Raw genomic sequence first — 72089 nt, 5'->3', positions numbered from 1 at the left:
AAGCAACTTTCTAATTTACTCCTATTATCAATTTTTCTTTGTTCACTTGCTATCTTTATTTGAAAAAGAAGGCATCCAAGCTTCTTTTTTGGTTCAAGGGACACTTAACCCAAAAAATGATTTCGTGATTCAGATAGAGCATGCAATTTTAAGCAACTTTCTAATTTACTCCTATTATCAATTTGTCTTTGTTCTCTTGCTATCTTTATTTGAAAAAGAAGGCATATAAGCTTTTTTTGGTTAAGAACTCTGTACAGCACTTTTTTATTGGTGGATGAATTTTTCCACCAATCAGCAAGAACAACCCAGGTTGTTTACCAAAAATGGCCCGGCATCTAAACTTACATTTTTGCATTTCAAATAAAGATACCAAGAGAATGAAGATAATTTAATAATAGGATTAAATTAGAAAGTTGCTTAAAATGTCATGCTCTATCTGAATCACGATAGAAAACATTTGGGTTCAGTGTCCCTTTAAGTTAAAAAAGTTGCACAAAACACATTAAAAAAAATACCTTATAAAGTAACACTCATATTAACACTGTCTGATAAAAATAATTTTATAAAAATATTGCACAGGTATGTTATAAGGGCTCACAGTGAGGAGATGTGAGGGCTGAAAGTAATTTTACATAGGGATCCTATGTGACATTTATTAACATAGAAATCTCTTTAAATATATATGTATATGAATATATATATAAATATTTATGTATTTTTATGTGTATGTATGTATATTCATACGTATAGTCAGAAAAGCGGGGAATGGAAGCTGAAATTATTCAGCACTAAAATACTTCACACAGCCCGATGGCCAAATAGTGAATACTTCCTGTTAGCCACTTAAACCCAAAATGTCATAATATTACTAGACGACTCCGGTGACCTGAAACCACTACAGACCTTGGGTACGCCAGACCTCCACTCCGATCGTCTTCAATATCTGTACGGCCTTAGCAGTGAGCTGGGACTCTCTCACCTCAGACAGGCGAAGCTTCCTTCTGTGCCTCTCACTCCCACGGCTCCAGTGTACTAATCGGCGTCTATACCACAGCGTCTCTTCGTAGTGACGTCACCATCAAAAATACAAAGACCATGGGTACAGGCTAACAGGGCAGAAAGAACAGCTACAAGTGGTCCGGTTGTGCTGGTAATCCAAGTTCAGAAGAAATGAATTGCAGCAGGAGGACGTAGCACCAGTGGCTTACGCAATTCAGCTTAGTGCCGTAATCATAGCCTAAGGTGCTACACCTGCTTCTAGCTTAAAACAGGTAACCTAAATTCCTATTGGTTAAGAACAATACAATACGTCCATCCTGAAATACGTCCTTCTCATCTCACCTCTTTAACAGCACCAATGTACCTGACTACAAGACTATTAACACTATTAACTATTAAGAGACATGAAACCCAAAATGTTTCTATCATGATTTAGGTAGAACATAACATTTTAAACAACTTTCCAGTTTACTTCTATTAGCAAATGAGTTTCATTCTCTTGGTATCATTTGTTAAAGGAGAAGCAATGCACTACTGGTTACTAACTAAACACATTGGTGAGCCAATGACAATCGGTATATATATATATATATATATATGCAGCCACCAAGCAGCAGCTAGAACCTAGGTTCTTTGCTGCTCCTGAGCATTCCTAGATAAACCTTTCAGCAAATGATAACAAGAGAAGGGATCAAATTAAAAAAAATAAGTAAATTCGAATGTTGTTTAAAATGTTATGCTCTGAGGGGGCGGAGCCTACTGCAGTTGAGAGCAGTCGTACTATATTGGAGCTCTGCAAAATTTGGCTAAAAACTAGCTAAAAACTTACTCTTCCAGGCATTTGAGGGGTCTTGAATTACAGTACCCAGGCTGGGTAACATTCCTAGAGTGGGGGACAACATCGATTACCCTGAATAACGTAATTTCAATTTTCTGCTTCTCGCACCTCCGGATCAGATTTAGGAAAGGCCGCGGCTGCGGCCTACTACGGGAGTCGCAGGTATCTCAGAACTATACTAATTTACCCCGGATGGACAGCTGAACTGATCCAGAGGTGTTTTATTCAAACAGAGAGGCGAACCTGACTGTTAGATGGTGGAGAAAGGAGGTTTGAGGCCCGATCGAGTCTGGCAGCTGAGCCGGGTGGGTGAGAGCTGGTCATTTGTAGCATCAGTTTCAGATTTTTTGACAGGAGATCTGGGTCTGCTCACTTATAGCTACCCACAGGAGTGTCCGCTTCTGCCACAACAGAGAATCAGAGCAGTGTGTGGGATTTGGCGCGAAACGCCATTTTTAAAGGTACAATATTTTTCTGTTAAGGAGGACAGACTTGCAGAGTTTATATCTATTGGGCCCGAGGGGCATAATTAAACTGGGACAGTAGCTATCTGAAGTATCATTACAAATAATCCCATGTAACTGTGGAGGGAGGCCCTGAAGCATAGTATTATAAGCAATAGCACTACAATTGATACCTCATAAAACCAGACTCTGAGGCCGTTTACAGTCTTAGTTCCCTGTTTTAGCCTGCAATTTGAGCTGGAAATCCTCAGTGGGGATAATCAGAATACTGACCTAGAAGAGTTGGAGAAGCCAAGCATAAATTAAAACGATCCCTACTAATTAACAGTTGTGGAGGAGATAGTCTAGAGCTAAGAGTCTGCACATAAGTTGGGGGAGAGCAAACAATTGAGGAAGAACATCATTTGTTAAGTGCTGCTGGGGAGAAACCTAGCCTTCCTTTGTTAAAGTACTTACACTGGTCCCTTGGGGGCATTGAGCTTGCATACCCCATATTATTGTTGGGAAATACCAGCTGCTGGGAATAGCATTCTTTCCTCACCCTTTTCCTGCCAGTCAATGTGCTGGTGGGTCATATCTTAAGTTCCCTTCCCGTGATCGTCCTGTGAGGACAACATTCCCTGAGGAGTTGAGTGCTATTCAGATATCAGACACAGCCAGTAGCAGTGCCGACGACAATCCTTATCCTAAATGATCTATAACTAACAGATGATCCATTGATAGGGTGGTACAGTATCTGTAGGGGCTATATTCACTCGCTGTCCTCTCATCCTATAGCCTGGAGGCCTTTAGGCGACAAGGAACACAGGAGAGGCATATTTAGCAAGCCCTATTTCACTCCACCCTATCATCTCATTTCTCAAATGTCAATCCAGGCGGATACAATATAAGCTCAAATTACTTAATCTATGGAAACTTCGGGCATGACTGACTAACAAATAAGGTAAAGGTGGATCTTGGCTGCTATATTAGTGCTACAGTGTTATTGTTCCAGTAAAAGAAACTACATAAGTAGCCAACAGGCTTCACATAGATTATTGCTTAGGATTCTCTTGTATATATCATTCTGAACCTCAACCCAAATATGAAAAGTCGTACACAATCAGTCAAGGGATGCTTATCAAAATCACAGCAGAAAAAGAAACAAGCCTTGATGGAATCCTCTCAATATATGGAACAAGAAGAAGCGATAGCGGCGCAGTCCCCATCCTCTCTTAAGGCAACTACCTCAAATGAGACTCTCTTAAAGCAGATAAAACAGATGTTTCACGAGGAAATGAGAGCAGCTCTCTCAGAATTGAAACAAGATATTTCAGACATTGGTGAAAGAACTTCAGCAATAGAAGATAAAGTTGATGAAATAGTCGAAGAGATCCCAGAATTACAAGCAACGGTGAACTCGCAACAAGCTCAGATACAGAAATTAGAGGAACATCTGGAAAACAGATCTCAAAGATCTAATATACGCATACACAATTTACCTGAATAGTATAACAACCTTTCAGACGTCATAACACAGATCTTTCAACAATTATTGCCTGAGGAAGATACATCACTCCTCCTGATGGATAGAGTACATCGTGCTCTGGCCAAACCTCCAAACCCTGGAGCCTCTAGAGATGTTATAACAAAACTCCATTACTACCATATTAAAGATAGAATTATGCAGGCTGTTCGAGGAGTTCCAGAAATTACTTTCGAAGGCCATAAGATTCAAATATTTGCTGATCTCTCGCCCATCACTTTAAAGAAGAGGAGATAATTCAAACCAATTGTAGCAGCACTTGCCAACGCCCAGATTAAATATAGGTGGGGGTTTCCTTTTCGACTGTCCTTCACGGTGGACAGAACCTCCTATTCATGTGTTACAGTGGAGGAAGGGCAGTCAATCCTAAATAGGCTCCATATTGACACAGAGACGAAGCCAAGGACCAGAGTTTCCGACCTGAACCTAATTGGTGAAGCTTTTGTTTTGTCTACAGTCTCATTTGTTTCCAGAAGGTGGGCCGGAACGGCTTGTTTGGCTTGCCCGGAGAGTGCAAGTCTTAGATATTTGCTGCGGTTTGTTGGACTTGAACTCTGTTATTAAATATGCCAAAGTTTATACATTTAGCTAGGGTCAAATGAGAGATCCACCTTTATTCCGAATTTTTAAAAAAAAATATATATATATGTATTTAATAATTCAGTGCTGTATGCCCGAAGTTCTTTATTTTTTCTGTTCTTCTTTTTCATTACATATTTGGATCTAGAATCCTGGTTTGGACCGAACATGGCCACTTGTTATTTGTTTTATTGTTAAGGTTAACTGTTGAATGTTTTTCCATCTCAACATTTTATGAACTTCATATAGGTATGCTCCATTTCTTACAAATCCTGAAATATATGGTCGATAGTTCTGTGCTAATAAGGGGTTGGGGGCCCAGCTGGACAGTAGTTGGTAAGTTCTAATGTTTGTTTTATTTGAGTATCTCACATATAGTTAAAAAATGTCTATAAATATAGTCTCCCATAACGTTAGAGGGTTACACTCAAATGTTGAGAGGCGCAAGGCTCTAGATGCTTATAAATCCCTGAAGGCTCACATACGCCTAGATTTAGAGTTCTGCATTAGCCGTCAAAAGCCGCGTTAAGGGGTCCTAACGCTGCTTTTGGCCGCCCGCTGGTATTTAGAGTCAGGCAGGAAAGCGTCTAACGCTCACTTTCAAGCCGCGACATTTCCTTACCGCAGATCCCCTTACGCCAATTGCGTACCCTATCTTTTCAATGGGATCTTCCTAACGCCGGTATTTAGAGTCTTGGCTGAAGTGAGCGGTAGACCCTCTACCGACAAGACTCCTACCGCCAAAAAAAGTCAGTAGTTAAGAGCTTTATGGGCTAACGCTGGTTTATAAAGCTCTTAACTACAGTGCTCTAAAGTACACTAACACTCATAAACTACCTATGTACCCCTAAACCGAGGTCCCCCACATCGCCGCCACTATAATAAATATTTTTAACCCCTAATCTGCCGACCGGACACCGCCGCCACCTACATTATCCCTATGAACCCCTAATCTGCTGCCCCTAACATCGTCGACACCTACATAATATTTATTAACCCCTAATCTGCCCCCCCCCCCAACATCGCCGCTACCTTACCTACACTTATTAACCCCTAATCTGCCGACCGGACCTCGCGGCTACTATAATAAATGTATTAACCCCTAAACCGCCGCACTCCCGCCTCGCAAACTCTATAATAAATAGTATTAACCCCTAATCTGCCCTCCCTAACATCGCCGCCACCTAACTTCAAGTATTAACCCCTAATCTGCCGACCGGACCTCGCCGCTACTATAATAAATGTATTAACCCCTAAAGCTAAGTCTAACCCTAACCCTAACACCCCCCTAAGTTAAATATAATTTTAATCTAACAAAATAAATTAAATCTTATTAACTAAAGTATTCCTATTTAAAACTAAATACTTACCTGTAAAATAAACCCTAATATAGCTACAATATAATGAATAATTATATTGTAGCTATTTTAGGGTTTATATTTATTTTACAGGCAACTTTGTATTTATTTTAACTAGGTACAATAGTTATTAAATAGTTATTAACTATTTAATAGCTACCTAGTTAAAATAATTACAAAATTACCTGTAAAATAAATCTTAACCTAAGTTACAATTAAACCTAACACTACACTATCAATAAATTAAGTAAATAAATTACCTACAATTACATACAATTAAATAAAATAAACTAAATTACAAAAAACAAACAAACACTAAATTACAAAAAATAAAAAAAGATTACAAGAATATTAGGCTAATTACACCTACTCTAAGCCCCCTAATAAAATAAAAAGCCCCCCAAAATAATAAAGGTCCCTACCCTATTCTAAATTAAAAAGTAACCAGCTCTTTTACCAGCCCTTAAAAGGGCTTTTTGCGGGGCATGCCCCCAAAGTAATCAGCTCTTTTGCCTGTAAAAAAAAATACAACCCCCCCAACATTAAAACCCACCAGCCACATACCCCTACTCTAACCCAAACCCCCCTTAAATAAACCTAACACTACCCCCCTGAAGATCTCCCTACCTTGAGTCGTCTTCACCCAGCCGGGCCGAAGTCTTCATCCGATGCGGCAGAAGAGGACATCCAGACCGGCAGAAGTCTTCATCCTATCCGGGCAGAAGAGGACATCTGGACCGACAGACATCTTCATCCAAGCGGCATCTTCTATCTTCATCCATCCGGAGCGGAGCCTTCTTCTTCCAGCCGACGCGGATCCATCCTCTTGAACCGACGCCTACTCGCCGATTGAAGGTTCCTTTAAATGACAGCCAATGACAGCCAATAGAATGCGAGCTCAATCTGATTGGCTGATTGGATCAGCCAATCGGATTGAACTTGAATCTGATTGGCTGATTTAATCAGCCAATCAGATTTTTCCTACCTTAATTCCGATTGGCTGATAGAATCCTATCAGCCAATCGGAATTCGAGGGACGCCATCTTGGATGACGTCATTTAAAGGAACCTTCATTCGGCGAGTAGGCGTCGGTTCAAGAGGATGGATCCGCGTCGGCTGGAAGAAGATGGCTCCGCTCTGCTCCGGATGGATGAAGATAGAAGATGCCGCTTGGATGAAGATGTCTGCCAGTCCGGATGTCCTCTTCTGCCCGGATAGGATGAAGACTTCTGACGGTCTGGATGTCCTCTTCTGCCCCATCAGATGAAGACTTCGGCCTGGCTGGGTGAAGACGACTCAAGGTAGGGAGATCTTCAGGGGGGTAGTGTTAGGTTTATTTAAGGGGGGTTTGGGTTAGAGTAGGGGTATGTGGGTGGTGGGTTTTAATGTTGGGGGGGTTGTATTTTTTTTTACAGGCAAAAGAGCTGATTCCTTTGGGGCATGCCCTGCAAAAAGCCCTTTTAAGGGCTGGTAAAAGAGCTGGCTACTTTTTAATTTAGAATAGGGTAGGGACCTTTATTATTTTGGGGGGATTTTTTTATTTTATTAGGGGGCTTAGAGTAGGTGTAATTAGCCTAATATTCTTGTAATCTTTTTTATTTTTTGTAATTTAGTGTTTGTTTGTTTTTGTAATTTAGTTTAGTTTATTTAATTGTATGTAATTGTAGGTAATTTATTTAATTAATTTATTGATAGTGTAGTGTTAGGTTTAATTGTAACTTAGGTTAGGATTTATTTTACAGGTAATTTTGTAATTATTTTAACTGGGTAGCTATTAAATAGTTATTAACGATTTAATAGCTATTGTACCTAGTTAAAATAAATACAAAGTTGCCTGTAAAATAAATATAAATCCTAAAATAGCTACAATATAGTTATTCATTATATTGTAGCTATATTAGGGTTTATTTTACAGGTAAGTATTTAGTTTTAAATAGGAATACTTTAGTTAATAAGATTTAATTTATTTCGTTAGATTAAAATTATATTTAACTAAGGGGGGGGATAATAGGGTTAGGGTTAGACTTAGCTTTAGGGGTTAATACATTTATTATAGTAGCGGTGAGGTCCGGTCGGCAGATTAGGGGTTAATACTTGAAGTTAGGTGGCGGCGACGTTGGGGGGGCAGATTAGGGATTAATAACTTTATTAGAGTAGCGGCGAGGTCCGGTCGGCAGATTAGGGGTTAATAAGTGTAGGTAAGGTAGCGGCGACGTTGGGGGGCAGATTAGGGGTTATTAAATATAATATAGGTGTCGGCGGTGTTAGGGGCAGCAGATTAGGGGTTAATAATATAATGCAGGTGTCAGCGATAGCGGGGGCGGAAGATTAGAGGTTAATAAGTGTAAGGTTAGGGGTGTTTAGACTCAGAGTTCATGTTAGGGTGTTAGGTGCAGACTTAGAAACTGTTTCCCCATAGGAAACAATGGGGCTGTGTTGGGAGCTTAACGCTGCTTTTTTTCAGGTGTTAGGTTTTTTTTCAGCCCAAACTGCCCATTGTTTCCTATGGGGGAATTGTGCACGAGCATGTTTTGCCAGCTTACTGCTACCGTAAGCAACGCTGGTATTGAGGGTTGAAGTGGCGGTAAATTCGGCTCAACGCTCCCTTTTTGGAGCCTAACGCAGCCCCTCAGACAACTCTCAATACCAGCGTTGTTTGGAAGCAGCGGTAGGAAAAAAAGCTGCGTTAGCTACGCGGGTCTTTACCGACAAAACTCTAAATCTAGCCGATAGTCTTAATGCATGAAACCCATTTTACAAAAGTAAAAAAAACCAAATACTGGGACAGGCGTTATTCTACTCAATTTTCATGCCACATGTCAATCTAAGAAGTGTGGGGTATCTATACTGATCCATTCTGATCTAAATTTGAAGGAGGATGAATTATTAGTAGATAAGGAGGGTAGATATATCAATGTCAAAGGTAGAATCCATGATACACATGTAATAATAGGTAACATATATGCCCCTAATGATTCTCAAGCCCCATTTTTTTTCCAAGATAGGGAAATTGCTAACTGCATGGAAAAAATCTCGCTTAATCATAGGGGGGGATTTTAATTTGGTAGTCAATAAATCTTTGGTCCCGCAAGCGACACCATCCCGAAACTCCAAAAAACTCATGTATGATTTTTTCTTAGATCATAATTTAGTTGACAGCTGGAGATGCCTAAACCCAAAAGTAAGAGATTATACATTCTACTCCATATCACATAATGTATACTCCAGGATAGATAGATAGAAATAGAAGTTGGACCTTAAATTCAACATTGTTTAGGGACAAGTTATTTACGCAGACTTTTCAGACAGAAATAGCCCAATTTTTAGCGACAAACCATAATTCTGTGTCTAATCCCATGCATATTTGGGGAGCACTTAAGGCATTTGCAAGAGGTATCCTGATAAAAGAATCTAGTAAGCAGAATAGGAATTATCTAACACAAGTTTGGCAAATTAAACAGGAAATTGATCACCTTCAGTCTCAACATCAAACAACACATGATGAAAAGACATTTAGATTATTGAAAGATAAAAACTATTCTCTTGATAAACTGTTAACAAGTGAGGCAGCTAGATCTTTAAATATTGTCGATACTCAGTATTTCATACAAGCCAATAAACCTGATAAAATGCTTGCCCATAAACTAAAAGAAAAGTCTAGGGTAACATCTGTGCCACAAATCCAGAAATCAGATGGACAGGTCTCTAATCACCCTCAGATTATTGCGGACACTTTTGCCCATTATTATCAAAAGTTATATGCTCTCCCTGCACACAACAATCCTCCCAAGCTAAACTTGGAAACAACTGATTTTTTAGAAAGATTGAGGATCTAGATAAACTAAATTCACATATTCAGGAAGTGAAACAAGCAATTTGTAATCTAAAGACTGGCAAGGCGCCTGGCCTGGATGGGTATTCAGGAATATTTTATAAAACCCTCATACAAGATATTAGCCCAATTTTAGTTACCATATTCAATCATATCCTGGATGGAAGAGATATCCCTACATAATTATTAGAGGCCCGCATATCAGTGCTACCAAAGCCTGGCAAAAGCAAACAATACTGTAAAAATTATAGGCCCATGTCTCTAATTAATTTGGACATTACATTATTTACCAAGATTTTAGGAACTAGGTTGAATGATATACTCCCAAAGCTTATCCACCAGGACCATGTGGGATTTATTCGTAATAGAGAGGCCCCTGACAACGTTCATAAAATTATAGACCTTATAGACTTTTCCTCAAAGCAAAACATGCCTTCTCTGTTTCTTTCATTAGACGCAGAGAATGCATTTAATCTAGTAAACTGGGGTTACCTAGATTCAGTGTTTAAAGCTATGGGGTTTGCGGGCAACTTTTGTGCAGCTGTTTCCTCAATATACTCAAATCCATCAGCCTTTATCAAAATAGCAGGCTATAAATCTTCTCCTATAAAAATTCTTAATGGAACCAGACAATGATGTCCATTGTCCCCGCTGCTATTCGCATTATGTATCGAACCTTTAGCAGCTAGTATTAGGCGAAATGTGGATATCTCTGGGAATAGAATACATAATCAGGAACACAAGATTAGCTTGTTTGCGGACGACTTTATCCTCTCAATCACCAAACCTATGATTTCTCTCCCTCTGATATACTCAACTATAAATAAGTTTGCCAACATTTCAGGGTACAAGATTAACAATGATAAATGCGGGGCGCTGAGTATACATCTACCAGAACACACTAAAAAATTATTGGTGCTGAATTTTGACTTTAAATGGTCAGACAAGGGCATGAAGTAGTACTTGGGCATCACTATCCCCAGCAATTTGAATCTCCTATATAAATTAAATTATACAACTCTATTCACACACATTAACAATCTGCTATCTAGATGGAATAAGCTTAATATATCTCTTTATGGTAGACTGACAACAATTAAGATGACAGTTTTGCCCAAGATTTAATATCTATTCCGTTCATTACCTGTAAATGTACCAATGTTAACGCTACAGAGAATCCAAAAGGACTTGATAGCATTTATTTGGAAATACCAAAGGGCCAGAGTTAACAAACAAACCCTTACTAGGCATAAAACAGGAGGAGGGATGGGGCTTCCAGACATAACTGCTTATTACTACGCAGCTAGAATAGCACAATCCTCTTTGTGGCATAACCAATTAGATAAGATTCAATGGGTTCAAATAGAATCAGATATGATGATTATACATCCCATTTATAAACTGCTCTGGTCCGCAAAAACTGATAGACCCCCTAACTGAAGATCTTTTGTTACCATATTACATACCTTGACATTGTGGGAATCCCTGACTGCCAAATATTCCATGCTACAAAAGGGGTCAAAGGCGACCCCATTAGTAATGCTATCTACTAACTATGATCAAAATACACAGGAGAAGTGGGCAAATAAAGGCTTATATCGTATTGCAGATGCGTTAAAAGGTACTAAGCTACTAACCTTTCAACAATATGTTGAACTTAATAGGCAGGAGCGATCTAGTTGGTTTCACTACCTCCAACTGAGAGCCAGAGTAAATAAGGTTCTAGGCAATAATAAATTAACTACTAGCTCTCATCTAGAGCGGACAAGAGGGGCTATCTCTAACCTAAATATTCAGTTTAATATCCCTCCTGTTTTATGTAAACTACCGTTCATGGTGAAGTGGGAATCAGACTTTAATTTTACCTGGTCGGCAGAAAAATGGTGTAATACCTTGAGGTCTGGTACCTCTTTTTCCATATGTGCTCATCTAAAGGAAAACTTTATTAAAGTAGCTTTTTCCATCCTTCTAAGATACATAATAAGGAGCATACTAACACTAATTGTCTGCGTGGTTGCGCTGAGAAAGGTACATATCCCCATATGTGGTGGCATTGTTGCCATGTATCCAATATATGGTCCCAAACATCAGCCCTCTTGAGTGAAATTTTGGATAGGCGAATTACTTTATCCCCTACTCAGGCACTGTTACACGAGTCTCTCCCAGACCTGAACTCTAGAGCAAATAAATTAGTAGCCTCATATGTACAATAACTAAATTAAGTATAGCAAGATACGGCAGGACAGTGATTCCGGCATTTTCGATAATTAGGAACAAGATTGATTTCTATTATCAGATGAGTAGCGCATCTGCAGATATAATGGGTAATAAAGAGCAGTTTCTACTGGTTTGGGAACCCTGGATTATGTATACTGAGAGTAAGAACAGACAACAGATCACTGGGGCACTCGATTAACTCCTGATAGGGATTATGGGGTCGGTTGCATCCTCTGCCTCCTCCGCTCCTGCCCAGCTTGTCTTGGTGGGTCATATCACACATCCTTTCCCCCTTCCTTAGGGTTGAATCCCAGATTTTCCGAGGTAGGGGGTGAGCTTTTAGGATAGTTTACTGATACATACACAGGTTTCTTTTAGGCTGGGCTCCCCCCCTACAGGGAATTAAAAATAAAAATGTCTTTTTGGGATTCTACCCGTTCGCACTGTATAAACTCTGTCTTCACGGGAAATGGAGGGAAGAATTGTAAAGGATTGTACAAACTGTAAATTTGATGGAATTTTATGTAAACTGGAAAATTCAATAAAAACATTTTTTCAATTAAAATGTTATGCTCTGTCTAAATAATAAATGTCTAATTATGACTTTACTGTCCCTTTAAATAAGAGATAGGTAACACTGTCAGACTATCCCGATTATTACCTGACAAGCTTAATACACAGTCAAAAAATATGTGCTGTTTCATTTATATACGCATATTACATCAAGATTGTCTAATCACAGATATTACAAAGGAAATGTGTTCATGTATTTACAAATGTTTATAAATATTAGCAAAGACAAAAGAGCATTGAGAAGAATGTATTAACATAGCTGTGACAAATATGAATAGCAGGAACACTAGGTTGAAAAGAAACCAAATCAACAGCTTCCAAATAGATTAATGTTAAAGGGACAGTCTAGGCCAAAATAAACTTTCATGATTCAGACAGGGCATGTCATTTTAAACAATTTTCCAATTTACTTTTATCACCAATTTTGCTTTGTTCTCTTGGTATTCTTAGTTGAAAGCTTAACCTAGGAGGTTCATATGCTAATTTCTTAGACCTTGAAGGCCACCTCTTTTCAGAATGCATTTTAACAGTTTTTCACCACTAGAGGGTGTTAGTTCATGTGTTTCATATAGATAACACTGTGCTCATGCACGTGAAGTTATCTGGCAGCAGGCACTGATTGGCTAAACTGCAAGTCTGTCAAAAGAACTGAAATGAAGGGGCAGTTTGCAGAGGCTTAGATACAAGATAATCACAGAGGTTAAAAGTATATTAATATAACTGTGTTGGTTATGCAAAACTGGGGAATGGGTAATAAAGGGATTATCTATCTTTTAAAACAGTAAAAATTCTGGTGTAGACTGTCCCTTTAATAGTCTTGTAGTCAGGTACATCGGTGCTGTTAAAGAGGTGAGATGAGAGGGACGTATTTCAGGATGGACGTATTGTATTGTTCTTAACCAATAGGAATTTAGGTTACGTGTTTTAAGCTAGAAGTAGGTGTAGCACCTTAGGCTATGATTACAGCACTTAGCCGAAGCGGGTAAGCCACTGGTGCTATGTCCTCCAGCTGAAATGGCTGTTCCTCCATGAATCTTTTAACTATTTTGTGAAATAAAGTATTGGATTTTATCAAGCAAGGTCCTATCGTCATTTCTCCTATTCATACATATATACACATATATACACATAAATATATGTAAATACATACGTACAGTATATATTAATATGTAGTTGCGATTTGGCTTACGTGCACTGTGGCTGTTAGACTGTCGGCATGAAAACGAGGCTCCATTGAAGCCTGGGGGAAAACGTAACCCGCAATGGAGTATTCTTTTGAAAGTGAGGATGCGATCACGAGGGAGCGATATTTGCACTTCTCAACTGTAATTTTGCACTCAGTAACACGCATGGAAATAACAAAACAGCTCAAATTATGGGTTTGCAGAAGTGCAAATATGCGCTCAGCTCGTAATCTAGCCCTTTATATTTAACATTTACATAACGCTGAATGTAATCCAATTTACTTTGCATCATTAAAAAATACATGGCACACAATAAAAAAATATATATACAAAAGCTGCAGACATGTTAGGGGCACGTCTTACGTATTTCGGCCCCAACACCCTTAATAATAGACATTATACCCCTACACCAATTTTCTTTTATGTACTCACTCCTATCCTCATAGATTTAGATTATGTCTGCATCAGAATCAATACATGATAAAAAACTTTATCAGTTTCAGCATCTGATGGACCAAGTTCTCATCCCCATTATAGAAGTTAATAATATAATAACAATTACATTATGAAAATAGTGAAATAATGAAGCAAAGGGCAGTTCCTTACTCACACTTCATTATTAGAAATTCACAAGTTAATAGTAAAATGAAAGGCAGTTCATTACTCATATATTAAAAATTCAAAATGTACCTCTCTTTCTCCATGTCACTCTTATGCCCATTACTATACTGGCCACGTATTTACCTCATTAATACATTTATACTTTAAAAGTATTCTTAGATAATAGGGACTCACTAACATCAGAAAATAAAGGAGATAATGAAAATATTTACGGAACTATTGCCAAAAGTTGATAAGGTCACCCTCTATATTCATACCCTGGGGTATTCATACCCTGGGGTTTAGGAGTTTGTAAGGTAAATATCTAAAAAGTCTCCCTTTTTAACAGGGTCCGCGCCCTGTCCCCACCTTGTGACTTGGTTTTACCAGGTCTATAACCATCCATGTAAAAGTATATACCTGCTGTGCGTGTTGAAAGATAGAATGTTTAGGTATGCCCGTACATGAGTCACTTTTCTCTATATCATTGAGATGTTCCTTAATTCTATTGTGGGTCTCTCGTGTTGTGCACCCTACATACTGTACATTACATACTATGCAAGTGACCATGTATATAGCAAAACTGTACAGTTTTTAGCGAAACAATTAAAGTAACCCTTACGATAAAGCCAAATATTCTTTTGTTTTCTCCTTTTCAAATCACTGGGTGATAATATTTTACCAATAATAACATTGTGTCATGATACAAAATTACATCCCCCCTTAATAACATCTTTCAATTAGTCATTTGCTCTTAGAATAGGGAGATTTTTTCGTATAACTTTACAAACAGCGTGATAGTGATTGCTGTACGTAGTTAAAAAGTTTAGCGGCTTTGTTTTTCTTTTGTTTCTAGGGTGTTGTACTGATAGTAAAAATATTTCCTCCCTACTCACATTTCTAACCTCATTAAAGGCTCTCATAATCGGTTTCTCTGGATAGCCCCATTCTCTCAACTTGGCAATTAAAGTTCTACTTTCTTCCAGAAACATATCTTCTTCTGAACAATTGTGCTTAATGCACAGAAATTGTCCTTTAGCCACACCGTAATTCATATGTTTGGGGTGGCAACTTTTGGCATGAAGCATGACATTTGCCGTAATGGGTATATAAATTTGTCAAAATCCTCCAAGAGGAGCAATCCTTTACTAATGTTACATCTAAATAGGGCATAGTTGTGTTGTGGTAATGATGGGTAAACTGTAGTCCCACTTTGTTCTTATTCACTATGCTCTTCTGAACCAGACCAAACAAAAAGTAAATCATCAATATATATTTTTATCCAATCAGAGCTCCATAAAAGGGGTTATTATCTGAATAGACGTGGGACAGCTCTCCCCAACTCATGCGGAGGCTGTCCCTCTCTCTGCAGATAAACCTAAAATAGTTATGGGTCAATAGAAAATTCAAGACTCTCAAAATGTACTCCTAAAATTTATATAGTCACTAAAGTGATCCATCATATAACCCACAGTTACAAGACCCTGAAAATAATCCCACAACGTCAGCAGTTAACCATCCATAATGTTCTGAACAGGTAAAATTATTAGTCAAATGCAGAAGGTGTTTAGCATCCTTGAGGAAGGAAGGGAGCTTCCATACCATAGGTTGTAACAGGAAATCTGTCCAATTGGACATATTCTCTAAGTGAAAACCAATACCAAAGACTATTGGTCTCCATTTAACATTGACAATTAAAGGGACACTGTACCTAAATTTTTTCTTTCATGATTCAGATAGAGCATAACATTTTAAGCAACTTTCTAATTTACTGCTATTATCAAATATTCTTTATTCTCTTGGTATCTTTGTTTGAAATGCAAAAATGTAAGTTTAGATGTCGGCCCATTTTTGGTGAACAACCTGGGTTGTCTTTGCCGATTGGTGGATAAATTCATCCACCAATTAAAAAGTGCTGTCCAGAGTTCTGAACAAAGAAAAAAGCTTAGATGCCTTCTTTTTCAAATAAAGATAGCAAGAAAACGAAGAAAAAAATTGATAATAGGAGTAAATTAGAAAGTTGCTTTAAATTTTATGCTCTATCTGAATAACGAAAGAAAAAATTTGGTTACAGTGTCCCTTTAACTTGTGGTCCATAGGTAAATGGTGAAAAATAAAAATCACTGGTTCCTTGAGATATAGATATTAAAAAGGTCCACAAGTCTATTATACCCAATTCCATACCATCTCCCAGGATTTCCTTTAATTCCAATTGAAAAATTATTGAGGGGTCCCATTGGGAGAGCCATATATATCTCTGTGTCAGTAAGCTGCTCCATTGCCTCTTTTATTTAATTGTCTCTATCCATGACTACAATTGTACCTCCCTTGTCTGATTGTTTAATAATGATATAATCTCTATCTTTTAATGTCTTTAATCCTGCTTGTTCCTGTTGTCTCAGGTTATTTCTCCTTTTATCTTCCCTCTTACTTAGTTCTAACAAATCCTCCTCTACTCGTTTATGGAACACTTCTAACACAGACCATCTACTTTTAGTCGGATAGAAGATGGATTTTGGCCTAAAACCATTGTGGGAACTTTTATCTGGGTCTGCGCCAATACTCTCCCTTTCCAATGCATATAGAGTGAAGAAATCAGAAATAATCATACTGAACTGCTCATTTCACAGACTCTCTCCCATCACTCAAGCACTCCTCTGTGTCCATATAATATTTTTTAAAAGTGAGATTACATACAAATCTGTTGAGATCTATCAATGTCTCAAATATGTTAAAGTCTTTGGAAGGAACAAAGTTGAAGCCCAATTGTAGAACCTTAATCTCATCAGGGGTCAAGTCTATCTTAGATAAATGTATAGCTCTGAAATCTTGTATTTGTTGTTCTTTTTGCCCTTCCTCAGAGGTACTGATCTCTCTGTGTTAGTAGTTTCCTGTCTCTCTGTTCTACATTTTGTGTTCTTCTTATTCCTCCTCCTCCTTGAATTCCTGAAACCTGTTCCACAGCACTAGCTGGAGTTATATCTAAATGAGGTTCTACTTCAAGCATCCTCTTGTATCGATTGCCATTCCTGGCTCTGTTCCTACTGTCCCTAGTTTTTAGGATTCCTATAGCAGAAGATTGCAAGGTAGGAGGATTTGAGGGAGAAGTGACAGCACTGGAACTAGATTACTCATTAATAGTTCCTTCAGTGTCCTCCTCCTCTAAAGAGGAGCCACTGGACATAAAGTCCACAAAGCTCTGAATGTCTTCCTCTTCATGTGACTCTGGGTCAGTGCCTGAGAATGTTACATGTTTCCCCGATATCTGTTCTGATTTGTGTTCATGGCTATTAGAGGTCCCCTTTCTATACTTCCTCTGTGTCTTAGTTTTTCTATTTCACTGGGTGTTCCAGTGTTATACCCTTTTATTTGAATAGTTATCAGTCCCTGGTAAATTTCCTGAACTGCAGCTTGTCAATATCTCTCTTAATACTATCTACTGTCTGTTTTAACAGGTTATCCAATTTGCCATAATCCTCATGGTTCACAAATTTGTTCAAATCCTTTTGAACCTCTACAAGTGTGGCTCTTACTTCTTTAAGTTTCTCCTCTTTATACTTAATGATGAGAACCATTAGTCTTAGAGAGCATTCTGTAAAAATATAATTCCATTGCCTTATGAATTTATCATCAGTCACCACAAAAGAAGGAAGTTTCCTTAGTCTTAAACTTCTGGTTATCATATCTATGTCCAGGCATTTGTCAAGTGGGCGTTTGTCCCACCATATTTGGTAATCCTTAATGAGAACCCTTTCCATGACCTGAAAGGTTTCTGCAATATCCAAAATTGTATTCCTATTGTCAAATCTATCCTCTAATAAGGGTCTTACACTGTATAAGTCATCTATGCTTTTTAATGAAAAATAAAACACATTAAATGTGATTAGTCTACAATTTTAGGGGCTTATTAGAGATACGTCAGTTGTATATACACTTCTTAATGTTATTAATACAATATACGCATAATATATACAGGCCCCTTTAGTGCAAGAATTGAGCACATAACTCACCTAATTCTTCATGTGCAGTAACGTGACACCAGATTAGATCTACAGCGCGAAACCCGAAGCGCGTTACGCATATTTTACATTCCAATGTTCTTCACATTGAAGAAAATTTTCTTTTTTTAATATATATATATATATATATATATATATATATATATATATATATATATATATATATATATATATATATTTATATATATATATATATAATAATGTTAATGTAATATATATATATCTAAATGACTATATACAGGTTAAAGGGATACTGAACCCAATTTTTTTCTTTCATGATTCAGATAGAGTATGCAATTTTAAGCAACTTTCTAATTTACTTCAATTATCAATTTTTCTTCATTCTCTTGCTATCTTTTTTTTAAAAAAAGAAGGCATCTAAGCTAAGGAGCCAGCACATTTTTGGTTCAGAACCATGGACAGCACTTGTTTATTGGTGCTGTCCAATCAGCAAGGACAACCCAGGTTGTTCACCAAAAATAGGCCGGCATCTAAACTTACATTCTTGCTTTTCAAATAAACATTCCACGAGAATGAAGAAAATGTGATAATAGGATCAAATTAGAAAGTTGCTTAAAATTGCATGCTCTATCTGAATCACAAAAGAAAAAAATTGGGTTCAGTGTCCCTTTAAGGTGTATATTATATTATATATATATATATATATATATATATATATATATATATATATATATATATATATATATATATATATATATATATATATATATATATATATACACATACATACATATGTACAGGAATATCTATTTAAAAATACAAAGAACATTTTCCTGTATGTGAAGAACATTGTAATGGAAAATATGTACATTAAATACATATTTGAAACAATTTATGAAATATAATAAACGTTTATAAATGCTTTTTGAAGTTTTAATGTATCTGAGTGAAATTGGCTCCAAAGTGTATATACATGTGTTTATATGTGTATATATGTATGAAAATACATATATAAATATATAAATACACATAGATGCACATATACAGTATATTCCCACATACATACTGTATATTTAGACATATATATATATATATATATATATACACACACGCACATATATACAGTATATATATTTATATATATATTATATATACACACACACACATTATAGTACTTTCCATTCAAACACCTTGTCATTTTTGTTACTATTATTTCTTAATATATTAATATGTTATTAATATTTATATGAATATTTTTGTATCCGATAGTGTATATATGAGTAAAACTGATTATTTTAATGCATTTATGTTGCGTTTGGTCCACATTTTTTTACTCTTACTCTTTACGCTGTCTCCATTTCCCGCAAACCTGACTTGTGCTTTTTTAGTTTGTGCTTGAGTGAATGCATTTTCTTTCAACTTGTAATACTTGCTCAAGTTAATGCGGGCACGATATATTGGTTTATAACGTGCGTGCTAACTTTAACGCAACACTTGTAATCTTGCCCAGTATAGCAGATGCTGCTGTTATATAGTGCTCAAGACTTGTGCATACTCCTGAACCTAAGTATGCTCAAGTCGAAAGGTACTAAGTTTCAACAAAGGACGCTTAGAGAAATAGGTAAATCTGATAACAAAAATGTAATAAGTTGTTACAAGTGTTGAGTCTTATATCTTCAAAAGATGTTAGAAGTACTTTTTTTTTTTTTGAAGTGGCTAAAAGCATTTCATTCTAGGTTGTATCTAATTTCTAGAGTTTTGCTTTAATTTACCACTAAGGAAGCTCCTTTTAAGTTCTGTCCAACAAATTCTGTGTTTTGCTAAATCTGGCAGGTACTTTGAAGAAATGCAATAATCACGCCAGTCCTATTAGGCATCAGTATAAATTGATTTCAATAGCTTGGTTTTATTTTACATTTGAATAGCTAAGAACAGAAAAGCTGAGAGAAAATCATAAGGAATTTATATTTATCTAAAAACAGCAAACCACAAATACACAAGCATGTGAGGTTTTGCTATTGTTTTTCCGCAATTAAAACATGGGGTCGCTATTAATAATGGTAATAGTTAATAATCTAATCAAAACAACATTTGTTTTTAATTATTCAGAGATTCAGTCCCATACCCCCACCTAGAGAGAAGTGAGAGAGATACACACATACAACATTAATAGATTGGTAAAATTTGGATATTTATATCCAGTAGGATATTAGTCACCTCTTAACAGATTTTCACATTTCCCTTCATATATCATATGCACCCGTAAATGCTGAGCTAATGGGAAACATATTACATGCAGTCACGCATACAGGCTTAAAGGGACAGTCTAGTCAAAAATAAACTTTCATGATTCCGATTGGGCATGCAATTTAAACAACTTTCCAATTTACTTCTATTATCTAATTTGCTCAATTCTTTAGATATCCTTTGTTGAAGAAATAGCAATGCACATGTGTGAGCCAATCACACAAGGCCTCTATCAGCAGCTACTGAGCATATCTAGATATGCTTTTCAGCAAGTGATATCAAAAGAATGAAGCAAATTAGATAATAGAAGTAAATTAGAAAGTTGGTTAAGATGACATGCTCTTTCTAAATCACGAAAGAAAAAAATTGGGTTTCATGTCCCTTTAAGTACACATCACACACATTCATATCCACACGTTCACACTAATTCACACATACAGAGGCACATACACATGCAATCATACATGCACACATTCACACACACATTACAAGCATAGAAACAGAGATTTTTACAGCAGATAAGAATCATAGGCCCAAAAAGTCTGCCCAATATTTCCTAAAAGTATAAACTTATCTAGTTGGTAGGATAACCTTATCCTTGTCCCAGGCTTTCTTAAAGTCCCCCACAGTGTTTGTCATTACCACCTCTTGTGGAAGTTTATATTCCATGAATCAATTACCCTTTCTGTAAAGAAGAGCTTCCACAAATTACTCCTGAATATACCCTTCAGCTTGAGATCATGACCCCTTGTTCTTGAATTTTTCTTTTTATGAAAAATACTCACAGCCTCAGCTTTACTAAGCCCCTTAATATACTTGAACGTTGCTATCATATCACCTCTTTCTCTTCTCTCCTCTAAGCTATACATAGTGGTCATTGCAATCAAATATGCATAACGACAAGCACACAGAACATGGACAATTACAATTTTTAAAAAACATCAACAACATAACAAAACAAAAGCTTGAGCAGCACCTATCTTCTTGTTCGATGTAATTTTCCAAGTTTTTATCGTTGAGCACTGATGATTTGAGAAGCAGAAAAAACAGAAAAGCGTTGCTGCAACTTAGTTCATCCATGTGCTTTGCGCCACAACTGATTGTAGCTGGTAACTTATGGCATCATGGGATAGATAGATAAAAGCGGTTGGTATGTGGCAGTTTAGAGGTTAATAGCGACTTGCAGTGGGTATGTGGCTGTTTAGATGTTTATTAGTTTAGTGTCAGTGTGCAATCATGGGGTACTTCAGTTTAGGGGTATTAGGATCAGTGATTAGGTAGATGGCAGTTATAGTCCAGGGATTGTTTACTATACATCGCCAATATGGTCAGCAATGCTGGGTATTGCTTAAGCTAGCATCGCCAACCAATGGCATGTATAGTAAACGCCTCTTGGCGGTGATGCCGCTATGTCGGGAGCTCAACATAGCGGCGGATCCCTTGGAATATTTTGCCGCCTCATAGCACTTTCGATCAGAAAGTGGGGATAGATGAGAGAGGGTGAAAAGGGAGCTGGAGAAAGAGAGAAGAAGAGAAAGTAAAGAGGGTGAAGAGTAAATATAGAGAAGGAGATAGTGAGAGAAAAAAGAAGGGAGAAAGATAGGGCAGAGAGAGAGAGAGAGAGAGAGAGAGGAGAGAGAGAGAGATGGGAGAGAGAAAGGAGAAAGATTGAAAAGGGGGAAGGTGAGAGAGAGGGGATAAAAACAGAAAAGACAGGGGAGAGAGAGTTAAAGAATAGCGATGGGCAGAGAGAGATAAAGGAGAGCATGAAAAGGGAATAAGGGAATGAAGGAGGGAGTATAGAAAGATAGTAAAGAGAGAGACAGAGAGATAAGGAATAGAAAGAGTGAGAAGGAGAAAAAGGGTTAAAAAAGGGGATAGTGCAGAAAGAGGATGTCGTTAGTTAAGGAACTTCATAGCAGACCTGGCAGATTTGTATTTAATTTGATTTATTTGAATCATTTTCAGCATTACAGACAGGATTCTACTCTTCAGCTCCCTCAGCCTATCCCATGCTCCCTGCTTCTCCTCAAGCAGTGTGTGGCTAATTCTTACATTCTCAGGTTCTTCAATTGATCACAATAATCTCTACTTTCCTTCTGTCAATCAAACCTATATATATATCTACTCGCTGTGTGTGATTCACATAGGGCACCATAACTGCCCCGCATGACACTCATGTTTTGAGACACTAAGGAGACAACAGGGGTGGCATTTAGATGTGCAAGTTAGGAGGGAGCACAATATAACTCCTCAGCTACACCTCTTCTCTTGCAGCACTGCATTTCGGAACATGTAGTTCCCTGGTAAAGAGTAGTAACTGGCAGAAAGTCATAGGCACTTACTATGCTTCTATGTCAGCAATCCAACATTGTTAAAGCCTTTTGCCTGTCTTTTTTTCCCCTAACACCTGAGACCTCATATTTGAGCCCTTATAACTTTTTATGCAATATTTGTTTTAATCATTTTTATTAGACAGTGTTAATATGAGTGTAACTGTACTTTTAAATGTATTTTAAATGTGTTTTGTGCAACTATTTTGTCTCACGTAATATTTAACCAGAGCTCTGAGGTCGCAGTAATCATTCTAGCATAAATTACGATTGTTCTCATGTGTTTGCATTTACGTTCAACTTGCAATACGCATGCTCCATCCGACACACGCAACAGCCACGATAAGCCCAATATTGCTTGCGCGAAACAGAGTGCCACTTTTAATCTGGCCCACAGTGTTTTCTGGACTGGTAGTGTGTAATACCGCTGGTGATGGTCTAAATGCAAAGTATCTGACAAGAATTAACAAAGGCATTTAAAAATGGTTGGAAAATACTATTTTACTGATGAGTTAGAATGGCTATGAATTTGAAAAGGATTTATTGCCCTGAGTAAACTTGTGAAAAGAGGTATTCTAACAACTTATCTAATGTTAATGATTAAATTCCATTCACTTAAATGGAATCTTTACTTTGCACAGACCATTTTACAAATTGACATTATAGCAGCACACCTGGAATAAGGTTATCATTTTCCACTTTAGACACCTGAAGTCCTTGAGTTGCATACGGAGCACTTTGTCTTTGCTGCAGTGAGCACCTGCAGTTGTAGCAATGCAGGATGTCAGAGGTAAAGTACTGCAGTACCGAGCTGTGGGACACAGAGTTGCCTGCTCCTGTCACTCCCCCCCCCTTCCATCCCAGCACAAGCTCTGCAGAAGGGGGTGGGGGTGCTCAGTGTTTTGGTGCATTTTGTATGCTGTGTTTCTGATGCAGGGTCTGACTATAGTATCAGTGGGACGGTCCTAGAAATCTGAGGCAGACGCTGTCAGGAGAGAAGGTAACTTAAAACCAATAGTTTCTCTTTATATAGACTTATTTAGCACTGTCTCTCAGACACATTCCTTTTCTTCTAACTTGATTTCTGTTAACTAAATGACTTTTTTTTATTTATGTTTTCACTTATCCTCTTGCTGTCCATCTCTGACTCTTTTTCTATCTCGTTTTACCTTTTTAATGAATTCACATTTCCTCCCCCATATTCTCCTGCTACATAGTCTGCTGCAAAATGTGCAAAAAAATACGTCAATAACATCTCTTTTCTCTCTCATTTATGTTCCCCTTTTTTTCCCTTACTCTGATTCTCTAATTTTCCTCACTTTTTTAACCACAACTATTTCCTTTCATTCTTCTTTTACATAATTTCCTCTCTCATCTCTTTTAACCCGTTCCTGTCTTTGCAACTCCTTCCTCTTTTTTCCCTCCCTTGTATAACTTCCCTCACTCATATCACTTTCTCCTTCAATTACATTTCACCTTTACTGATTTCTGTTTCTTTCATTCTTTCTAAATGTATCATTTACTCCCTAGATGTCACACTGGCCTCTCTCACATTCCTCATTCTTCTGCGCTTTCATCGTCACTGTAATACTCACTTTTTTGCAAACTTCAGAGTGTGATAGAGGTCAAAGAAAAATAGTTCACGTACATGGTGAGTGTGTCAATGGCACTTGCTAGAAGACCTCCCTGTGCCTGAGTTACAACCATGCAGCAAAAGAAGGGACAGTTATGCATTTAAAGAATGGCAGCCATTGCTTGCTTGCAATAAAAAAAAAGTAAATAGTGTGTGTATTTACACCCTTTGGGGGCTTGTTTATCATATCTATATACTGGTGGCCCCCAGTTTTAAAGGCTCTAAACTGGGCGATGGGGTAGCTGGTGCAAGCAGATGAATGAGCAACGGAGGGGGTGCAAATATGAACTTTTATGTCATTTTTTAAATATGCAAGCAAGCAATAACACTTAGGAGCTGCAGTGCTTTAAAGGGACATCAAATGCCCATTTGCAAAATCACTTTAAAGTATGAAAAGTTAACAAGAAAATATCACCTGATCATCTCTATGTATAGCTCACAATAGTCAGTGATCTGTGAACAGTTTTCTTTCCGCTATTTTCAGCTGCATGTTGGGGAAAATACAACAGCCAGTCAGCTTTATCAGTGCTGATGTCACACTTTGATTGTGTTTTCATTTGATTTCACTGAAGATGATTTCAAAGCAATCTTCCTTAAATTGAGGAGGGAAATAACATGACTGTGTCTGCACATGCCAGATGCATGCTCCCTTGCAAGTCCTGGGATCAGAATCCTGATTGGCTGCCCAAAGTCCATTTGCATTGGTATGTGGCTGCTGAGAAAAGTTTGAAGTAAAATATCTTCCTTTTTTACATGATGTTCATGTGATATTTTCTAGTCAGTTTTTTACAGATATGCTTCATCACTTTCAAGTACATTTGGGTATCATGCCCATTTAAATGCAACACAAAAAGCCTTGAATGTACTGTCCATTTAGTATTGTCATTCTAGATACAGAGTTCCTTATTATTTGACATTAAGCACAAATTAAGCATGTTTCTCTATGCTATGTACCCAAGATACTGATGTCATTTGCATTTCTCCCTATTTTATTTTTTTATTCTGTCACCCTTATTTTATTCATTCTTTATTTCTCACCCTCTTTTTCCTTTGCTATCCCTCTTTTATCTTTTTTTACTCTCACATTCTGTCCCTTGTGCTACCCTCAATCTTCCCCCCCTTTCCATTTCTTTCCAAATTTAAAGAGGATGAGACTGGGGAGGTGATAGTTCAAACTGCCCCAGGTTTAGTGACCACACACCGTGGAGGTTCCATTATCCTCCCTTGTCGATACCACTATCAGTCCTCTGGAGACGATCCTGGACAGATCCGCATCAAGTGGTCCAAGATCAATGAGCCAGCATCCTTTAGTGATGTTTTCGTCATCTTGGGGAAGGAAAGAAGAGAATATGGCCCCTACAAAGGGCGCGTGTCTCTACAGGAAGATGGGCCAGGAGATGCATCACTGGTCATATATAATATAACCCTAGATGACTATGGGAGATATGAATGTGAGGTGACCAATGAGTTAGAGGATGATACTGGAACAGTCAAACTTGACCTAGAAGGTAATACAAACATATTGCGTAAGAATTATGTTTCACCCTTTGTTCATTAGTAGCTCATCTTAAATGAATGAATTGAGATCATTCTTCACATATGTCTGTGTACCAACCATGGTTTATTGACCTATGTTTGTGTTTTATCCTATCACATATTCCCATTCATTTTATTTATTTGTAGCATACATCTCTTAACTTCCAGTCTGTTTTGCAATCATTTTATTCTTCTCCTACTAATTTGTTTCTAATCAACTTATTCCTTTCTACATTTCTCTGTTATAGGTGTAATCTTTCCTTACCACCCAAGGATTGGTCGATATAGTATGAACTTTCACCAGGCTGAAGTTGCATGTAAGCAACAGGATGGAATACTGGCCTCTTATGACCAGCTTCATGAGGCCTGGCTAGAAGGTATGGATTGGTGTAATGCTGGTTGGTTACAAGATGGCTCAGTGCAGTATCCCATCTCCAAACCTCGAGATGAGTGTGGGAAAAAGGAAACCGCAACAGGAGTTCGGAACTATGGCTACCGTCATAAGGATGATGAGCGTTATGATGCTTTCTGCTTCACATCCAACCTCAATGGTAAGTTTAGAGTAAGGGTGGTAAATGAGCAACATTCAATATAAAACTCAGTGGGAGGTTAAAGATCTTCAAACATCTACAGTAGTATCCAGCACTTTTGTTCATAATAAGGGTGCAAAGTCGTTCAAGGCCCCATAGCATGGCCCTCTATACATACAGTTCCAAATAGATGATTGCAGCTCAACAATAGTTCCAAAAATCTTCAAATTTATTGAATACTGCTCCAATAGACAAAACATCAGACCTTAATCATGTTGTATACACTGTACATTGCTAAAGCACCTTTAAAACACTTAACCCCTCCCACATAACTATTAACCCCTATATACCAACTAAAAACATATAATCACCTAAATCTCATTGCAATGCCATCTAGTGGCCAAATTAGTATACAACACAGTTTACAAAAGTTATATATATATATATATATATATATATATATATATATATATATATATATATATATATATATATATATATATATATATATATATATATATATATATATGTATTAACAGTAGGATGTCATTATGTGATTTAACTCACACCACAAAGAAAATGTGTTTTGAGCAAAATCACAAGGGGAATCAGAAAGGAAACAAAGATATTTATCAAAACAAATGGATCACAAAAAATGGACATATCAAAATCTTTGTTCATTCCTATAGGGGCTAATGCTTCTAATTTATGAAGCCAATACAATTCTCATTATTGGCCCCTCTTCTAGGAATATTAATATGTTCAGTAATCTGAAATCTAAGCTACAAAATATTATGTCCAGCCTGTAAAAAGTGTTCTGCCATTGGGGATTTTAAATATTCAGTTCTAATGTTAAGGTTGTGTTCAGTAATCCGTTCCCGTATTAGACAGGTGGTCTTGCCAAAATAGGCCCGCCCAGTTGGACATTTAAGTTAATCAATACCATAAGTAGTGTTACAGGTAAAATATTCTTTAATGCTTAATTTCCTTTCTGTTCTAGGATGCAAAAAGAGGATCCCTTAATTATATTGTTACAATTGGAACAATTTAAACAAGGGAAGCAACCCATATTTTACTTCCAATAAATAACTATTTACTGATTTTAGTAGAGCCTATATTTGGTTTAATATGGGAATCTTTCAATTTTTTTGCACTGCTATATGCCTGCAGGTTAAAGATCTTAAACATCTGACTCTATATTGTCACTCAGAATTTCTATTAAACTTTAACACAATGCCATTTTTTCCCAATAGAGGGCCAGATTACAAGTGGAGCGCTATTTAGGGCTTACACTGGAGCGCATATTGCGCTAGAAGTAAACTTTTTGCCTGCGTCGTGTTGCACTCGTATTACAAGTTTAAATGAAAGTTATCACTCGTGCAAAAAGTCAAAGTTACAATATAACTTTTCCTCCATAGAAGTCAATGAAGCAAAAAAACACCCTACACGCGCTCAAACCCGATTGCATATTCTCATGTTCGCTAATATGAATATTTCTATTTATTCATAAATACACACAAATATATATATATACAAAACACGGAAGAGGACCGACACTCTCAGACTGGACTGGGTACACATTCCATGACCCTGCAACATGCTCAGCCCTGGGTGCTCACTGTCACTCACTGAAAGCTGTGCTGTCCCCAGAGTCACAGGCAGTTAGCCCCAGACAGGCCTGGGTGCAAGGCCCATAGGGAAAATTACAAAACAAATTAATATAACACACAGAGAAAGTCCAGCACTCACTTACAAGCTCTCAGCTAAGATTAAAAGCAAAAATGGAAGGGTTAGTTACCGCATTTGGCCAAATGGGACAAACCCAGGTACCTCGTCAAGGTCTCTTCCAAAACCTGGGTCCCTAAAAAATCCACGCAATGCAAGCTTTCAATCCAACAAACTGGGAACAAGTGATGGGTGCACAGGCTTATGTAATCACCCTATATACAAAACATGGAAGGGGACTGCACTCTCAGACTGGACTGGGTACACATCCCATGACCTTGCAACATGCTGAGCCCTGGGTGCTCACTGGCACTCACAGGAAGCTGTGCTGTCCCCAGAGTCACAGGCAGTTAGCCCCAGACAAGCCTGGGTGCAAGGCCCATAGGGAAAATTACAAAACAAATTAATATAACACACAGAGAAAGTCAAACACTCACTTACAAGCTCTCAGCTAAGATTAAAAGCAAAAATGGAAGGGTTAGTTACCACATTTGGCCAAATACGACAAGCCCAGGTACCTCGTCAAGGTCCCTTCCAAAACCTGGGTCCTTAAAACAGTCACACAATGCAAGCTCTCAATCCAACAAACTGGGAACATTGTTGTGTTGAGAGTGGGAGGTGACATCACCAGATGGGGTGAGGCTTAGGGTCGTTATTGTCTATGTCGCACTTACTGAGCTAGATGCGTTGTGCAAGCTGTATACTTTTATGCTCTGCAATAAAATCTAGTTATACCTTTTATGCTGTGTCCTGCATCTCATGACATGGTGTCAGAACTACTTGCCTGCGCTTCTGTTTCCTGATTAATGATGATGTCGAAGTTTACCCGACCTGAGTCTTTTAATTTCTCTCAGCCTGTAGCTTGGCCCACATGGCGTCAGCAGTTTCAACGCTTCAGGATTGCTTCCAAGCTGGACAAGGAGAGTGGTGAAGTAGAAGTTAATTCTCTTTTATACTCTATGTGGAAAGATGTGGAGCCAGTGTTCAATGGCTTTACTTTCTAAGAAGGGGAAGAATTTGACTTTAAAATAGTTATGAACAAACTCAGTGCTCACTTTGTGGCCAAAAGAAATGTGATTCATGAGAGGGCTTGTTTTCACTAACATGCGCAGCGTGTGGGAGAATCTGTGGAGTCATTTGTGTGCAGCCTGTATGAACTAGCTGAATTCTGTGAGTTTTGTGTTGCTAAAGAAGAGCAAATCAGAGACATAATAGTCATAGGAATTGCAGATGCTGACGTCTCACTGAAGCTACGAGGCTGAATTAACATTAGATGGGGCTATTAGGATGGCCACCAGAGTGAACTGGGGAGAAAGCAAAGTGCTGATCTGAGGTCTGAGAGTATTGTGGATGAAGTGCAGCAGTTCAGGAGAGCTGCAGGTGAAAGGCACAGTGTGAGCGGTAGACCAAGGGAAACAGATAGGCCCAGAAGTGGATGGGTGCAGCAGGCTCGCTGCACGCGGTGTAACCGTACCCATGATCAGAATGTCATATGCCCTGCTAAAGATAAAAGATGTAGAAAATGTAACTGAATGGGCCATTTTGAAGTGGCGTGTAAAACTGAATACATTAAGGAGATGCAGGTGGATAGTGACCAGGAGGGTCAAAAAGTGTCCTTTGTAGGGTCTGTTGTTGAACGGTCTGGTTCAGACAAAGATTGGCGGGTTACCCTTACTGTAATGGGAACCAAAGTTGCCTTCAAGATTGACACGTGATTTCGGAAGACATGTTTGGTGAATTGGCTCTACTGAATTGCAACCCAGTCCGAATATCGCTTAAAGGTGACGCAGTCCCATACAGCATTACCACTCCTTGTAGAATTCCGTTCCTGCTCATGCCTCAAGTGGAGAAGGAACTTCTGCATATGAAGAATATGGGAGTTATTGAAGAGGTTGTTGAAGCAACTGACTGGTGTGCCCCCATTGTGCCTGTTGCGAAGAAAAACGGGAAGGAACGCATCTGCATAGACTTGAAAAGGCTGAATGAGGCGGTGAAGAGAGGGAGATATGTGCTGCCGACACTTGAAGACATAGCTCCGAAATTGGCTGGGACGAAGTTCTTCTCTACACTGGATGCTTCCAGCGGATTCTGGCAGATACCGCTAGATCCAAAGTGCTGCAAACTGACTACCTTCAAGTGGATGTAAATTTTTAACATATTGACCTTCGAAATCTGTTCTTATGCACTCTTTTATTAATACCGCATACTTTTTTTCTTTAAATGTAGAAAAAATAAGTTAATATTTACGTTTGTAACTCGTCTCCGTTTTCAGGCAGAGCTCCTCCCATCCATAATTTCCCTTCTTTTCAGCGCATAACGTCTGGAGCGGTCCCACCCGTTCTCTGACGTATTACCCTTGCGCGTTCATGATGGCTCCTTTTTGTGCGCATGCGCTTCTAATTTAGTGCCGAATATGCGCATGCGTGTACTCTAGACTTCCTGAATTGCGCATGCGTTTCTAAACTCGCAATCGTGACTTCAAATCTTTGTGCGCATGCGTTGCTAGCGGGTATGTTATCAAAGCTTCGAAAGCCAGCTGAAGTTGTTTTATGCATGCGCTTATAAAAGACACATGCGCATAAATTCACAATGACGTTAAGAAAAAGGGGCTGGACGCCACGGGGTACGCCAAATTATTAGTTTAGGCAAATGTCAATCACTGTAAGAAAAGCGGAACAAAATGGCGGGCGGAGGGAGAAAGCAAGACGTTTTTAGTTATAGAGGTATATATATCGATATAATATTATGTTTTTACAAAATTGATGACTTAAACTTATGCTATTTTTGGATGATAAAGCAGTTGTGACTGTCGACTATCAGTGAGTTTACATCCACTTTCATTACACCGGAAGGTCGGTTTTGCTTCTGCAGACCCCTTCGGGATATCCTCTGCTCCTGAAATCTTTAAAAGAGAGATGAGTTCTCTCCTAAGGGACCACAAGGGCACGGCACTCGTCTTGCACGACATTTTAGTGTATGGGTCTACATTGGAAGAACATGATCAGCGATTGAGCTGTGTGCTGTAGACCATTAGAGAGTCTGGGCTGAAATTAAATAAGGAGAAATGCCATTTTAGAAAGGCTGATTTATGTTACTTTGGTCATATCATCAATTGAGATGGCATCAAGCCAGACCCTGTTAAAATCCTTGCTATTGAACAGATGAAAAGTCCTTCTGATGTACATGAGCTGAGACAAATATTGGGCCTTGTGAATGATGTGGGCAGGTTCCTTCCAGATTTATCCACAGTACTACACCCTATCATAGAGTTGTTGAAGAAAAATGTTGCTTGGGTCTGGGGACCTTCACAGGGAGAAGCTTTTGTTCAGGTCAAGTCCCTGCTGGGGTATTCCCCAGTGTTGGGGTTCTATGACCCTTCTAAAATGACTGTGGTTAGAGCTGATGCGAGCAGTTATGGGTTTGGGGCCGCCCTACTGCAGCTGAATGAGAACAAACTACAGCCCATCGCGTACTGTTCCCGTACACTAATGGCTGCTGAGTCAAAATACGCCAAAATTGAGAAAGAGTGCCTGGCTGCATTTTGGGCCTGTGAGCGCTTCTAGCATTACCTAGTGGGTTTAGAGAAGTTTACTCTGGAGACTGACCATAAACTGCTAGTCCCTCTAATCAACTCCTATGATATTGACAAAACACCCCTAAGAGGACAGAGACTTCTGATGAGGCTGCTTAGGTTCAACGTTCAGGCAGTGCATGTGCCGGGGAAACAACTGGTAGTGGCAGATACACTTTCCAGGCTCCCGCTGTCTGCTGCTGGAGAATCTTCAACAGAATCAGATGTGAAAGTGTATGTAGATTCAGTTCTGGCATCCAAATCCATTTCGTCAGGGAAGCTAGAGCAAATAAGGAAGGAGACACATTTAGATACAGATCTCTAAGAAGTTATTAAGTACATAAAAGAAGGTTGGCCCGAGAGCCGGGCAGCCTGGATATCTTTAAGTTCTTACCAGTCAGAGTGGTCGCACCTCACGGAGCTGGTTGGGTTGGTGCTGTTCCAGGACCGCATTGTTATTCCTGTTAGCATGCGGTAGGAAATGTTAAGTAGGATTCATAAAAAAACACAAAAAACACACAGGAGGGCGATCAAAGCGGGTTTTATAACAATAAGTGATTAATAAATGTTATACATATAAATATTTGTGAAAATAATTGTTTAAATATTTAGGATTATTCAGATCCAAAATAACTCATAAAAAATATCAATTTCATAAAAAATATATACTATTTATTATAAGAATCAGGACAAATGTCCTGAGAATATGCAAATATCCAGAAAATAAACGTGTAGGAAGTGGGTGTTTAGTGCGGTATATGAATAGCTACAAATATACGTTCAATAACTCAGAATGTTTAGATACACTTGAATGTTACACATGATAAAATACACATCGCAATAGATCCAAAAATATTTGAATAGCAAATAAATATTGAGCAAGCCTTATATAAAACCTGACCATAAAAACAATAAAGGGTCCACCTATTATGATATAATTGCGGGACGTCTCCCAGAAATACCACCTCATAGAAGTTAAAAGTCCAGAACAGGTTAAAACAAACATATTCATGGTGTGTGCGTGTTGTCAGTTTGTGCATATGTTCATGTTCATAATATCTTCAATCACAGCTAATAGCCATAAGTGATCTATAGTAATACTGCAAATCTGGAACAGGAGCATGGTACTCACCCTCTCGTTCTATATATATATATATATATATATATATATATATATACCTATATATCAATGATTATATATAGATATATACATATATATATATATATATATATATATATATATATTTATATATATTTATTTATATAGGTATATCTATAATACATAGAACATATTTGTTGCAGAACATTGGAATGTGAAATGTTTACAGTAAATACGCAGTATAACACTTTATTAAATATGAATATTGCATAAATATGTTATTACATGTTTTCATCTACTTAACTGCAAAGGGCTCAAATGCACATATATATATATATATATATATATATATATATATATATATATACAGGGCCGCCACTAGACATTTTGGGGCCCCTGACTTAACCATTGATCAGGCCCCCCCCCCCCTCCTTTGACATGTGCAATTTTTGACCAAGTGACTAAAACTTATATGCACTTTATTCTTAAGTGTCTATTTAAACTTGGAAATGTTGTAAAGGTAGTAACATACACACACACACACACTCACACATAAGAATTCACATATAGACACTCTAGCAAACACGCAAAGAAACTCAGACACAGACACCCAAACAGACACTTAGCACTTGTTTACATTGACCTGACAAGTAATGAGGTAAACTACAGTTTTGTAAAAAAAAAAAAAGGAGATTTAGGAAACAAAATATGGAGTTCTGATTATCTTTTTGTAAAGGAAGATACCAAGTAAATGATGACAACAGCATGCAGTGGCTGAAAGGAAGGGCCCTGAACTGCCTAAACAATAATTTAAAGGTTAAATGGTAGATTGGTGACTTCCGGAAAGGTCTCATTAGTCTCAAAGTCTGTAGAAAGATGTGAATAATCAATAGTAAGATCAAAATGTCCTAAAAATGAACAGACAATGGACACACACAAACTCAAACTTGCACATACACCCAAGGAAACACCAACAGAGACAGCCTCAGAAAACATACAAAGACATACACACACACAGACACACACACACACAGAGACACCCACAAAAAACACAAAAAGACATACATACACACCCTCACTGAGACATCCACAGAAAACACACAAAGACATACACACACCCTCACAGAGACACCCACAGAAAATACACACCCTCACAGAGACATCCACAGAAAACACAGACATACATACACACACACACACACACACACACACACCCTCACAGAGACATCCACAGAAAACACAGACATATACACCCACCCTCACAGAGGCATCCAGAGAAAATACACAAAGACAAACACACGTCCACCCTCACAGAGACACCCATAGAAAAAGCTCAAAGACATATGCACACACCCTCACAGACATCCACAGAAAATGCACAAAGACATACACACCCACCCTCACAGAGATACCAACAGAAAAAAAATACATACACACTCATAGAGACACAAACAAAAGCACAAAGACATAAACACAGACACCCACAGAAACACTCACAGTAGGAAACATTTATGCACCTTGCATCCCCTAAATCAACAGTGTGTGACATGCATGATAAAAAAATGCAGAAATTAAGAGATCACTTTTTAAAGAATCATATTTGTAAATGTGCAAACAAAAATAATTATGTGAATTCAAAATTGTACGTTAATGATCTGGGTAGATGGCTAGATGAAGAAAAGTATTTTTAAAAGGTTTACATATGTTTGTTTGATATTTTCTCCATTTTCCCCAACCAAGAGCACCACTTCAAATATAGTGTACAAATGTTCCCATCTGTCAGCTGTACTTGTGGATTTTGAAAATTCTGTACTCTATATGGTCTTGGTGGAACCATAAGCTGTGGTACTCATGCCATTAGATCTGGTTAAATGCAGGATTTAAGATTGTTGGTATGCATTTCAAATTTAATTCAGCTGTAGAGTAAACTGAAGAGTTTTAAGTTAACCTGTCTCATTTCCAACACTGAGCAATCTTAGTCTGAGAGTATAACATGTTATGCAGATGTAAAAATCTTAGATAAAATGCCTCCTTGTATCTGGAAAGTCCTTGCATAAAGGGGCAGTAAACTGGAATTTAATATATATCATATGTGTATTGAGGAAGAAACATTTCTGCATGGTTTTAAATATAGAATTTCTACAGCATTGTCAAATAATCATAAATACACTGCTGCTAAAAAATGTGTTTTTAATGGACCCCTGGCCCCACCATACAACTACTACCACACTGAAGTTACAATCTTAAATTGCACAAAGAAATAAAAAAAATTTGCTAAGTAATTCCTACCTCCTCTGCAAATGAAAGTGATCAGCCGTCTGACTCAGGCACACACTCTACAAACAAAGTGCCAAGTCTGTCTCACACTGTGCATAGTGGTTTAGTGCACCATCAGAAATCCTCTCAAATGCTAATACTTTACTCATTGTAATAACATTTCCCATGCTCAATTAGCACTCTGCTGTAGTACCCACTGGTGGCTGCCAAAATTTTAAAAAAAAAAAAATCTTTTTTTTTTTTTTTTTTTTAGTTCTTGCCTCATGGGGCCCCCCTAGACCATTGGGCCCCTGACAGGAGTCACATATTTACACATATAAATACATAAATACATATGTACACATATATAGACATTTATTTATATATATATATATATATACATATCCATCTCAATGTTAAAGCCCTTTGCATCTGAAACCTCATATCTTTGAGCCCTTATATCTTTTTTATGCAATTTTTTTAATAATGTTTATTAGACAGTGTAACTGTACTTTGTATTGTATTTTTGATGTGTTTTGTTAGAGTTTATGTTTAGCAAAACAGTTAACCACAGTTCTGAGGACTTGCTAACCCGACGAGTGTGAACTTGAATTGCGCTCAAGCGATTGCGTTTACTTTCAACTTATAATACCAGCGCAATTAACCTGCGGGCCAATGATCTCGATAACCTGATATCGCTTGCGCTCCATTAGTAATCTGGTCCAGAGAATCTAGTAATTTAAAAAATAACATTTTTCCCATTATTTTCAAAGATGTCCCCTGTCTTACATTAAACACAAAAATGTCACAAATAAAAAGTTTTAATGTTCAGCAACGAAACATAATCATATTTTAAATGACAGCTATATATTTCCCTAAGCATGGTTGAGTTTATATTTATCACACAACCATACACAATATATAACACAAAAAATATTGTACTAACATTTGGATGTTAAAGTGATGAAATAGTTAATAGGGTCAAAAATATTGATTAACCTCACTTTGAATACTTAGTATTTAGGGCTAGATTATGAGTGGAGCGTTATCTTAACGTGCGCCCGTAAAGGGGCAAATTTGCCTGTTTACGGGCGCACGTTAAATAACCAGCCATTACAAGTGACTGGTTAATGCACCCGCGAGCTTGAGGTTTCACTTTGCTCTAAGCGCAATTAACCAAAGGTCAGACTTCTGGTTGAAAATTAAAAGTTGCCTCAATTGCCACCAAAGTAAAGAGGAGAGTTCTGTGAAATTAAAAATTAAGATGAGAATCTTTTTTTTTTTTTAAATAAAAAAACGGCACAAAGCAGTTGTAAGTGGTTAAAGTGAGGAGATGTGGGGTGTAAGAAGAAAAATAGCACTGAAAGTGCCTTTTCATAGAGGTGAATAGGGGATTGTGTTTTTACTCTAAATATACTGTATATGACTATATACATATATATTTATGTACACATAAAAACACAAATATGTATGAATATATTCATATACTTATATATTTTTATTTTGCTGCCCACTGCTGCGTGATTTGCCCCCTGCTCTGCACTAGGTGGTTTGCCGTGTGTCACGGCATGAAAACAAGGTTCCCATTGGAGCCGATGGAAGAACACTCTCCTGAGTGCAAGGCCTCCAGGCAATGCGAACGTGAGGTCGAGTTCACATTGCACCTGACTTGTAATACCAGCACACATTTACGTGCGCTTGTAATACGGAGTAGATAAGATAAAGGATCCCTTAGGGGCCTATCTATCAAACTCCGAAAGGAGCTTGACGGCCCGTGTTTCTGGCGAGTCTTCAGACTCACCAGAAACAGCAGTTATGAAGCAGCGGTCACAAAGACCGCTGCTCCATAACCTGTCCGGAAATCAACCCGATCGAGTAAGATCGGGTTGATTGACACCCCCCTGCTGGCGGCCCATTGGCCGCGAGTCTGCAGGGGGCAGCGTTGCACCAGCAGCTCTTGTGAGCTGCTGGTGCAATGCTGAATACGGAGAGCGTATTGCTCTCCGTATTCAGCGAGGTCTGGCGGACCTGATCCGCACTGTCTGAACAGGGCCGCCAGACCTTGCTAAATAGAGGCCTTAGTGTTTACAGAGAGTGATAAGATAAGGAGATCTGTGCTCCCTGCAAATTTAGCCCATTTGGACAGGTTATATATACAATGGCTATTTCATATACAAAATTTACTTAAAGGAACAATTTCCTATACATTTTATACTCTGCAGCTGATATTACAAGTAATTGGAAATATATTAAAGAGGCAGTAAAGTTAGAATTCAAAATTGACTTTTTTATATTTATTTTGCTCTGTTCTCTTGTAATCCTTTGTGAAAAACATTTCTAGGTAGGCTGAGAAGCAGCATTATGCACTATAGTGAGCTTGCTGCTGATTGATGGCTGCACATATATGCCTTTTGTAATTGGCTCACTCAAAGGAGCATATTTATCAAGCTCCGTATGGAGCTTGATGCCCCGTGTTTCTAAAGTCCGCTGCTCCATAACCTGTCCACATGCTCTGAGGCGGCGAACAGACATCGCCAGAAATCAACCAGATCGAATACGATCGGGTTTATTGACACCCCCTGCTAGTGGCCGATTGACCGCTAATCTGCAGGGGGCGGTATTGACCCAGCAGTTCACAAGAACTGCTGGTGCAATGATAAATGCAGAGAGCGTATATCAAATCATGTCCGCTCGCACAATGATAATTTGGCCCCATAGTGTTCAGTTAAATACCAGAAGTGCATTGCTTCTCCCGTCAACAAAGGATACCAAAAGAATAAAACACATGTTAAATAAAGTAAATTGGAATTAAAATGACTTTTAATATACAAAAGGTCTCTGGGCTGACAAGATTCTCTAAGGTGTACATGTATTATCCCTGCAGGCAGACAAGTTCACAAGCAATCAGATTCTTGTGCAATTCTGCTCCCTGCACTAGACCAACAAATTGCGCTAGAGAATGACTGACAATCACCCCAAACAAGCGAGTGTCTGTCTTTGAGGTAGTGGAGAAAATAAAATAATCAGTTTTAGTTTCTTAAATATGTGGAGCATGCTTGCTTATTTTACCTCTAAGAATGCTACAGTACTTCTATTTCCCTGGTAGAATTATGTAAACCGCTTTTTACCCTGAAAATATGATGTCTCGCTAAGGGACGTTTACTGCATTTTCGTATGGGAGGGAGATGCATACATTACAAAACTGCACAATGAAAATGATAATTTTAAAAATCATACAAAACGAATAATTGAACCATTCACACAAAAATACAGAGGAAAAAAATTGTATTGTTAACAGGAAATGACCCAAATATTTTCTTTCATTATTTAGATAGAGCATACACTTTTACACAACTTTACAGTTTATTGCTATTAGTTAAGTTGCTTTGTCTCTTGTTATCATTTGTTGAAAAACATACCTAGGTAGTCAAAGGAGGTGGGAGCTAGCTGCTGAATGCTGGCTGCACATATATACCGTCATAAAGACCTTTTTGGTTTTAGATTGTGAGAGGTTCATTTTTTCTCTGTGTTAACTATTTTGCACCTACATTATGTCTGAAATCTACCTGACTAGTAAAGTATACAAAAAAACACCTCCCTGTTATAACTATTGGAGCTATGTCGCTACATTTATATGGAACTAGTCTCAAAGCCGTGTACATGGGCCTAAATGTGTCCAACTCCCTCCCCCCTCCCTCATTTACCCACCTCTCCCTCCAAGAACCTTTCCCTACCCTCTGATCCCCCCATCCACTCGGATCTCCTCTCCCTCATTCCCCCCTCCCAACAGTTTTTTTTCTGCAGCAATGGGCCTACCCGCCTCCCTCCTAACCCTCCCAGACCCCCATTGATCGGTACCTCTTCAAGATTATTTCTGCACTGCCCCACTCGCAGAGAGAGGCCCAGGGCTTAATGACCAGTGCCATCCTCGCGCTGGTCATTAAGGGGTTAAGGCCAGGTATGTTTGTCTTGCGCAGTCTATACTGCACATGACTGCGTTGGACAAACATACTTGGCCATTTTAGAATTTAGGATGTTAAAATTAACTGCATTGTAATGTATAATTATTATTATTATTCTTTATTTATAAAGTGCCAACAGATTCCACAGCACATATTATTGCATATTATTTTAAGTATTGTATATAATTTAAAATGTAGTTATTTTTGCTTGTTCATTTTATTATTTTAAACATACAGTAAATATATAATTTCAATTAACCCCTAAATGTGTATTGTAGAATGTTGTTTTTTTTTTTTAGAAAAAGAGCTAAGCCACTTTAGGACAATGCCCTACAAAAAGCCCTTCCAAGGGGTTTTGCTAAAGTAACTTTTTGTGTAACTTAGGGGATGTAAGGTTAGGGGTCTTGGGGGGGGGTTAGCTGTTAGGTAGCTAAGAAGTGTAGGGTTAGTTTGTGTTCAGGTGTTGTGGCGGTTTAGTGGTTAATAGGTTAGGGGGAGTGTTTGTATTAGGGAGTCATGGAAGGTTAGGGCTTAATAGGTTAGGCAGTATTTGTGTTGGGGGTTGTGGCAGTTTTGGGGTAGCATTGGATGGTTATGGCGGTATAGCGGTTAAGTTGTGTAGGGGTGGTTTGCGGTGGGGGTTATGGCGGTATAGGGGTTAATAGGTTAGGAAGTTTATTGTGGTGGGCTATTGGCGGTATAGGAGTCAATCGGTTAGGAAGTTTATTGCAGTGGGCGATTGAGGATTTAGGGTTTAAGTAGTGAAGGGTTAGTTTGTGGTTGTGGGTTTTATCGGCTAGACGTTGGGAGGTTGTGGAAGGTTAAGGGGTTTATAGGTAAGGGGGTGTTTGCATTGGGGGTTGCGCATGTTTAGGGGTTAATAGGTTGGGGGTGTTTGCATTGGGGTATGTGGCAGTTTAGGAGTGAATAGATTAGGGGGTGTTAAGCATTGGGGGGTTGTGGCAATTTAGAGGTTAATAGGTTAGGGGTGTTTGCGATGGGTGATTATGGAGGTATAGCAGTTAAATAGTGTAGGGGTAGTTTGCGATTTGGGATTTATAGTGGTATAGGGGTTAATAGGTTAGGAAGTTTACTGCGGTGAACTATTGGCGCCAGAGGGGTTAATAGGTTAGGAAGTTTATTGTGGTGGGCTATTGGCAGTATAGGGGTTAATAGGTTAGGAAGTTTTTTAAAATTATTAAGGATTACGTAGTGAAGGGTTAGTTTGCGGTTGTGGGTTACGTCAGTTAAGGGGTACATATGTATATTTATTTTTAGACTCAATGCAATATATTTAAAAAGGGATCCTTTACTTTACATCGCCAATGTCAGTGCTGATGCTGCTTGGAATATTTCGCTAGCATCACCACCAATTGCGATGTATAGTAAAATGCCTATCAGCGATACTGGGTGGAGGGTGATCACTTGCATGAGAAGCGCAAACGTGATTGCGAGATTGTGGTATTTTTTTTTGTCAAACTCTGTATTACAAGTGGAGCGGTATTTAAATAACCAAGAGTTTGCATGAATTCGCCATAATTTACGCTCCCTATACTTTCAATGGCCCCTGACACATGCATTACAGGTTGAAAGTAAATGCGATCACTCTAGCACAATCACATTTTACAGTCAAACTTTTTACACAACTTGAAAGTTTGCATAGAGTTTGGACTGAGAAAAAAGTTGCACTAAATAAACAGAAAAAAGGTTTTCCACTTCCACTATCCACCCCCTACAATAGTAACCTCTAAACTTCCACTACCCCACCTCAATAAACTCCCTACTCTACTTAACCCGTAAACTACTACTACCATCCATAGTAATAAACTCCCTACTCTACTTAACCCCTAAACCGCCACTACCCCTATAGCATAAACTCCCTACTCTACTTAACCCCAAAACTGTCACTACCCCCACTGCAAAATTCCCAATAACCTATTAATCCCCTAACTGCCAAAAAACACTGCAAACTACCCCCAATCGCAAACTACCCTAACCTATTAATCTCCTAACAGCTAAACCCCCCAAGAGCCCTAACCTAAAACCCACTGTTAAAAAATAAAATAAAGAAAACACTACCATTACCAAAAAAATACCAATAATAAAAAACTACCAGTAAAATTCCTATCCTAAAACTAAAGTCCCCTTAAATAGCTCCCCCTAAAAAACTTTTACTAAAATGAAAACCTATTCTAAAAAATGCCCTGAAAAGTGCATTTGTTGAGCAGTGCCCTAGTTGAAGTAATCACAGCTCTTTTGCAACAACAAAATCTATACTAAAACCAAAATACCCCCCCCCAAAAAGAACCTATCTTTAAAAAATCTACTCTAAAAATTGCTCTGGCGTTACCCTGAAGTAATCACAGCTCACATTGCACTAAAATAAAAAAAAATATCTTTAAAAAATCCTGATCTAAAAAAATCCTGATCTAAAAAAAACATGATCTAAAAAACCCTTTCCTAAAAAAACTAAGGCCTAGATTTGGAGTTTTGTCGGTAACGACCCGCGTAGCTAACGCTGGCTTTTTTCTGGCCGCACCATAAAAATAACTCTGGTATTGAGAGTCCACAAAAAGGCTGCTTTAGGCTCCAAAAAAGGAGCGTAGAGCATATTTAACGCAGCTTCAACTCTCGATACCAGAGTTGCTTACGCAAGCGGCCAGCCTCAAAAACGTGCTCGTGCACGATTCCCCCATAGGAAACAATGGGGCTGTTTGAGCTGAAAAAAAACCTAACACCTGCAAAAAAGCCGCGTTCAGCTCTTAACGCAGCCCCATTGTTTGCTATGGGGAAACACTTCCTACGTCTGCACCTAACACCCTAACATGTACCCCGAGTCTAAACACCGCTAACCTTACACTTATTAACCCCTAATCTGCCGCCCCCGCTATCGCTGACCCCTGCATATTATTTTTAACCCCTAATCTGCCGCTCCGTAAACCGCCGCTACTTACATTATCCTTATGTACCCCAAATCTGCTGCCCCTAACACCGCCGACCCCTATATAATATTTATTAACCCCTAATCTGCCCCCCCCCCAACGTCGCCTCCACCTAACTACACTTATTAACCCCTAATCTGCCGAGCGGACCTGAGCGCTACTATAATAAAGTTATTAACCCCTAATCCGCATCACTAACCCTATAATAAATAGTATTAACCCCTAATCTGCCCTCCCTAACATCGCCGACACCTAACTTCAATTATTAACCCCTAATCTGCCGACCGGAGCTCACCGCTACTATAATAAATGTATTAACCCCTAAAGCTAAGTCTAACCCTAACACTAACACCCCCCTAAGTTAAATATAATTGTTATCTAACGAAATTAATTAACTCTTATTAAATAAATTATTCCTATTTAAAGCTAAATACTTACCTGTAAAATAAATCCTAATATAGCTACAATATAAATTATAATTACATTGTAGCTATTTTAGGATTAATATTTATTTTACAGGCAACTTTGTAATTATTTTAACCATGTACAATAGCTATTAAATAGTTAAGAACTATTTAATAGTTACCTACTTAAAATAATAACAAAATTACCTGTAAAATAAATCCTAACCTAAGTTACAATTAAACCTAACACTATACTATCATTAAATTAATTAAATAAAATACCTACAATTACCTACAATTAAACCTAACACTACACTATCAATAAATAAATTAAATACAATTCCTACAAATAACTACAATGAAATAAACTAACTAAAGTACAAAAAATAAAAAAGAACTAAGTTACAAAAAATAAAAAAATATTTACAAACATAAGAAAAATATTACAACAATTTTAAACTAATTACACCTACTCTAAGCCCCCTAATAAAATAACAAAGACCCCCAAAATAACAAAATGCCCTACCCTATTCTAAATTACTACATTTCAAAGCTCTTTTACCTTACCAGCCCTGAACAGGGCCCTTTGCAAGAAATTCAGCTCTTTTGCCTGTAAAAAAAAAACATACAATACCCCCCCACCCCAACATTACAACCCACCACCCACATACCCCTAATCTAACCCAAACCCCCCTTAAATAAACCTAACACTAAGCCCCTGAAGATCTTCCTACCTTGTCTTCACCCTACCAGGTTCACCGATCCGTCCTGAAGAGCTCCTCCGATGTCCTGATCCAAGCCCAAGCGGGGGGCTGAAGAGGTCCATGATCCGGCTGATGTCTTAATCCAAGCGGGAGCTGAAGAGGTCCATGATCCGGATGAAGTCTTCTATCAACGGCATCTTCAATCTTCTTTCTTCCGGATCCATCTTGCAGACCTCCGATGCGGAACATCCTCTTCTCCCGACGCCTACTAGCCGAATGACGGTTCCTTTAAGGGACGTCATCCAAGATGGCGTCCCTCGAATTCCGATTGGCTGATAGGATTCTATCAGCCAATCGGAATTAAGGTAGGAATATTCTGATTGGCTGATGGAATCAGCCAATCAGAATCAAGTTCAATCCGATTGGCTGATTCGATCGGCCAATCAGATTGAGCTTGCATTCTATTTGCTGTTCCGATCAGCCAATAGAATGCCAGCTCAATCTGATTGGCTGATTGGATCCGCCAATCGGAATATTCCTACCTTAATTCCGATTGGCTGATAGAATCCTATCAGCCAATCGGAATTCGAGGGACGCCATCTTGGATGACGTCCCTTAAAGAACCGTCATTCGGCTAGTAGGCGTCGGGAGAAGAGGATGTTCCGCGTCGGAGGTCTGCAAGATGGATCCGGAAGAAAGAAGATTGAAGATGCCATTGATAGAAGACTTCATCCGGATCATGGACCTCTTCAGCTCCCGCTTGGATGAAGACTTCAGCCGGATCATGGACCTCTTCAGCCCCCCACTTGGGCTTGGATCAGGACATCGGAGGAGCTCTTCAGGACGGATCGGTGAACCTGGTAGAGTGAAGACAAGGTAGGAAGATCTTCAGGGGCTTAGTGTTAGGTTTATTTAAGGGGGGTTTGGGTTAGATTAGGGGTATGTGGGTGGTGGGTTGTAATGTTGGGGGGGGGGTATTGTATGTTTTTTTTTACAGGCAAAAGAGCTGAATTTCTTGGGGCATGCCCCGCAAAGGGCCCTGTTCAGGGCTGGTAAGGTAAAAGAGCTTTGAACTTTAGTAATTTAGAATAGGGTAGGGCATTTTGTTATTTTGGGGGTCTTTGTTATTTTATTAGGGGGCTTAGAGTACGTGTAATTAGTTTAAAATTGTTGTAATATTTTTCTTATGTTTGTAAATATTTTTTTATTTTTTGTAACTTAGTTCTTTTTTATTTTTTGTACTTTAGTTAGTTTATTTCATTGTAGTTATTTGTAGGAATTGTATTTAATTTATTTATTGATAGTGTAGTGTTAGGTTTAATTGTAGGTAATTGTAGGTATTTTATTTAATTCATGTAATGATAGTATAGTGTTAGGTTTAATTGTATCTTAGGTTAGGATTTATTTTACAGGTAATTTTGTTATTATTTTAAGTAGGTAACTATTAAATAGTTCTTAACTATTTAATAGCTATTGTACCTGGTTAAAATAATTACAAAGTTGCCTGTAAAATAAATATTAATCCTAAAATAGCTACAATGTAATTATAATTTATATTGTAGCTATATTAGGATTTATTTTACAGGTAAGTATTTAGCTTTAAATAGGAATAATATATTTAATAAGAGTTAATTAATTTCGTTAGATAACAATTATATTTAACTTAGGGGGGTGTTAGGGTTAGACTTAGCTTTAGGGGTTAATACATTTATTATAGTAGCGGTGAGCTCCGGTTGGCAGATTAGGGGTTAATGTTTGAAGTTAGGTGTCGGCGATGTTAGGGAGGGCAGATTAGGGGTTAATACTATTTATTATAGGGTTAGTGATGCGGATTAGGGGTTAATAACTTTATAATAGTAGCAGTGCGGTCCGCTCGGCAGATTAGGGGTTAATAAGTGTAGGCAGGTGGAGGCGAAGTTGTGGGGGGCAGGTTAGGGGTTAATAAATATAATACAGGGGTCGGCGGTGTTAGGGGCAGCAGATTAGGGGTACATAAGTATAACGTAGGTGGCGGTCGGCAGATTAGGGGTTAAAAAAATTTAATCGAGTGGCGGCGATGTGGGGGGGCCTCAGTTTAGGGGTACATAGGTAGTTTATGGGTGTTAGTGTACTTTAGAGTACAGTAGTTAAGAGCTTTATGAACCGACGTTAGCCCAGAAAGCTCTTAACTACTGACTTTTTTCCTGCGGCTGGAGTTTTGTCGTTAGAAAGATCCCATTGAAAAGATAGGATACGCAATTGACGTAAGGGGATCTGCGGTATGGAAAAGTCGCGGCTGACAAGTGAGCGTTAGACCCTATTTTGAGTGACTCCAAATACCGGAGTTAGCCTAAAACCAGCGTTAGGAGCCTCTAACGCTGGTTTTCACGGCTAACGCCAAACTCCAAATCTAGGCCTAAGCTAATAAATGCCCTGAAAGGGGCATAAGTGATTTAGCTCTTTTTGGAAAAAAAAAAAAAAACTATCCTAAAAAACCCTAATCTTAAAAAAAGCCTTTCCTGGATCAGAGCAATGTTTAGCATCTGGATGCTGTTGTCACCACTAAGGTATGATTTGTACCTATGTGTAACCACCTTGTCCTTCACCATTAGGGCTGCTACCTGCCCCGGTTTCACCGGGACAATCCCGGTCTGGGACTGTATGTCCCGTGCCCCGGAAATACCGTCAAATGCCCCGGGCTAAGAGCTCCCCTGGGGCTGGCACAGCACTGACCGCAGATTTAAAAAAAAACCCAAACAGCTGGCCAGAGGAGCTCATAGCCCGGCAGGAGGAGAGACGGAACCTGCGCTGCCTAGAGTTTGTGGGAGGTGCTGCCTGGACTCTGAGACTGAGTATGTGGGAGGGAAGAGGAGGGTCACATGACGTCACTTCCATCGCATTTGCTGCGCTGAGCCTGCACTGTGCTGATTGTGCCATGTTGTAAGGAGACAAGAAGACAGTGAGTGAGCAGAGGTGCGTGCAGCCGGTGACCGGTCCTGTAACTTACTAACCCCACTAATGCTAACCTCTCTGCAGCTTCCAAGTAGATTTTACTATACTGTGTTTGTTAAACAGGAGGACGGGCTTACAGCTACATTATCGTTTCCTAAGAGCCACAGACATAGTTTTCTGTCTCTTAGGAAATGATGCAGCTGTAAGCCCACCCTCCTGTATAACAAACTCAGTATAATAAAATCTCTTTAGAAGCTGCAGAAAGGTTAGTAATAAGATTTATTTTTCCACAATGTACACTGTGCTCTAAGTCAGGGAGGGTGTTCTTATGCAATGTACTGGCTGTGGCTTTATTTATATATATATATTATAATATATAAATTTGATTTCATATTGAATTTGAGGCCGCAAGAAGCCACGCCCCCTCCACCCCCCTTTAGAAAGTGTCCAGGAATCTTCTGGGCAAAAGGTGGCAACCCTATTCACCATGTCTGGCCCCCACATGATTTCTAAAGAATTTACTTTTTATGTGGATTTTCATGCTATGTTCACACTGACACTTAGAGTGTAGCACAGCTGTGTTACTGATGGAGGACGTTAATGCTCAGTGTCTGCTCATTTGATAGAATGCTCTATGCTGTAGACATCCACTTGGAGTTGTCTTTGTTGCATTTGCTGTTCAGCTCTTCCAATGTGAATGCGCCGGCAGCTGCTTTATTCGTGTGATGCAACAACTGGTTCATGCTGCTCAGTTGCCACTTGTAACTCACTAATATGGAAGGAATTCATGGGTGACATTTAGGACACGTCACTCAACATTAATGATCTGCTACTGTATCTTCAACACCGTTTTGTTAGCCCAGTTTAGGGCAGTGAGGGAGCCAAGAGAAAATGGAGCATGATGCGTAAACCATCAAATCCGCTGGACGGAGGACCAAAAATATTGCAAGATATGTTAGCACTTGTTCGTTTCCCTCCTCTCCAGAATTACTTATAAAAGGAAAGTCTGGTCATTTCATACTTTGTGACCTGTTAAATAGGCAAACAACTATGACAGAATGAGTGTGATGTGCAGGTCTGTTACAGCTATTTGCCAGTTTATCTGAATGTGCTATGAAATGCTGTCTGTTCCTCTACACGGATTTGACACTTCATAGCTTGTTTGCAGGGGCGGACTGGGCCGGGGGGCAGGCTGCCCTAAATCATGTTAGAAAAGGCTGCTGCTTTTTTTTTTTTTTAAATTGTAATTTTAATAGCGGCCGGCAGAGGGAGCAGCTGTACATACATGGCACTGAAACTGAAAGGCCATGTGCTGAGGGGGAAGGGCTTAGGGTAGGCTTTCCCAATCCCTAGTCAAACAGCCAGAGCGCAGTCTCAATGAATGGAGGGAAAGGCTGTTTGCATCAGTCTGGCCACCTCTACTAACTGATATAGCTGAGATTCACCTGCCAACAACTAATCAGTAAGTACATAAATGTGCTCTCAGCATCTAGAATACAGCTAATACTGTGACTGTGCAGTAAGATCCTCATGTAGAATACAGCTAATACTGTGGCTGTGCAGTAAGATCCTCATGTAGAATACAGCTAATACTGTGACTGTGCAGTAAGATCCTCATGTAGAATACAGCTAATACTGTGGCTGTGCAGTAAGATCCTCATCTAGAATACAGCTAATACTGTGACTGTGCAGTAAGATCCTCATGTAGAATACAGCTAATACTGTGGCTGTGCGGTAAGATCCTCATGTAGAATACAGCTAATACTGTGGCTGTGCAGTAAGATCCTCATGTAGAATACAGCTAATACTGTGGCTGTGCAGTAAGATCCTCATGTAGAATACAGCTAATACTGTGGCTGTGCAGTAAGATCCTCATGTAGAATACAGCTAATACTGTGGCTGTGCAGTAAGATCCTCATGTAGAATACAGCTAATACTGTGGCTGTGCAGTAAGATCCTCATGTAGAATACAGCTAATACTGTGGCTGTGCAGTAAGATCCTCATGTAGAATACAGCTAATACTGTGGCTGTGCAGTAAGATCCTCATGTAGAATACAGCTAATACTGTGGCTGTGCAGTAAGATCCTCATGTAGAATACAGCTAATACTGTGGCTGTGCAGTAAGATCCTCATGTAGAATACAGCAAATACTGTGCAGCTTTAATTTTAGCTGAAGCTTTGGGATAAGACATTTCAGTTTATGTTGTATCCTACATGGGGAAATAATAAAACAGTGTTTTACCATTCACAGCAGCAGTATTTGTCACCTATGCATTGCTTTACTGTGTGATGTTTAACTGTAGTTAACAGTCCCTTGCTAGGCTGCACATTTATATACAATTCTGCAATGGGAGTTATGTTTACCCCAGGGCTAGTGAGCAGTATTTGTCACCTATGCATTGCTTTACTGTGTGATGTTTAACTGTAGGTAACAGTCCCTTGCTATAGGCTGCACATTTATATACAATTCTGCAATGGGAGTTATGTGTTCCCCAGGGCTAGTGAGCAGTATTTGTCACCTATGCATTGCTTTACTGAGTGATGTGTAACTGTAGGTAACAGTCCCTTGCTATAGGCTGCACATTTACATACAATTCTGCAATGGGAGTTATGTGTTCCCCAGGGCTAGTGAGCAGTATTTGTCACCTATGCATTGCTTTACTGAGTGATGTGTAACTGTAGGTAACAGTCCCTTGCTATAGGCTGCACATTTACATACAATTCTGCAATGGGAGTTATGTGTTCCCCAGGGCTAGTGAGCGGGGCTGCATGGAAATATGGAAGCAAATTATCTTTTAAAAGCATTTGTGTTAGGAAAAAAAACACAGCACAGGTACAACATATCTGAAATAACACTAAGTTATTCATGTCTTGGTTTCTAGGAGGAATTAGCTAAAAACAGGCTTCCTGAAGCATTTTATTAAAGGGACATGAAACCCATCATTTTCCTTTCATGGTTCAGATAGAGTACACAATTTTAAACAACTTCCCAATTTACTTTTATTATCTAATTTGCTTAGTTCTCTTGGTATCCTTTGCTGAAAAAGATACCTAGGTAAGCTTAGGATCTGGAAGCTAGCTGCTTATTGGTGGCTGCACATATATATCTATTGTCATTGGCTTAACAATGTGTTCAGCTAGCTCCTGGTAGTACATTGCTGCTCCTTCAATAAAGGATACCAAGAAAATGAAGCAACATTGATAATAAAAGTACATTGGAAAGTTTTTAAAATGTCTGCTCTATCTGAATCTTAAAATAAATAATTGGGTTTCATGTCCCTTTAAGTTATTAAACATGTGCATACATTGTGGAGCTTTTTGAATGCATTTGCATTCTTGCAGTATTATTATTCTGTAACTTTAAGGGACATGAAACCGAATTTTTCATGATTCAGATAGAGCATACAGTTTTAAAAAACATTCCATTTGACTTACAGTATTTTATCAAATTTGTTTAATTTTCTTGATATCTTTTCTTGAAGGGGCAGCATTGCTCTACTGGGAGCTAGATAAACACATCAGGTGAGACAATGACAATAAGCATATATGCAGCCACCAATCAGCCGCTATCTCCCAGTAGTGCATTGCTGCTCCTGAACAAGCACATAAGCTTATGAGCCCAGCTGCTTTATAGATCACCTTCATGAGAGCTGAATGGCAGCAGTGCAACTCTTGGTAGGGCCCCCTACCCATTTGTCTCTTAAAAATGCATATTATACCTATGTTTATAGGGCTGCAGAATATGTTGTTGCTCTACAAATAACAAATAATAATAATAATAATAATAATAATAATAATAATAATAAATTATACCAAGAGAACAAAGCAAGTTTGACAATATAAGTAAATTGCAAAGCTGTTTAAAATTGTAAACTCTATCTGAATTGTGAAAGAAAAAAATTGGGTTTCATTTCCCTTTCAGTGTATTAAGATTAAACTAAAGGACTCTTCTTTACTATATGTAAAATGCGTATATATCTATATATTAGTAATTTAAATAGGAAAGCAATACGGCTTTAGGTGTACATGAGGGCTGCACACACTCCATGCAGCATGAAAAATAATAGGTAATGTGTGATCGATCTAACTGTAGCTTATTTAGTTTAGTAGAAATTTTAGATGTTTTTTATTTAGTTGTGAATCCGGTGTGTACAGAACTTCAATTCTACCAGCCTACATGGTCACCATATTTTTAAAGAGGCAATGAATGTGCTAAAAAAAAAAATCAGTGGTTTAAAATCATTGCAGAAAAAACTGCTCAAAAGCTTTCCTTTAACCCCTGGATAAAAAAATCCCCTGGTTGGCACATTCCACCAGCCCACATTTTTTAAGGAATGTAAACACTTTGAGATTACAATACAACATTTTAAATAAAGTCTAGTAAAACACCTTTGCAATAAACTGTCATTATTTGGCACCATTTGGCACCATTTTCTAATTCCAAGAATTGGAAGTGAACATGCACTATCTATTCCCAGTTGGCTTCAGTAAAGGTTATTCCTGGTGGGTCCTGCTGGCTGTGGGCCTGCTGGCTTTGAGTCCTGCTGGCTGTGGGTCCTGCTGGCTGTGGCCTGTGGTGGGTCCTGCTGGCTGTGGGCCTGCTGGCTTTGAGTCCTGATGGCTGTGGGTCCTGCTGGCTGTGGCCTGTGGTGGGTCCTGCTGGCTTTGAGTCCTGCTGGCTGTGGGTCCTGCTGGCTGTGGCCTGTGGTGGGTCCTGCTGGCTGTGGGCCTGCTTGCTTTGAGTCCTGCTGGCTGTGGCCTGTGGCGGGTCCTGCTGGCTGTGGGTCTGCTTGCTTTGAGTCCTGCTGGCTGTGGGTCCTGCTGGCTGGGGCCTGTGGTGGGTCCTGCTGGCTGTGGGCCTGCTTGCTTTGAGTCCTGCTGGCTGTGGGTCCTGCTGGCTGTGGCCTGTGGTGGGTCCTGCTGGCTGTTAGCTGATTTGTTGGTCCAATGGGCCACTTGACCGTATTTGCCCCCCAGGCCTTAGGCTGCCAGCCCTCCCCTGCTTGTTTGATATACTTTCCTTTAAACCGTTCAGTTGCTCTGCACTCTCCTGATTTGTTGAACTCGTTCTTGGAGTTGAATGTTAAAAAAAGTTGAACTTTAATATCTGAATCTTGTGTTAATTTGTTGTTTTTTGACATTTGTTAAAGGGACACTGAACCCACATTTTTTCTTTCATGATTCATATAGAGCATGCAATTTTAAGCAACTTTCTAATTTACTCCTATTATAAATTTTTATTCATTCTCTCGCTATCTTTATTTGAAAATCATGAATGTAAATCTTAGCAGCCAGCCCATTTTAGGTTCAGCACCATGGATAGCACTTGCTTATTGGAGGCTGACATTTACCCACCAATAAGAAAGCATAACCCAGATTCTCAACCAAAAATGGGCCGGCTCCTATGCATCACATTCCTGCTTTTTTAAATAAAGATAGCAAGAGAACAAAGACAAATTGATAATAGGAGTAAATTAGAAAGTTGCTTAAAATTGCATGCTCTATCTGAATCATTAAAGAAAAAAATGTGTGTTTAGTGTCCCTTTAAATGCTGCTTTTCTTTGTATATATTTTTTTAGATATACATATATATGCTGCAAGTACCTTTCAGTTAAGTGGTTATGTTAATGCATGGCTACATAGTCTGTTCAGTTACGTTATGGCTTTATGTAAAATAATAAAATAAAAAGTAATTTAACTTGCAGCCTGAAAAAAAAGAACGGAAAAAAAAGCTTTTCCTAGAAAATATGCCCTGAAAAGCTTTGCATTAAAAAAAAAAACTATACTAAAAACACCCTCGCAAAAAAAGGCTAAAGCCCAAAGGTTTGTACTCACCAACTTGAATCCATGGGGCAGCGGCGGGTCCATGGTGGCGCTCCTCTTCGGTCTTCATCCAAGGTGAAGGTCCTCTGGGGCTGTCCTCTCCTTTTATTCCAATCAATGCTTCTTTATGCTTTCACCCCAGCACACTGGCGATTGAATGCCAGGTTCCCCATTTATAGGGGTGCCCTTGCATTTCTATTGGCTGATTTTTTTAATTCTAATTCAAATCAGCCAATAACTCAAAAGCTTTTTCTATTGGATGAGCCAATATAAATACAAGGGTACCCTATATAATCATCAGTGTGCTGCGGTGAAGAAGCATCAGATGGAAGAAAAGAAGAGGACGTCCCCAGTGGACTGATGGCTTGGAGGAAGACCACAGAAGTGCGCCACCATGGACCCGCCGCTACCCCCCTAAGTTGCCGGATACAAGTTGGTGAGTACAAACGTCTGCGGTTTAGCCATAGTTTTTTTTTTTGGGGGGGGGGGGATTTGTTTTAGTATAGGGTTTCTTTTTTTTTAATGCAAAAGAAATAAATTCCTTATGCTATTTTCAGGGCATTTTTTTAGGATAGCTTTTTTTTCAAATACTAAAGAGCTATATCACTTATGGACTTTTCAGGGCATTTTATTAGGACTGGTTTATTTTACTCAGACTTTATTTAGGATAGTTTGTTTTTTTAAATGCAAAACTAGCTAAATCACTTATGCCTTTTTCAGGGCATTTTTAGCTTAGTTTTTTTGGATAGGGTTTTTAGATTAGGGATTTAGATTTTTTTTAAAGATATATATTTTTTATTTTTGTTCAAAAGAGCTGTGATTACTTCAGGGCAATGCCTGGCAAATGCCTTAGCTCATTTTTTAGAGTAGGTTTTTTAAAGTTGTTATACCTTGGTTTTAGCATAGGGTTCTTTGTTGCAAAAGAGCTGTGATACTTAATCTAGGGCACTTCCCTAGTTTTAGTATAGGGCTTTTTATGGGTGCTTTTTTAAGGGGACCTTAGTTTTATTATAGGGCTTTTTAGGGGGGCTTTTTTAAGGAGACTTTAGTTTTATTATAGGGCTTTTTAGGGGGGCTTTTTTAAGGAGACTTTAGTTTTATTATAGGGCTTTTTAGGGGGGCTTTTTTAAGGGGACCTTAGTTTTATTATAGGGCTTTTTAGGGGGGCTTTTTTAAGGAGACTTTAGTTTTATTATAGGGCTTTTTAGGGGGGCTTTTTAAAGGAGACTTTAGTTTTATTATAGGGCTTTTTAGGGGGGCTTTTTTAAGGGGACCTTAGTTTTATTATAGGGCTTTTTAGGGGGGCTTTTTTAAGGAGACTTTAGTTTTAGGATAGGGCTTTTACTGGTAGTTTTTTTATTGTTGGTAATTTTTTAGTGGGTCTTAGGTTAGGAGTATTTAGGGTGTTAGTTGTTATGTAGTTAATAGGTTAGAGGGTTGTTTTCTATTAGAGATTGTGGTGGTTAGGGGGTTATTATGTTAGGGGGTAGTTTGTGGTGGGGGGATTGTGGCGGTTAGGGGGTAGTTTGTTGTAGGGTGTTGTGGCAGTTAGGGGGTTAATAGATTAGGGATTTTTGTGGTGGGGGTTGTGGCGCTTAGGGGGATAATAGGTTAGGGAGTTATTGCAGTGCCGGTGAGGGATGTGGCGGTTTATAGGTTAAGTAGTGTAGAGGAGTAGTTTGCATTGGGGGTGTGGTGGATTAGGGGTTAATAGTGTGGCAGAGTAGTTTGTGTTGAGGGATGTGGCAGATTAGTGGTTAATAGTGTAGTGTGGTAGTTTGCTTTGGGGGATTGGTGAATAAGGGGTTAAGTACTGTAGCAGGGGTAGTTTGTCTTGGGTGATGTGGCGGATTTGGGGTTAATAGTGTAGAAGAGTAGTTTGCGATGGGGGATATGGCAGTTTAGGGGTTAATAGTGTAGTGGGGTTAAAATAGTAGGGGGCTGTGGCGGTTTAGGGGTTAACACGCGAGTATAGGTTTTATTAACATTGCTGCTCCATTTAATTTAATGGGGTGAATATGATATTGCAAATCTGATATCCTGTTGTTAACTTTTTGTGCGCAAACTTTTTACTTTCAACTTATAATACCAGCTTACTCAACATGCGCAAAAAGTTAACTTTTAGCGATGTTAAACGCTCAAGCAGGAGCAGTAATTACCTTTAAGGCTAGAGCAAATTTTATATAATCTGCAGCAATGTAAATATTTTTTCCCTGTAAGATCAATCAAATTGTGTAACTCATTGTCTAAGAAATGAATAGCTGGCTGTTGCTAGTACCTTAGATACATTTAAAAATTGCTTAGATACCTTTCTGTCTAGAAACAAAATTCAGGGATATGATTGTTTGTCTTATATGTGTTAGCTATTTAAAGGGACAGTAAACACCAGAATTGTTGTTGTTTAAAAATGTAGATAATCAATTTTTGTTACCCATTCCCCAATTTTGCATAACCAACACAGTTATAATAATATACTTTTTACCTCTGAGATTACCTTGTATGTAAGCCTCTGCAAACTGCCCCCTTATTTCAGTTCTTTTGACAGACATGCATTTTTAGCCAATCAGTGCTGACTCCTAGGAGCTTCATGTGCCTGAGCTCAATGTTATCTATATGAAACACATGAACTAACGCCCTCTAGTGGTGAAAAACTGTCAAAATGCTTTCAGATTAGAGGCAGTCTTCAAGATCTAAGAAATTAGCACATGAACCTCCTAGATTTAGATTTCAACTAAGAATACCAAGAGAACAAAGCAAAATTAGTAATAAAAGTAAATTGGAAAGTTGTTTGAAATTACATGCCCTATTTAAATCATGAAAGATTTTTTTTTTACTTTACTGTCCCTTTAAACTCAGTGGGAGCACCTTTGTTGTAAATCCAGTAGGATCTGTGTAGGTTGAACTTGATAAACCTCTGTCTGCTTTCAACCTCATCTACTATGTATTCTGCACCATTTCATGAAATGTAGCTCTTAAAGTTGTGGATTCTCTAATTCTAAGATCTGGATATGTACCCTGCAAATTTCCCATGGATAACACTACTACATATCTATCCCTAATTGGTTTTAGCAGATAGCAACTGCAAAACAGTGCACTTAATACTAACTTTATGACTGTAACTGGCCTTCAAGCTAAGATTGGCTCCAATAAGGCAAATGGTGGGTACAGTTTGTCTATTGAAAAGAAGTTGCAGCAAACAAGATGTTAATTTGTTTTATAAATGTTTAGACTTAACTAGTATGTAATTCTATAGCAAGAGATTTGATTAGCTACATGGACTAATATTTATCAGTATCCATTTATGTAAACACTGCTTCCTACCTAATCTGCTGTGTGTTTTCCACTAGGTAAAGTCTACTTTCTGAAGACCTATCGTAAAATGAGTTTTCAAGAGGCAGCCAAAGCTTGTGAGGACAAAGGGGACTTAATGGCAAAAGTAGGCCAACTGTATGCTGCCTGGAAGCTGCAGCTTATGGACAAATGTGAAGCTGGTTGGCTGGGTGACGGCAGTGTTCGTTACCCCATTGTGAATCCACGTGCGCGGTGTGGTGGTTTAGTACCTGGAGTAAGGAACCTGGGGTTTCCTAGTAAGAAGTACAAGCTGTTTGGTGTATATTGTTATAGAAGGGAGAAAAATGACCAAACACATGAGAAAATAAAAGCAGGAATCAGCAAGTGGAATGCTAATCACATCTAGGCAGCATGATTGGGCATGTTAAATATGTATATTCTTCATATATCAATGTGTATATATATATATATATATATATATATATATATATATATAGCTTTTATTGTATATAAATATTATATTAGACTTGGTAGTATGAAAACCAAGTAAAGCTTTGATACAATGTTTAGGACAGGAAGAAACATGTCTTAGAGGGACATTAAGCTTAAAATATAAAATATATCCTAAAATTGTCTAATTTTGCATAGTAAAAAATATGCAATCTAAGTTCATTATTTTGCTATTTTGACTGTGCTTTTTCTGTAGCCCCATACTTAAAAGTACACAAATCTGTGCTAAACATGGGTGTGATTATGTAATATAAAATTATATAATATAATATATAGAATTTATATACAAATTATAACATTTTTTTAAACTTTTTGGGAGCCCCCTGAAACCCCCCTTACTATTCTGCAGTGTGCCCACTAAGCTGTATTAAACACAGTTCACTTATTTGCATTTAGGAAATGACAAAATGGTTTAAACCAGCATATGTGGATTTGTGTCACATTTATTTGCCGTACATGACATTAGCGAGTGCATGTTCATGCCCGTCTGTCTTGCAGAGGCTAGTTTTAATGAGGAAGCTTGCTTATTATGTATACGTTTATATATTGCACATAAATATGTATTATATCATGCATCTTTGCTTGGGCTCACCTGCACACCAATTATAGTTCTATTTAATCGGGGCATATCTATTTTATGTCTCTATATACTGCAATATGTCTGACCCTCTACATGCTATATTGTAATTACTTAAATCAGTGCAGGAGCTGAATTACCTCTGTCTTTATCTGACAAATTCAGAGGAGACAAAACAAACACACTACAAAGGTTTTTCAGTGGGTGTGTATGTGTATATTTATATTGAATGTACCTTTTATAATACATTTCATTAGTTTGGAATTATGCCATCTTTTATTGCTCCCTCCTAATGTCTTTGAGGAATGAAATACAAAATCTGCTTTACTGGCTACACAATTTAGCTTTAATAAAAAGATTTGAGTCTTTTCTTGTATACTGGTAATTTAGCAGACACCAGGGATCTTTATGATGCATGAATAGGTGCCACTTATAACTTATAAGTCAGTCGGACATAATTGTAAGTGCAGAATTGGCATATTAGAACATACCCACTGCAGCATTCAACATAAATAATAATGTCTGAGCAATAGAATGATCACAGGTATGTTGCCTTTTTATATTCCCCTTTTATATATGCAACAATGTTAAAACATTGTTATGTTTTTGGGACTAAAGTCATTTGAGAAATGCTTTAAAAGGTACAAACAATCTACTGATTGTAAGTGAAGGTTTAGAACTTGAAAGCAAAGTACTGAATCACAAAGATCCATCTGAAAAAAACAATTATCAAGACTTGAATCTAGGCCACTGGTTTTTAAACCTGTGCTCAGGCCTCCCTAACAGGCCAGATTTTCAGGGTTACCTTGGGTAAGAGCAGGAAAAATAACCATGTTTACTAATCAGCTGATTGTTTCACCTGTGTTCAGATATCCTCAGAATCTGGCCTGTTAGGGAGGCATGAGGATAGGTTTGAAAACCAGTGATCTAGGCCATTGTCTGGTAATACAGGGATAGGATATCATGGAAAAATTGATCTACAAGTGTAGTTTTTATTTTCAATTGCAATTACTAAATTCACAAAACTCTCAGACCTTTTTTTATCTTGCTCCATGCATGAGCTGCATGGGATAACATAGAATGTTGAGCGATTTTTCATTTTGGAGAGTTTGTGATTTTTTGCTGAATTGAGATCAAGATCGTTGTCTATTGATGGGAGCTCTCCATGGTGCTGAAGCAAAAGACCAAAGTAATGTATGAGACCCATTATAACTGGAAAACTCTTTTATTTTGCCTGCTAAGGACCATGGCTATTTACTGCATTCTATTTGGTCTTCCACTATTCCTGATAATATAATATCTGTATCTGAATCATGGCAATATTTTATAGGCCAGTGAACTGTGTGTCATCCATGCTGCTTTCGTCTGGCTCATTGATGCATTAAAGGGACAGTCAACACCAGAATTTTTGTTGTTTAAGAAGATAGATAACCCCTTTATTATCCATTCCCCAGTTTTGCAAAACCAACACTGTTATATTAATACACTTTTTACTTCTGTGACTAACTTGTATCTAAGCATCTTCTGACCGCCCCTAATCACATGACTTTTAGTTATCTATTGACTTGCATTTTAGCCAATTAGTGAGGTGTCTGCCACTAGCCACGGGCGTGATCACAATGCTATCTATATGGCCTACATGAGCTTGCTCTCCCCAGCTGTGAAAAGTAAATAAAATAGAGGCGGCCTTCAAGGGCTTAGAAATTATAATATGTGCCTTCCTAGGTTTGCTTTCAACTAGAATACCAAGAGAAAACAGCAAAATGGTTGATAAAAATAAATTGGAAAGTTGTTTAAAATTACTTCCTTTCTCAATTTGCATCTTATATTACCCACATGACTCACTAATACGTCTTCTGTCTCTTCTTTACAACTGGCTCTCTGGAAGGATCCAGGATTTATATATATATATATATATATATATATATATATATATATATATATATATATATATAGAGAGAGATATATATATATATATATATATATATATATATATATATATATATAGATATATAGATATATATATATTTACAAATGTTTTATGTAGCAGTACATCTTTTTTGAAGGTGGCATACATGTAAACTATGAATGTGTTTAAATGTAAAGTTATATCACTTTGTAATGTATGCAACATGGACATATTAAATGGACAGTAAATACCTTGAGATTTGTATATAAAATGTTTAGTTATGCATAAAGAAACAACTTTGCAACATAATTTCTTTATTTATGTTAGCCCTTTTTTCATGAAAATGTAGCAATTTCTAATTCTCAGAATTTGAAATGCACCATGCTGACTTTTCAAGGCTAACTCTGCTACATATATGTCCCTCAGTTGCATTATCAGTAGTGATGTCGCGAACATAAAAATTTGGGTTTGCGAACTTCCACAACTGTTGGCGAACCGGGCGACCCGCCATAGACTTCGATAGGCAGGCGAATTTTAAAACCCACAGGGACTCTTTCTGGCCACAATAGTGATGGAAAAGTTGTTTCAAGGGGCCTAACACCTGGACTGTGGCATGCCGGAGGGGGATCCATGGCAAAACTCCCATGGAAAATTACATAGTTGATGCAGAGTCTGGTTTTAATCCATAAAGGGCATAAATCACCTAACATTCCTAAATTGTTTGGAATAACGTGCTTTAAAACATCAGGTATGATGTTGTATCGATCAGGTAGTGTAAGGGTTACGCCCGCTTCACAGTGCGCAGTGTAGGTGATATACCTGCCCTGACCATGCTTTGTAGACCAGGTATCAGTGGTCAGATGGACCCTTGCCCCAACACTGTGTGCCAGACATGCCATTATAGCAGACTTATATGGCTTTGGCGTTGCTTTTTGGTAATTAGAAGGCTGCTAAATGCCACTGCGCACCACACGTGTTTTATGCCCAGCAGCTGTAGGCAGCTTGTAGAGTTAATTTTAGCTTAAGTGTAGTGTAGTAGACAACCCAAAGTATTGATCTAGGCCCATTTTGGTATGCCACCATTTCACCGCCAAATGCGATCAAATAAAAAAAAATTGTTCACTTTTTCACAAACTTTAGGTTTCTCACAGAAATTATTTACAAATAACTTATGCAATTAGGGCATAAATGGTTGTAAATGCTTCTCTGGGATCCCCTTTGTTCAGAAATAGCAGACTTATATGGCTTTGGCGTTGCTTTTTGGTAATTAGAAGGCTGCTAAATGCCACTGCGCACCACACGTGTTTTATGCCCAGCAGTGAAGGGGTTAATTAGGGAGCATGTAGGGAGCTTGTAGAGTTAATTTTAGCTTAAGTGTAGTGTAGTAGACAACCCAAAGTATTGATCTAGGCCCATTTTGGTATATTTCATGCCACCATTTCACCGCCAAATGCGATCAAATTTAAAAAAAACTTAATTTTTTTTCGCAATTTTAGGTTTCTCACTGAAATTATTTACAAACAGCTTGTGCAATTATGGCACAAATGGTTGTAAATGCTTCTCTGGGATCCCCTTTGTTCAGAAATAGCAGACATATATGACTTTGGTGTTGCTTTCTGGTAATTAGAAGGCCACTAAATGCTGCTGCGCATCACACGTGTATTATGGCTAACAGTGAAGGGGTTAATTAGGTAGTTTGTAGGGAGCTTGCAGGGTTAATTTTAGCTTTAGTGTAGAGATCAGCCTCCCACCTGACACATCAGACCCCCTGATCCCTCCCAAGCAGCTCCCTTCCCTCCCCCACCCCACAATTGTCCCCGCCATCTTAAGTACTGGCCGAAAGTCTGCCAGTACTAAAATAAAAGGTTTTTAAATTTTTTTGTGTGCATATTTACATATGCTGTGGTGTATCATCCCCCCTTAGCCCCCAACCTCCCTGATTCCCCCCAAAACAGCTCTCTAACCCTCCCCATCTGCCTTATTGGCGGCCATCTTGGGTACTGGCAGCTGTCTGCTATTATTTCACTGTCAAAAAAGTGTTGTTTTTTTTAAATGTACACTACTGTTACACCAGATATGAGTGGTGGCACTGGGCAAGTGGGCACAGTATACGCTGTGAGCCTGACACACACGCTGGCAGGCAGGCAACTGCAATTAGATTACACAGGAAAAAAAAAAGCAGACTGATGTTCTAGCCCTAAAAAGTGCTTTTTGGGGTGCTGTCCTTACAGCAGAGATCAGATGAGTCCTTCAGGACTGTAGTGGACACTGAATACACTAGCCTAGCTATCAATTTCCCTATTAAATCAGCAGCAGCTACACTGTCCCTCCTCTCACTAAGAATGCAGCTTCCAAATGAATCTAAAATGGATGCTGTCCAGGAGGTGGGAGGGTCTGGGAGGGAGGGTCTGCTGCTGATTGGCTGGAATGTGTCTTGTGACTGTGAGCTACAGGGTCAAAGTTTACTCAATGATAAAGAATAGGGGCGGACCGAACATCGCATATGTTTGCCGTCCGCAGCGGACGCGAACATGCTATGTTCGCCGGGAACTATTCGCCGGCGAACTATTCGCGACATCACTAATTATCAGATAACAAATGCAAAGCAACACATTTTACACTAACATTATGACTGTTGCTAGCCTTGTTGTATGTGGACTAAATCCAGATTGGCTCCTCCAAATAAGAAAAATAGTGGCTGGAGTTTGGCTATTTAAAAATAATTACAGTAAAAAGGATGTTTAATTAGCTTTAAAAAAAAAAAAAAAACATTTAAGACTTTGTTGAAATATTATCCCATAGCAACACAACAGTAATGTCTTGTAATTACAAGATGTTTACTGTCCCTTTAATGGGTTTATGCAGTGTTAAATGTGAATATGTTTAAGTTGTACACACGCATGCACATTCACAACCTGGTGCAAAGCTGTCATCTTATTTAAAGATAATTCTTGCTAACAGAGCATGCAGAACATGAGGGTCTATGGGCTACCAGGCTTTCTATCTGAGTCCCTCACTTTGTCAGATGCTATAATGTTAGTGCAGTAGAGGTACGCTCCTACACTACTACTTGCACAGCTGCTTATGTCCAGCACATATCTGTGTGATGCTACAAAGAAACACTTAGCCATGATCTCACAATATTCCTTTAGCATCCAGTGGCATCACTAGGGTTGGTGTCACCCGGTGCGGTAATTTATGGTGTCACCCCCCCCAGAAAGCAGACACACACAAAAACACAGGCACACACACATACAAACACTCAGACACACTTAAAAACACACTCAGATGCACACACAAACACTCGGAAACACATTCAGACACACACACAAAAACACTGAGACACACACACAAAAACACACACAAAAACACTGAGACACACACACACAAAAACTCAGACACACACAAATACAAAATATGTAAACTGCACTGCCTTAATTATAAAGCTCATGCCTAGAGCTGCTCCCTGGCTCAGCAGAGCATCAAATGAAACATAAACAGAGCACTCTAAAATAAATCACTGAAGAAAAGGTTTAGGTGCAAACTATAATAATTCTGCTCTCTGACTCTGTTCCAAGTCTGTCAGTGCACAGCCCTGGGCAGCGTGCCTACCGCTTCTTATGGCCAATCACCTCTGCACTCTGTCCACCCCCAGACCCCCGCCCGCCCTCCCCTCCTACCTCTTTAGTGTGCACTTAGTGTACCGTAACCGTACCGGTCTGGTGGGCATCATACATGGCTCCCTCATTTTAGAGACAGTGTCAGACAGTCATGCGGTCAGGTGCCAGACACCCCCCTCATGATTTCCCAGTTCCCGTTTAGAGAGACAGCACAGCAGTGAGTGACTCCACTGCTCCACACGTCACTGAGCAGTGAGCACAGATAGGCAGGCAGGTTTAGGCTAGCAGTCCCCAGTCCCACTAATGTTCACAAATGCCGGCCCCTCTAATAAAAAAATCTATGCATCTCTACATGTATTTCTTTGAATTTCAATAAAATTAAAAAAAAAATAATTTTTTTTTTTTTGGTGTCACCCCCTGAAGGGTGTCACCCAGGTGCGGCCTACACCCCCCTGCACCCCCCTAGTGACGCCACTGTTAGCATCTATGCTAGCCAATCTTTATATGCAAACTAATCTATAAAACTAGAAAACAGCTTGCTCCTGATCTCTGCAGCTGCATTATCAATGTCTTCTCTGGGGAGCTCCAATGTATAGGTTCATTATTCTCTGAATATATACCTGTCTGTAGTTCCCCTACTAGCATGATTATATATACAGTTTGCTAAATGATTACTATTTCATCCATTGCTATAAGAAGCATGCAATGTTGTCTTTCAATTAATACAACTTTATTTCACCTGGCCTGTGAATGGAAAAATATTTTAATGTTACTTCTCACAGCAGGGTGACTTATATATTGCACAGGGAGAGTATGATCATATGTTTATAGGATGTATGGTTGTAAAGGTGAGTTATTTATTTACATATGTATATATATGTAAGTACATATACGTTAAAGGGACAGTCTAGTCAAAATTAAACTTTTGTGATTCAAATACGGCATGTGATTTTAAACAACTTTTCAATTTACTTTTATCATCACATTTGCTTTGTTCTTTTGGTAGTCTTAGTTCAAATCTAAACCTAGGTAGGCACATATGCTAATTTCTAAGCCATTGAAGGCCGTCTCTTATCTGAATGCATTTGACTGTTTTTCACAGCAAGAGGGCATTAGTTCACGTGTGCCATATAGATAACATTGTGCTCATGCCTGTGGAGTTACTTATGAGAGGGCACTGATTGGCTAAAATGCAAGTCTGTCAAAAGAACTGAAATAAGGGGGCAGTCTGCAGAGGCTTAGATACAAGATAATCACAGAGGTAAAAAGTATATTAATATAACATTGTTGGTTATGCAAAACTAGGGAATGGGCAATAAAGGGATTATTTATCTTTCTAAACAATAACAATTCTGGAGTAGACTGTCCCTTTAAGGCTCTGCAACATAGACCCTTGTGTGATAAATATTCCTCTTAAGCTATTTTTTATGAAATGCCTGTTTAATTGTCATTGCAAAAGAAAGCAATTGTTGTTTTTTTATGCATCTATACCTTTACATTAAAATATTTATACTGCATGCCACTGGAATTGTAATGATGTTAACTATGCCTGCTTAAAGTTGCCCTCTTTATCAAAAACAAAAGCCAGTCACAGTAATTAGTATAATTTAGTCTGCTATAAAAAAGTGACATAAACTGGCAAATGCCATTTATCATGTTTATTTATATTTATGAGCACAATGATATGCTGCATAAATGCACTGATGTATAGCTTGACATTTGCATTTTTGTTCAAAGGCAAATGCTATGTATGTTCATATGTATGCACGTGTTTTCTATGTAATTGCTTATGCATATGTGTAGGCATAAATGTACATGCTGTGTGTGTGTCTGCAGATCTTGGACAGCCCATATAACAAGGTACTGTACTCGAGTATAACGGTGTTTCTAATCATTTCCATGTAAATGAGACAGCAACTAAAAAGCAGCAGACATGAGCACATTAGACTCCCCCCTGCTGGGAAAATTCTGCAAATTATAGGCAGAATAAAAAGTCTTCTGCACCTATAATATATTCATTGTGTTATTTAGCTAACACGGTGTGTATGTAATTGCTGCTTTAACTCTTCGTTTGTCAGCGTAGACTACAAGAAACTGCAGCACATTGAGATAAAGCGACATCTGCTCACTAAATGTATAAATCATCACAAATAAAGAATCACAATTTTTTAAGATTCCCTTGAAACTATATAAATATAATTTTATTACTGCTTTTGCAGTAGAAGATATTTCTGTTGTCTTGCTATAGAGCAACATAACAGCCAAGTCTAAACATTTAACATTTAAAACTAATTAACATCTTGTTTGCTGCAGTTGTTTTTCAATAGCCAAACTCCACCCACTACTTAACTTATTTGTAGGAGCCAATCTGGGCTTCAGTCTGCAGCTGACAAAGCTAGTCATGGTCATTATGTTAGTAAAAATGCATTGTTTTGCAGTTTGTTATCTGTTAAAGACAATTAGGAAGATATATGTGGCAGGGTTAGCCTTGAGTGTGCAGTTCAACATCTGAGAATGAGAAGAGCCTCAATATTAGGAGCTACTTTATATAACATAAAAATTGTCAAAATAAATAATGAAAGTATATTGCAAAGTTGTTTTACTACACATAACAAAATATTTTATAATACAATCTCAAGTTGTTAAATGTCTCTTTAAGAGTCTCAATTTTCTACTTTAATTCTGTATCCCACTGCAAATCTCTAGTGTTTAGAGGACATTAATATAATGTTTGCACGCGCACAGTTATAGTCACAGTCAAGCACTGCAATAGATCTACATACAAAAAATGTTTTCATATCAATTAAAACGTATTATTTTTTGTATGATATTATGCATTACATTGCAGACCTGGATCACACCACATTTTCATAGGAGAATATGCATTAAAGGTCTGGGACGCAGACCTGGGATTATTGTTTATGTTGCAGGGAGCTCTCTAGGCAAGTGGAGAAACCACAATTTCTATAGTTAAAGCGACAGTCAACTCCAAAGTGTTTATTGTTTAAAAAGATAGATAATCCCTTTATCAACCATTCCCCAGTGTTGCATAACCAATATAGTTATATAAATACACTTTTTACCTCTGTGATTACCTTGTATCTAAACCTCTGCAGATTTATCCTTATCTCTCTGCCTTTATTTATTATCTACTAGTCCTAAAGCCCGTTCACACGGGCCATTTTTTGCAGTACAGCGGTCCCTCCCCCTCTCTTTTTCTCTCTCTCTCACCCCCTCTCTTTTGCTCTCTCTATCCCCCTCTCTTTTGAGCTTTCTCTGCCCCCCTCTCTTTTGAGCTCTCTCCCCCGTCTCTTTTTCTCTCTCTCTCACCCCCTCTCTTTTGCTCTCTCTATCCCCCTCTCTTTTGAGCTTTCTCTGCCCCCCTCTCTTTTGAGCTCTCTCTCTCCCCCCTCTCTTTTGCTCTCTCTCTCCCCTCTCTTTTGCGCTCTCTCTCCCCCCTCTCTTTTGCTCTCTCTCTCCCCCTCTCTTTTGAGCTCTCTCTCTCTCCCCCCTCTCTTTTGCTCTCTCTCTCTCCCCCATCTCTTTTGCGCTCTCTCCCTCATCTCTTTTGCGCTCTTCCCCCCCTCTCTCTCTCCACTCTCTTTTGCGCTTTCTCTCTCCCCCCCTCTCTTTTGCGCTCTCTCCCCCCCTCTCTTTTGCGCTCTCTCTCCCCCTCTCTTTTGCGCTCTCTCTCTCCCCCTCTCTTTTGCGCTCTCTCTCTCCCCCTCTCTTTTGCACTCTCTCCCCCCTCTCTTTTGCGCTCTCTCTCCACCCCTCTCTTTTGCGCTCTCTCCCCCCTCTCTTTTGCCCTCTCTCTCCCCCCTCTCTTTTGCGCTCTTCCCCCCTCTCTTTTGTGCTCTCTCTCCCCCCTCTCTTTTGCGCTCTCTCTCTTCCCCTTTCTTTTGCGCTCTCTCTCTCCCCTCTCTTTTGCACTCTCTCTCCCCCCTCTCTTTTGCGCTCTCTCTCCCCCCTCTCTTTTGCCCGCTCTCTCCCCCCTCTCTTTTGCCCGCTCTCTCCCCCCTCTCTTTTGCCCTCTCTCTCCCCCCTCTCTTTTGCGCTCTTCCCCCTCTCTTTTGCGCTCTCTCTTCCCCCTCTCTTTTGCACTCTCTCTCCCCCCCTGTCTTTTGCGCTCTCTCTCCCTCCCTCTCTCTCCCTCCCTCTCTCTCCCCCCTCTCTCTCCCCCCTCTCTCCCCCCCTCTCTCTCTCCCCCCTCTCTCTCCCCCCTCTCTCTCCCCCCTCTCTCTCCCTCCTCTCTCTCTCTCCCCTCCTCTCTCTCTCTCCCCTCCTCTCTCTCCCCTCCTCTCTCTCTCCCCCTCTCTGTCTCCCCCTCTTTCTCTCCCCTCTTTCTCTCCCCTCTTTCTCTCCCCTCTTTCTCTCCCCTCTTTCTCTCCCCTCTCTCTCTCTCCCCCCCTCTCTCTCTCCCCCCTCTCTCTCTCCCCCCTCTCTCTCTCCCCCCTCTCTCTCCCCCCTCTCTATTGCTCTCCTCTCTCTCCCCTCTCTATCTCTCTCCCCTCTATTGCGTGACCGCGCCCGGCAATGCCCCCTTCATGTCGGCCATGCCCATTCACGGCCAGCCACTCCCCATTCACGCCGGCCACGCCCCCGCTCATGTCCGGCCACGTCCACTTCTGCCTCAGAGAGCAGATCAGCTAGGGACTCAAAGGCCAGGTGTGTTTGTCCTCGTGCTGTCTCTACTGCGCATGACAGCTTCGGACAAACACACTTGGCCTTTTATTATATAGGATTGACTTGCATTTTAGCCAATTAGTGCAGTGTCATGCACAACTTCACGGGAGTGAGCACAATGTTATCTATATGGCCCACATGAACTAGCAGTCTCTTGTTGTGAAAAGCTAATAAAAAAGCATGTGATAAGAGGCTGTCTGTAGTGGCTTACGAACAGGTAGAGATTTAGAGATTATAAAGTATATTAATATAACAATGGTGGTTGTGCAAAGCTGGGGGATGGGTATGCATTATCTATCTTTTTAAACAATAACAATTTTGGTGTTGACTGTCCCTTTATATTACAGTAAAAGCAGGCAAAATAAATAATTTAATTTTAAGTTTAATGTCCCTTTAAAGGTACAGCTTGCAGTTCTAATCTTTTGGATAAGAAATACATGCAACCATATAAATATATCTCATGTGCTGTAGCTTGGATTTTTTAATCAGTTGAACTAGTTGTTCTCTGTTGCATAAACAGTGCCTTGACTTATTGGGTCCCGTTTAACATTTAACGGACAGGAAAGGTTCTCAGCTAGGGAACCTGTCTGTCTTTGTGGCGAGTGTGCAGCAGAAAAAAAGTGTTTATTATTGCACAAGGAAATCGTTGCGCAGCACCAACCCCTTCTCTCACACAAGGTCATGGTCTGTCAAGCACTTCACATGAATGGATTCAGCTAACAAAGAAGAGGTAAAGAAGCAGCGCTACTTGATAAGTGAAGCCCTTTATGTTTAACCAAGAGTTTCTATAGCACATAAAGAGGTTAAGCTCAGCTTCTATGAAGTGAAACAAACTGAAAAATCCAGTAAGGCCACATGTTGTTTTTTTATTTAGACTGTGGCACATAACAAAGTTTATTAATATTTTTCATCTGATAAATCATCCTTTTCTCAATAGTATTAGGTTTTGACACCCACAACAAATTTCTAAATGTAACTGACATAGTACAACTAGAGCTGCCAATTGTCCTGCATTTTACGGGACTGTCACACTCTTTGTCCGTCTTGCCACTCCACCTTGAAGAATAAACTACAGGTATTTTTTATTTGTATTTAAAAGGTTATTTTCAGAAAATAAAAAAATAAAAATAAAAAAAAGTTGCTCATTTGCTTAAAATAAATATTTTATTTATGCTTAATTAGGCTTTGCCCTAACCAACAACTGGCTGTGGGAGTTGTTCCTATTAGCAAATAAACATGACAAATATATTAACCTTTAAAGGGACATGAAACCCAATTTTTTTCTTTCGTGATTTAGAAAGAGCATGTCATTTAAAACCACTTTCTAATTTACTTCTATTATCTAATTTGCTTCATTTTCTTGATATCACTTACTGAAAAGCATATCTAGATATGCTCAGTAGCTGCTGATTGGTTGCTGCACATAGAGGCCTTGTGTGATTGGCTCACACATGTGCATTGCTATTTCTTCAACAAAGGATAGCTAAAGAACTGAGCAAATTAGACAATAGAAGTAAATTGGAAAGTTGTTTAAAATTGCATGTCCTATCTGAATCATGAAAGTTTAATTTTGACTAGACTGTCCCTTTAATCATTGCATTTGTTTATTAACATAGCACTTATTTCATTATTATTTCAGTGAAAATATATTAAAATGCAATCATTGCACTTTTAAAGAAGCATTACACATATTTTACTTTAAAGGAAAATTGTAATGCAAAACAAGATGTTCTTGCTAAGTATAGGGTTGATCACAGCATAATCATAGCCATTTTCATTATTTATTAACATAGCACTTTTTTCATTATTATTCCAGTGAAAAATGGCACTGTCTGTGTCAGTCCTGTATTACTGATCACAAAGCTTACATTTGCCCTTCAAATATATTTTATACATTTGAGATATAAATTAATCTCCCCATATCTTGGGAAAGTAAGTACATTTTTGGAATATATAAAGAAAAAATATTGCACAAAAAAAGTTATAAGGGCTCAAAGATAGGAGGTCTCAGGTGTTAGAAAAAAAAAATCTGCAAAGGAGCATTAACATAGAGATACATACATATACATCTCTATACGATGTATATATATATATATATATATATATATATATATATATATATACCTTTATATATATATATATATATATACATATATGTATATATACTGTGTATATATATATATATATATATATTTACAGACATGTATACACATATAAACACATATGTATACATATATAGGCATATATATATATATATATATTTACATACAGTATATATACGTGCATTGAGCCCTTTGCAGTCAAGTAGATGAAAACATGAAAAATCATATTTATACAATATTTTTTTTAATAAAGTGTTATACTGACTGTGTATTTACTGTAGATATTTCACATTCCAATGTTCTTCACATAGGGGAATATGTTCAATGTATTTTTAAATAGATATTCCTATATACGTATATCTGTATATATCTATACCTAACTACAATCATGTATATTAATATATGTATAAATATATAATGTACCAAATACCCTCAGATATATGTAGAAATATGTATTTAGGAATACATAGACCATATTCTGCTATGTGAAGAACATTGGAATGTGAAATATTCATATTTTCATGTCGGGTTAGCACACTTGAGAATATGCGATTAGGTTTGCGTGCAAAAAACGTACTCCTAGCAGAGTTAGCGCAGAAGTGTTAAATACCGCTCCACTTATAATCTTACCCTAAATTAGAAATAACCAAGATAAATTACTCTCCAACAAAAAGTAAAAAGAATACATTAGGATATTTTTTAATTGGGAGAATCCTTGTACAACCCCAATTCCGAAAAAGTTGGGACAGGATGGAAAATGCAAGAAAACAAACAAAAAGAGTAATTCGAAAATTCAATTCACCCTGTACTATATGGAAAACACATTAGTAACACATTATTTGATGTTTTACTTGTGAATGTAATGTATTTTTGAAAATCTACACTCATTTCAAATCTGATGACTGCAACACGTTCCAAAAAAGTTGGGACATGGGCAATTTAGGATTAATAGCGATGTGGCAAGTTGAAATAAGAAGGTGATGTGAAACAGGTGAGGCAATAATATAATCAGAGTATATAATGAGCCTCCAAATAAGGCCCAGAATGGGTCAAGGCTCGCTAATCTGCCAGCAGATACGTCAGCGAATAACCAAACACTTTGAGAGCAACATTCCCCAAAGACAAATCGGTAGGATTTTGGGCATTTCACCTTCTACAGTGCACAATATAATTTAAAAAATTAAAGTAATCCCATAAAATCTCGGTGCATAAAGGGCAAGGCTGAAACCACTTCTGAATGTGCGTGATCTCCGATCCCTCAGGCGTCACTGTACAAAAACCGTAATGAGTCTGTAATGGATATCCTGACATGGGCTCGGGAATACATCGGTAAACCTTTGTCAACACCATTCACTGCTGCATCCACAGATGCAAGTTAAGGCTTTACTATGCAAAGTAGAAGCCTTACATCAGCACAGTCCAGAAACACTGCTGACTTCTCTGGGCTCGGTCTCATCTGAGATGGACAGTAGCACAGTGGAATCGTGTTTTGTGGTCCGATGAGTCAACATTTCAAATAGTTTTTGGAAAAAACAGCCGTTGTGTTTTCTGGGCTAAAGAGGAAAATGACCATCCAAGCTGTTATCAGCGTCAGGTCCAAAAGACAGCATCTGTCATGCTATGGGGGTGTGTGAGTGCCCATGGCATGGGAAACTTGCACATCTGTGAGGGCACCATTAATGAAGAAAGATACATTTTGGAGCAACATATGCTGCCAGGGATGTCCCTGCATTTTTCAGCAGGACAACGCCAAACCACATTCTGCGCAGACTAAAAGTGCATGGTTGCGTAAGCAGAGAGTATGGGTGCTAGCATGACCTGCCTGCAGTCCTGACCTGTCTCTGATTGAGAATGTGTGGCACATTATGAAGCACAAAATAAGGCAACGAAGGCCCCCGTACAGTTGTGCAGCTGAAGGCATGCGTAATGGATGAATGGGGGAAAATTCTGCTTGCTAAACTTATCCAATTGGTGTCTTCACAGTGCCCAAACTAAATAAGTGGTGATACAGGTTTAGTTTAGTCTTGTTCTAAATCTTTCCAACTATAACTTCTGTTTCCGTTATCCATTCAAACTTCATTCTTTAAGCTTGGCTTGGATGTACTTTAAAGCTTGGGACAATAAAGGGAAATAAAACCCAAGAGCGTACAATTTTAAACAACTTACTTCTATTAACAAACTTTCTCTGTTTTCTTGTTATCTTTTGTTGAAAAGCAGGAAAGTAAGCTCAGGAGTGTGCACATATCTGCAGCACTATATGGCAGCAGTTTTGAAAGAATGTTATACATTGGCAAGAGCCCTAGATGGCAGCACTATTTCCTATCGTGTAGTGTTCTAGACATGTGCACACTACCTATCCAGATATCTTTTCAACAATGAATAACAAGAGAACAAAGCAAATGTGATAATAGAAGTAAATTGTAAACGTTTTTAAAATTGTATTCTATATCAGAAAATGAAAGAAAACATTTGGGTTTCATGTCCCTTTAAACAATTCGTAAATATTTTTGCTTGTTCTATGCTCAGTAGAGAGGCCAAAAAAACATAATTTGTGTAAGAATTTACCTGATAAATTCATTTCTTTCATATTGGCAAGAGTCCATGAGCTAGTGACATATGGGATATACAATCCTACCAGGAGGGGCAAAGTTTCCCAAACCTTAAAATGCCTATAAATACACCCCTCACCACACCCACAATTCAGTTTAACGAATAGCCAAGAAGTGGGGTGATAAAGAAAGGAGTAAAAAGCATCAACAAAGGAATTTGGAAATAATTGTGCTTTATACAAAAAAATCATAACCACCATAAAAAGGGTGGGCCTCATGGACTCTTGCCAATATGAAAGAAATGAATTTATCAGGTAAATTCTTACATAAATTATGTTTTTGGCAAGAGTCCATGAGCTAGTGACATATGGGATATCAATACCCAAGATGTGGAACTCCACTCAATAGTCACTAGAGAGGGAGGGATAAAAATAAATAACAGCCATTTTTCGCTGAAAAAATAATCCACAACCCAAAATAAAAGTTATTCTCATAATGAAAAGAAAAACTTAAAACATCAGCAGAAGAATCAAACTGAAACAGCTGTCTGAAGAACTTTTCTACCAAAGACTGCTTTTGAAGAAGCAAATACATCAAAATGGTAGAATTTAGTAAATGTATGCAAAGAGGACCAAGTTGCCGCTTTGCAAATCTGATCAACTGAAGCTTCATTCTTAAAAGCCCACGAAGTGGAGACTGATCTAGTAGAATGAGCTGTAATTCTCTGAGGCGGGGCCTGACCCAACTCCAAATAAGCTTGAAGAATCAAAAGCTTTAACCAAGAAGCCAAGGAAATAGCAGGGGCGCGATCCGATAAATGGCGTAGTTTGCGGCGCAAGCGAGGGAACCCGCGTCGCCCGCAGTTTCAGCTAGCAACTCGAGCTATCCCATATACGGCGCCGCCAGATGCTAACGTGCCGTAAGTCTGATAAACCAGCGATGTCCAGAAATCTGCGCAAGTACAAATTTCTGGCGTCGCCAGTGACTTACGGCACGTTA

General features: G+C 38.6%; 1 protein-coding gene across 1 annotated transcript; it reads left to right on the top strand.

The window, feature by feature from the left end:
• The first annotated feature begins 23702 nt into the window (after positions 1–23702).
• HAPLN4 (hyaluronan and proteoglycan link protein 4) lies at positions 23703–55552 on the top strand. The gene is made up of 5 exons (XM_053700698.1): positions 23703–23729; positions 24260–24380; positions 25508–25870; positions 26147–26449; positions 55194–55552. Exons 2-5 carry the CDS (start codon positions 24260–24262, stop codon positions 55541–55543), a joined length of 1137 nt encoding a protein of 378 aa, XP_053556673.1. The 5' UTR covers positions 23703–23729; the 3' UTR covers positions 55544–55552.
• Positions 55553–72089: the final 16537 nt, after the last annotated feature.

Source organism: Bombina bombina, chromosome 2 (genome assembly GCF_027579735.1).
Source record: "Bombina bombina isolate aBomBom1 chromosome 2, aBomBom1.pri, whole genome shotgun sequence".
NCBI lineage: Eukaryota > Metazoa > Chordata > Amphibia > Anura > Bombinatoridae > Bombina > Bombina bombina.
Note: the sequence above shows the minus strand (reverse complement) of the source record. Positions and strands in the feature narration are given on the sequence as shown.

Bases quoted from the DNA above. Each gene is read 5' to 3' on its own strand.
- HAPLN4 (XM_053700698.1), top strand. From the start codon at position 24,260: ATGTCACACTGGCCTCTCTCACATTCCTCATTCTTCTGCGCTTTCATC. The intron at 25,871-26,146 runs GTAATACAAACA...TCTCTGTTATAG, and splicing joins AGTCAAACTTGACCTAGAAG to GTGTAATCTTTCCTTACCAC. The intron at 26,450-55,193 runs GTAAGTTTAGAG...GTTTTCCACTAG, and splicing joins CTTCACATCCAACCTCAATG to GTAAAGTCTACTTTCTGAAG.